Consider the following 72,089-nt stretch of genomic DNA (forward strand, 5'->3'; position numbering starts at 1 on the left):
AGGCGCACGCTTGGCACTACTTTGTTGATGCACGTGCGGCTACTGCGCACACAATTCACAAACACAGAAAATAATTTTTTTTTGGTTTGGACTGGAGTGTACTTTCGGGGGTTACAGCACCCTTAACGGTCAAGCCAGCCGGCCCTTTACTTATGACACAGGCGCACGCTTGGCACTACTTTGTTGATGCACGTGCGGCTACTGCGCACACAATTCACAAACACAGAAAATAATTTTTTTTTGGTTTGGACTGGAGTGTACTTTCGGGGGTTACAGCACCCTTAACGGTCAAGCCAGCCGGCCCTTTACTTATGACACAGGCGCACGCTTGGCACTACTTTGTTGATGCACGTGCGGCTACTGCGCACACAATTCACAAACACAGAAAATAATTTTTTTTTGGTTTGGACTGGAGTGTACTTTCGGGGGTTACAGCACCCTTTAACGGTCAAGCCAGCCGGCCCTTTACTTATGACACAGGCGCACGCTTGGCACTACTTTGTTGATGCACGTGCGGCTACTGCGCACACAATTCACAAACACAGAAAATAATTTTTTTTTGGTTTGGACTGGAGTGTACTTTCGGGGGTTACAGCACCCTTTAACGGTCAAGCCAGCCGGCCCTTTACTTATGACACAGGCGCACGCTTGGCACTACTTTGTTGATGCACGTGCGGCTACTGCGCACACAATTCACAAACACAGAAAATAATTTTTTTTTGGTTTGGACTGGAGTGTACTTTCGGGGGTTACAGCACCCTTTAACGGTCAAGCCAGCCGGCCCTTTACTTATGACACAGGCGCACGCTTGGCACTACTTTGTTGATGCACGTGCGGCTACTGCGCACACAATTCACAAACACAGAAAATAATTTTTTTTTTGGTTTGGACTGGAGTGTACTTTCGGGGTTACAGCACCCTTTAACGGTCAAGCCAGCCGGCCCTTTACTTATGACACAGGCGCACGCTTGGCACTACTTTGTTGATGCACGTGCGGCTACTGCGCACACAATTCACAAACACAGAAAATAATTTTTTTTTGGTTTGGACTGGAGTGTACTTTCGGGGTTACAGCACCCTTTAACGGTCAAGCCAGCCGGCCCTTTACTTATGACACAGGCGCACGCTTGGCACTACTTTGTTGATGCACGTGCGGCTACTGCGCACACAATTCACAAACACAGAAAATAATTTTTTTTTGGTTTGGACTGGAGTGTACTTTCGGGGGTTACAGCACCCTTTAACGGTCAAGCCAGCCGGCCCTTTACTTATGACACAGGCGCACGCTTGGCACTACTTTGTTGATGCACGTGCGGCTACTGCGCACACAATTCACAAACACAGAAAATAATTTTTTTTTGGTTTGGACTGGAGTGTACTTTCGGGGGTTACAGCACCCTTTAACGGTCAAGCCAGCCGGCCCTTTACTTATGACACAGGCGCACGCTTGGCACTACTTTGTTGATGCACGTGCGGCTACTGCGCACACAATTCACAAACACAGAAAATAATTTTTTTTTGGTTTGGACTGGAGTGTACTTTCGGGGGTTACAGCACCCTTTAACGGTCAAGCCAGCCGGCCCTTTACTTATGACACAGGCGCACGCTTGGCACTACTTTGTTGATGCACGTGCGGCTACTGCGCACACAATTCACAAACACAGAAAATAATTTTTTTTTGGTTTGGACTGGAGTGTACTTTCGGGGGTTACAGCACCCTTTAACGGTCAAGCCAGCCGGCCCTTTACTTATGACACAGGCGCACGCTTGGCACTACTTTGTTGATGCACGTGCGGCTACTGCGCACACAATTCACAAACACAGAAAATAATTTTTTTTTTGGTTTGGACTGGAGTGTACTTTCGGGGGTTACAGCACCCTTAACGGTCAAGCCAGCCGGCCCTTTACTTATGACACAGGCGCACGCTTGGCACTACTTTGTTGATGCACGTGCGGCTACTGCGCACACAATTCACAAACACAGAAAATAATTTTTTTTTGGTTTGGACTGGAGTGTACTTTCGGGGGTTACAGCACCCTTTAACGGTCAAGCCAGCCGGCCCTTTACTTATGACACAGGCGCACGCTTGGCACTACTTTGTTGATGCACGTGCGGCTACTGCGCACACAATTCACAAACACAGAAAATAATTTTTTTTTGGTTTGGACTGGAGTGTACTTTCGGGGGTTACAGCACCCTTAACGGTCAAGCCAGCCGGCCCTTTACTTATGACACAGGTGCACGCTTGGCACTACTTTGTTGATACACGTGCGGCTACTGCGCACACAATTCACAAACACAGAAAATAATTTTTTTTTTGGTTTGGACTGGAGTGTACTTTCGGGGGTTACAGCACCCTTAACGGTCAAGCCAGCCGGCCCTTTACTTATGACACAGGCGCACGCTTGGCACTACTTTGTTGATGCACGTGCGGCTACTGCGCACACAATTCACAAACACAGAAAATAATTTTTTTTTTGGTTTGGACTGGAGTGTACTTTCGGGGGTTACAGCACCCTTAACGGTCAAGCCAGCCGGCCCTTTACTTATGACACAGGTGCACGCTTGGCACTACTTTGTTGATGCACGTGCGGCTACTGCGCACACAATTCACAAACACAGAAAATAATTTTTTTTTTGGTTTGGACTGGAGTGTACTTTCGGGGGTTACAGCACCCTTAACGGTCAAGCCAGCCGGCCCTTTACTTATGACACAGGCGCACGCTTGGCACTACTTTGTTGATGCACGTGCGGCTACTGCGCACACAATTCACAAACACAGAAAATAATTTTTTTTTTGGTTTGGACTGGAGTGTACTTTCGGGGGTTACAGCACCCTTAACGGTCAAGCCAGCCGGCCCTTTACTTATGACACAGGCGCACGCTTGGCACTACTTTGTTGATGCACGTGCGGCTACTGCGCACACAATTCACAAACACAGAAAATATTTTTTTTTTTGGTATGGACTGGAGTGTACTTTCGGGGGTTACAGCACCCTTAACAGTCAAGCCAGCCGGCCCTTTACTTATGACACAGGCGCACGCTTGGCACTACTTTGTTGATGCACGTGCGGCTACTGCGCACACAATTCACAAACACAGAAAATAATTTTTTTTTTGGTTTGGACTGGAGTGTACTTTTGGGGGTTACAGCACCCTTAACGGTCAAGCCAGCCGGCCCTTTACTTATGACACAGGCGCACGCTTGGCACTACTTTGTTGATGCACGTGCGGCTACTGCGCACACAATTCACAAACACAGAAAATAATTTTTTTTTTGGTTTGGACTGGAGTGTACTTTCGGGGGTTACAGCACCCTTAACGGTCAAGCCAGCCGGCCCTTTACTTATGACACAGGCGCACGCTTGGCACTACTTTGTTGATGCACGTGCGGCTACTGCGCACACAATTCACGAACACAGAAAATAATTTTTTTTTTGGTTTGGACTGGAGTGTACTTTCGGGGGTTACAGCACCCTTAACGGTCAAGCCAGCCGGCCCTTTACTTATGACACAGGCGCACGCTTGGCACTACTTTGTTGATGCACGTGCGGCTACTGCGCACACAATTCACAAACACAGAAAATAATTTTTTTTTTGGTTTGGACTGGAGTGTACTTTCAGGGGTTACAGCACCCTTAACGGTCAAGCCAGCCGGCCCTTTACTTATGACACAGGCGCACGCTTGGCACTACTTTGTTGATGCACGTGCGGCTACTGCGCACACAATTCACAAACACAGAAAATAATTTTTTTTTTGGTTTGGACTGGAGTGTACTTTCGGGGGTTACAGCACCCTTAACGGTCAAGCCAGCCGGCCCTTTACTTATGACACAGGCGCACGCTTGGCACTACTTTGTTGATGCACGTGCGGCTACTGCGCACACAATTCACAAACACAGAAAATAATTTTTTTTTTGGTTTGGACTGGAGTGTACTTTCGGGGGTTACAGCACCCTTAACGGTCAAGCCAGCCGGCCCTTTACTTATGACACAGGCGCACGCTTGGCACTACTTTGTTGATGCACGTGCGGCTACTGCGCACACAATTCACAAACACAGAAAATAATTTTTTTTTTGGTTTGGACTTGAGTGTACTTTCGGGGGTTACAGCACCCTTAACGGTCAAGCCAGCCGGCCCTTTACTTATGACACAGGCGCACGCTTGGCACTACTTTGTTGATGCACGTGCGGCTACTGCGCACACAATTCACAAACACAGAAAATAATTTTTTTTTTGGTTTGGACTGGAGTGTACTTTCGGGGGTTACAGCACCCTTAACGGTCAAGCCAGCCGGCCCTTTACTTATGACACAGGCGCACGCTTGGCACTACTTTGTTGATGCACGTGCGGCTACTGCGCACACAATTCACAAACACAGAAAATAATTTTTTTTTTGGTTTGGACTGGAGTGTACTTTCGGGGGTTACAGCACCCTTAACGGTCAAGCCAGCCGGCCCTTTACTTATGACACAGGCGCACGCTTGGCACTACTTTGTTGATGCACGTGCGGCTACTGCGCACACAATTCACAAACACAGAAAATAATTTTTTTTTTGGTTTGGACTGGAGTGTACTTTCGGGGGTTACAGCACCCTTAACGGTCAAGCCAGCCGGCCCTTTACTTATGACACAGGCGCACGCTTGGCACTACTTTGTTGATGCACGTGCGGCTACTGCGCACACAATTCACAAACACAGAAAATAATTTTTTTTTTGGTTTGGACTGGAGTGTACTTTCGGGGGTTACAGCACCCTTAACGGTCAAGCCAGCCGGCCCTTTACTTATGACACAGGCGCACGCTTGGCACTACTTTGTTGATGCACGTGCGGCTACTGCGCACACAATTCACAAACACAGAAAATAATTTTTTTTTTGGTTTGGACTGGAGTGTACTTTCGGGGGTTACAGCACCCTTAACGGTCAAGCCAGCCGGCCCTTTACTTATGACACAGGCGCACGCTTGGCACTACTTTGTTGATGCACGTGCGGCTACTGCGCACACAATTCACAAACACAGAAAATAATTTTTTTTTTGGTTTGGACTGGAGTGTACTTTCGGGGGTTACAGCACCCTTAACGGTCAAGCCAGCCGGCCCTTTACTTATGACACAGGCGCACGCTTGGCACTACTTTGTTGATGCACGTGCGGCTACTGCGCACACAATTCACAAACACAGAAAATAATTTTTTTTTTGGTTTGGACTGGAGTGTACTTTCGGGGGTTACAGCACCCTTAACGGTCAAGCCAGCCGGCCCTTTACTTATGACACAGGCGCACGCTTGGCACTACTTTGTTGATGCACGTGCGGCTACTGCGCACACAATTCACAAACACAGAAAATAATTTTTTTTTTGGTTTGGACTGGAGTGTACTTTCGGGGGTTACAGCACCCTTAACGGTCAAGCCAGCCGGCCCTTTACTTATGACACAGGCGCACGCTTGGCACTACTTTGTTGATGCACGTGCGGCTACTGCGCACACAATTCACAAACACAGAAAATAATTTTTTTTTTGGTTTGGACTGGAGTGTACTTTCGGGGGTTACAGCACCCTTAACGGTCAAGCCAGCCGGCCCTTTACTTATGACACAGGCGCACGCTTGGCACTACTTTGTTGATGCACGTGCGGCTACTGCGCACACAATTCACAAACACAGAAAATAATTTTTTTTTTGGTTTGGACTGGAGTGTACTTTCGGGGGTTACAGCACCCTTAACGGTCAAGCCAGCCGGCCCTTTACTTATGACACAGGCGCACGCTTGGCACTACTTTGTTGATGCACGTGCGGCTACTGCGCACACAATTCACAAACACAGAAAATAATTTTTTTTTGGTTTGGACTGGAGTGTACTTTCGGGGGTTACAGCACCCTTAACGGTCAAGCTAGCCGGCCCTTTACTTATGACACAGGCGCACGCTTGGCACTACTTTGTTGATGCACGTGCGGCTACTGCGCACACAATTCACAAACACAGAAAATAATTTTTTTTTTGGTTTGGACTGGAGTGTACTTTCGGGGGTTACAGCACCCTTAACGGTCAAGCCAGCCGGCCCTTTACTTATGACACAGGCGCACGCTTGGCACTACTTTGTTGATGCACGTGCGGCTACTGCGCACACAATTCACAAACACAGAAAATAATTTTTTTTTTGGTTTGGACTGGAGTGTACTTTCGGGGGTTACAGCACCCTTAACGGTCAAGCCAGCCGGCCCTTTACTTATGACACAGGCGCACGCTTGGCACTACTTTGTTAATGCACGTGCGGCTACTGCGCACACAATTCACAAACACAGAAAATAATTTTTTTTTTGGTTTGGACTGGAGTGTACTTTCGGGGGTTACAGCACCCTTAACGGTCAAGCCAGCCGGCCCTTTACTTATGACACAGGCGCACGCTTGGCACTACTTTGTTGATGCACGTGCGGCTACTGCGCACACAATTCACAAACACAGAAAATATATTATTTTTTTAGCACTTGGGGGGAGCACCCCTGATGGACAGAGCACCCCCTGGACAACACTGCAGCACTCCTTTAGGACTGGGACACTGCACAGGACTTTGGAGTGGACACAGCCCCTATGGAGAACTGACTGCACAACACAGTCCAGCCAGCCCCTATGGACTTTGAAGTAGTGGACACAGCCCCTATTAACAACAGCAGCACAGCACAACACAGCCAGCCCCTATGGACTTTGAAGTAGTGGACAACAGCAGCACTACACTACACTACACTACACAGCCCTAACTCCCACCCTCCCTCTTCACTGTCCACAGCCGAGTGAGAAAATGGCGCCGACGTGGGTACCTTATATAGGATCCAAAACCCGCGAGACTCGGAAGGCGGGATGATGACGTTTTGCCTCGATTTCAGATCCGAGTCAGGCGGGAAAAGTCGAGCCTGATTCGGATCGGACTCGGATCGGGGGGGCTCGGGGGGGTCGGATTTCAGAAATCCGAACCCGCTCACCCCTAGTAAGGAGAAATGAAAAAGTGGAGAAATAAGTGATTTATTTGCACTTTCGTGTAACTAAATAGAGAGAAAACAAAAAATTGGCTTTTTCCAGCTAAAATGCTGGATAAAAAACTATTTTCGAATATTAATTAGATCACAAAATTTGATACCAAACAAAAGTGTCATGGTTTCACCGTCTATGTGCTAATGGTACCCAATGTTTTCAGCAATGTATTTGTTTATTATATATTGTGTGCTTTGCATGTTTTTTGTACATATGGTATGCAATGTGCACTTACCTAAGGTAGGGTAAATAATAGTGTGTTAGTGCTGTGTTGTTGGGGATTACTTATCAAATAATGTTTGAAGAATATTCTCTGAAAACACCTGTTTTTGGGGAATACCCGCAAATATTAAAATCTAATACTTGATAAATATGCCCCATAGTGCGGTATGAATGTAGGTCATTTGAGTCATTTATTACTTGCTATATTGTAACTGTGAGGGAAACTAGGTTCTGACTGTTATTGCATTGATAAATAATACCTTATTGTGTAGAGTTGGGAGGTTGTGAGTGGGAAGAGTGGTTTTTTTTATTCCATTATTATGTTATATTGTCCCTTTTCCTCTGATTTCTCGTCACATTATCTTAAGTTGTTTTTGTTGAAATATGTGCGCTACTGTTCTGTTTCCATGATTCTCCATTAGCGAAGCATCTTCCCTGTGCCAAGATGGCCACAGGGGGTGTTTTATGAGAGGAGGGGGCCAGCGAGCAGACTCTGGGCCTGATTCAGACCCGGACGCTATTTGCATCCGCTCGCTGGCTAAAAGGGGCCAGCATTTAAATCATGTGCTTGCACTGCGTCGCGTAAAGCCGCCCACTAAGTAATAGTGAGCGGCCATACTATGCGCTCGCACCTGTATAAAGACGCCCCTTTGCCACTCGCAACACACGTCATCTCCGGCAGTTGTAGGATTAATCGGGAAGATCGAGAGCCATCGGAGCTGCTCGCAGTGCTTGTGGTAGCCTTTTCCCACCACAATATTGCGAGCAGTTCAGGCTAAAATACAACCCAGTCATGTGTGTAATGACGCTACTTGCTAATTATGCACACCCATTAAACGCCGTTCTGACGGTCGGGCACGCCTGCATTCGCACATCCACACCCCCGTTTTCAAGCACCTTCCCCTGTTACCCCCCCTTCCCCTGTTACCACCCACAAATGGCACTATCTGTCACTCAAAATAGCGGCCCGACTGCGGGCTACGGGTGAGCAATTTCCCATCACAATGACTGGTTCGCGCACGCGCACTGCGACTCACACGCATGCGCAGACTGTGAAAAATCGCTCAATGCGAGTGAGCACAGCATAGCGTCCGGGTCTGAATTAGACCCTCAGTGCGGGCCTCCTCCTCTCTCCAGTGGTCCCGCAGTGCACTGTAGATTCTGGCTAAGTGTCAGAGTCTACTGCGCATGCGCAGATCACTGGGAAAATGGCCGCCACCATTTTCCCAGTGATTTTTACTGCTCTGCAGCACCGGCTCAGTGCTGCAAAACAGCACTATGGAGAGGTAAATGTAGGACTATGGGTATAAGGTGTACGGTGCACGCCCTGCACCCATTATAGATATGCCCCTGATGGTCACCATTTTAGACTTCTGTGCATGCACAGTGCCATCTTGTCACTGTGTAATAGTGACCTCCACAGTGGAGCACAGACGTGTTCCACACAATTCCATAAGGTCCTGCAATATATGCTGGCCACAGACCACAAAAAGACCACACCGCTTGCTTGTAAATGCATCGCTACCCACATAATATCATTGGCTGGTGATCTGTAGGTTATGCTTAAGATCAGCTCCATCCAGGACACTGACTAAATGAAACTGTGAGTATGGCTGTACAAACATAATACTGCACAATAAAGCAAACTATGGTCCTGAACTGCCTACTACATCTGGTGAGTTAGACTATTACTTTATGGAACCTGCAGTGTTAGTCTGGTTGTGTCAGGTACAGGGGGGTTCCCTGAGTTGACTCTGTTAGAAGAAGATCCACATTCTCACAGCAAAGTGGAGGCAGTACGTCATTGAGAGGACTGTGAGTAAATGATACCTCACTCTCGTCAGGGGGGATCGGTATGATTTATCGCAGGGTGCATGGTTCAAATCCCGACAGCGGAAGCCCAGCAGAGGTGAAGATCCCAACTCTGCTAAAGGTAAGTATAAACTAACCTAACCTCCCCTAACCCCCCCCAAGTGCCTAAAGAATTGAAGAATTGATAGTTGGTGCAGCCACTGGCTGAAGTAAGAAGAGCTGATACTTGATAATTGGTGGAGCCACTGGCTGAAGAATTGATAATTGGTGCAGCCACTGGTTGAAGTAAGAAGAGTTGATACTTGATAATTGGTGCAGCCACTGGCTGAAGAATTGATTGTTGATAGTTAATTGTTGATGCAGCCTCCGGGCTGAGTAGTATAGGAATACAGAGCTATGATTAGGAAACAACCAGTCCTGCAACAGCCTTGAGGGCTGAATCTCTTGGCAAGTTGCGGCCATTACAGTCTTGAGGGCTGGTGAGGAGTGACGAGAGGTGGCCTTTGGGCCGTGTAGCATCCTTAAGGGTTGAGAACCCTTGGCTGAATGTCACTGTTGTGTGACTTGTGCTGTCAGGTTGACACAATAAGCAGCAGTTGGTTCAGAATTTTCTTTAAAAAAAATGAAGTGAGCATACAGGAGATGCTGTCTGTGGCCATTACAATTTCTGGACATTCATGAACAGTAACATTAAAAATGTCAGGCAGCCAGCAATGCCCCAAAAAGCACATAATGGAAAGTAAAAAGGTGCAAGATGGAATTGTCCTTCGGTCCTCCAACCCACCCTTATGTTGTATATATGAAGCAGGACATTCACAGTTTAACAAACCAATCACTTCAGTGACAGGGACTGCCACTTGTGGCTGAAATTATTGGTTTGTTTGGACCACCACAAAACAAGCTGCCAATGCGCAGTGTACATTGGTGGCAATGATCCCATACACAAACTGGCTCTACAATATATTAGATTAGATGTCGTCATCATCATCATCGTCATCCGCATCAATGTGTGCATCCTCCTCTTCTTCACACAATATGAATTTGTCCCAGCTGGAATCCACCATTACAGACGCTTCTGTATTTTTTGGACTTAAGTGCTGGTAAAGCTCTTCCTCGTGGAATTTGTAATTCATATTGATGAACATCATCTTTTCCACATTTTGGGGAAGTAACCTCCTACGACGATCACTGACAAGGTTCCCGGCTGCGCTAAAAACTCTTTCAGAGTACACACCGGTGGGTGGGCAACGTAAGCACAGCAAAGCCAGTTTGTGTAAGAGACTCCAAATTGCCTCTTTTTCCTGCCAGTAGTGAAACGGACTGAGCGACATGTCTATTTGGATGCTATCCCTAAAATAATCATCCACCATTCTCTGAATGGTGACCGTATCAGACAAAGGGGTCTCTTTACTAAGCAGTGTTAGGAGAAGTGAAAAGTGAAGAGTGAAAAGTGATCAGGTGCCAGCCTATCAGCTCCCAACTGTCATTTTTCAAACACAGCCTGTGATATGGCAGTTAGGAGCTGATTGGCTGGCACCTTATCACTTTTCACTATTCACTTTTCACTTCTCCTAACACTGCTTAGTAAATAGACCCCAAAGTCACGGTAGACATGTCACTCATTGTAGCCAGTTCTTTCAGACCCAAGTAGATGTCATGAGGTTTTACTAAATGATCTGCATCACCATCAGCAGTGGATCTCTTAGGAAAATTTAGTTTTTCCATGGCAGCTGTAGAAAATTAAGGAAGAGATGCTGTGTCACGTTCCACTTGAGCTGACAATTTTTTCACCACTAGCTCTTTGCATCTTTTCAGATTTATGTCCATCGGAAAGAAAGACACAAGGTATGACTTAAACCTAGGATCAAGTATGGTCGCCAAAATATAGTGATCTGATTTCAAGAGACTGACAACCCTTGGATCCTGTTTAAGCAAATGAAGGGCTTGATCTACAAGTCCCACATACTTAGCGGAATCACTCCATTTCAGCTCCTCCTTCACTTTCTCCAGCTGTTTTTGCAAAAGTCTGATTAGGGGAATGACCTGACTCAAGCTGACAGTGTCTGAACTAACTTCACGTGTGGCAAGTTCAAAGGGTTTGAAAACCTTGCACAAAATGGATATTATTCTCCACTGCGCTTGACTGAGGTGCATTCCCGCTCCTCTACCTATGTCATAGGCCACAGTGTAGCCTTGGATGGCCTTTTTCTGCTCCTCCATCCACTGAAGGATCTAGAGGGTAGAATTCCACCTAGTTACTATCTCTTTCTTCAGCTGATGGCCGGGCAAATTCATCAGTTCTTGCTGGTCCTGCACTGTTTGACACACAGTTGCTGAATGTGGAAAATGTCCAGAAATCTTTCGGGCCACCGAGAGCATCTCCTGCATGCCCCTGTAATTTAAAAAAAATGTTGCACCACCAAATTAATTGTGTGAGCAAAACATGGGATGTGTTCGAATTCGCCCACGTGTAATGCTCGCACAATATTGCTGGCATTGTCAGAAATCACAAATCCAGAGGAGAGTCAAAGTGGGGTAAGCAATTTTGCAATGATTTCCCTTGAGTTTATCTAAGAGGTTCTCAGCGGAACCGGTGATACACAGTGTAGCCTGGATCTGAATGAGCTGGCATTTGTTAGATGCTGCTGCTGCTGTTTGCACTGTTGGAGGCAATACACCTACCAAGTGAGCTGTCACAGTCATGCAATCTTTAGTTTGCTCTGTCCCACTTGTCCACATATCTGTGGTTAAGTGGAAAGTGTACAATGTTCTTGTACAGATTGGGAATTGCTATTCTAGAGAAGTGGAATCTAGAAGGGACACGGTAGCGGGAACACAGGACCTCCATTAACTGTCTAAAACCTACTGCACTAATGGCGGATACTGGACACACATCTAATACCAGCATAGCTGTTATGGCTTCAGTAATCCGCTGTGCAACTGGGTGTTTGCTGTCAAACTTGTTCACCAATGCAAAGGATTTTGTGACAGTCAATTGTTTGGTTGAACTTGAAGTACTAAAAGTAGTCTTCTTCCTGGTCCCATTCTGGGATGAAGATCCACTCATTGCAACAGCAGTAGCTGCAGCAGGCGTAACACTCAATGATCCTTCTGAGGAAAAATGGATAGGAGAGGAGTTAGTCCTTATGATATTGGATGCAGGACTACTTTCAATCACAAGTAAGGATGTTGATGATGATGCAGGTGTTGGTTGTGGAGATTGCAGGCGCTTGGTTCCAGATAGAAGGGAGCAGCTAGGTGACACTGGACTGATTGTTGTTCGGTGTTTTGTCCACAAAGTTTCTATACTCTTTCCAATTTTATGAATGCGCTGCAAGTGACATAACAGGGAGGAGGTTCCTTACCTCTACTCACTGTTACATGGCAATGGTTACAAATGGCTTGGCAAAGGTTGTCCGGATTTGGGTGGAAATGATTCCACACATGAGAAGTGGATTTTTTGGTCCTTTGTCCAGGCATGGCAACAATGGGATTTTTCCCACCATGGCCAACAACTGTTGCCTGATTACAGTTTTTACACAAACATCCTCATCATCATCAATATCCTCATCATACTTGTTGTTATCGCCAACTACATAAATATCCTCCTCATCCTCCTCGTGCAATTCCACAGAAGCATTCTTGATTTCTATTTCAGCATGTTGACTTGTGCTGCTCATCCCCACATTTGCAAAGGGCACACAAATGGTGGAAGGAGGATCCTCTTCAAGTACAGTATTAGAAAGGTCAGGCTCACACATGGCAACCACGGACACACTTGGACTCTCTTCAGGGATTTGTTATTTTTCAGAGCACACAGTTGGTTCCAGTGTCTTACTCATTTTAACTATTTTATTTTTTTTTACCTCTCCTACAAGCAGAGGGCCTTAAATCATCCACCAGTCATAAATAATAAAGGCCAAGGCCTTATCCTTTCCTTGCCACTTCTTGTAGTGAATGGCATATTGCCAATTTTTTGTTTCTCTAAAGCTAACTTAGCTTTAGATTTTTTTTTCTTTAACAGGGTAAAAGTAGATTTTTTTAGCCTGACTTTTTGGCCTGACTTAAGCCATGGTACATTGGCCATAATAGATGACGTTGACAGCCTTGAATCGTCATCATGACTGCTGCCGGCAGCTACAAGACTGGTATGTGGATCCTGGTCTCCTGTTATGTGATTGTCCTCCAAACTCACTGTGGTCTTACAGCAGTATCACCAAGCAATTATACAACCTCAAACAGCCAGCCCCTATGGACAGGACAATCTCAAACAGCCAGCCAGCTCTCAGCTTCCTCCCTCTTCACTCTTCACAGCCGGAATGAAAAATGGCGGCGATCGCGGGACCTTTATATAATCCGGGATTATGACATTTTGCCTTCTTTTGATATCCGAGTCAGGCGGGAAAACCTGAGCCGACTCAGTTCTGCCTCGTATCTGCTAAGTTCGGGTGGGTTCAGTTCTCAGGGAATGGACCCCGCTCATCTCTAGTGTGTAATATGCCCCTTAAAATATAGCATGTAACTGATCATCCTGGTAAAACCATACTGCACAGCAGCTGAGGCCGATTTAAAATGTGCAGTAAGATTTAGATTTAGGAGGGGGTGTCCAAACTGACATCTAAATTGCAATGTAAAAATAAAGTTGTACAGTATTTGTGGGCTACATGCAAAAACAGCCAGTATTTACCCTGCATGCAAAATATAATGTATGTATTTGCACCCCTTGCATTGCAACATGGTTTGTCCTGGTTCACAGTTACTTGCTATATCTTATTCTATTCCCAAAGCTGGATCAGGCCCTGAGATCATACAATTGTGATGGAATTATATCACCTAAGTGAATTACCTGCACCACAGTACTATGCCAATAAGTGATCATGTGATACGAATATCATGTGACACAGTTGAGGCATGTCTCATTATGCCATTCCCAAGGAAACTGATTGTCAACAATGTATCATGTAGGGAATTTGCCATTTGTCACCACAGAGTGCCAAACTTCCCTGTGTAATTATACAGCTTCCATCTGCAAATCTCAAATCCCACTGGTATACCTGAATTGGGAATGCTTTCTTGTCAAATTATCTTAGGAAGTGTAAAGACACTTTCAGAATTCAGTCAATGCATAAACAACAGTGAGATCTTTAGTACATCTTTTTCTCTAAGCCTAGTGACTATTTGGAATTTTAAGTAATAAAAATATTTTTTGAATAAGTTATGTTCTCTCTTACATAGGAATTTGGCTGCAGTTAGATCATTGGACACATATGCGAAAATAGTGAACCAGCTTTTGAAGGGTTAAGGAATATTTTTTCTTAAAGGATTCACCTTAACTGATGGCGCAGACATCAGACCACATATGAAACAGATCACACTGTGAATTATCCTCTGACATGGCAGAGGGGCCTAAAAGAATACATATGGAAACTGGTAGATAAGCGTGAAGACTAAACCTAATGGAAAAAAACAGCTCATGCTGTGTACTATACATCTGAGTATATCTTTGATTCTTTCTTCTTATATCATAACCTCACATCTGTTTCATAACTAAACTTGCACGTAATTGTTACACCAAACATTTATATAAAAATCAGTTTCACAATTGCTGCTAACATCTAACTTGAAAAGCAGAGATAAAAGTAAAGATATATTTGGTGTCAGCTATAGAAGGGGATAACAGAATGTTTTTATTTATGTTTGTAGCTTCGAAACTCTCGAACCCATCTACAATACTAATATATACTGTATTTACTGTATATGACCATTTACTATCATCCAGAGTACAGACAGGAACACTTCTACTGGATCAAAAAGTTCATATATTTTTTATTTGTTTACCATCCTGTATTCTCTTCCAGAAAATAATAGGATTTTCCATTAATCAACAACTAAATCCAAACATGGAAACTTTCATTGAAGAAGTCTTTTCACTTTTAGACTAAAATATGATCCCCCGACTCCCCACCCTAACAGCTCGTCACACTACTGGTTCATAGACTATGGCTAAAGAGCTGCAAACTGCATACTGTGATATCAACTGTCCATGTATGGGAATATGCCCTCTGTACAGTCTGGATGGGAGATATATCAAGCCTTGGAGAGAAATAAAGTAGAGAAGTTGTTGCCCAATGCAACCAATCAGCTTCTGTCATTTTATAGACTGTGCTAGATAAATGACAGTTAGAAGCTGATTGGTTGCTTTGGGCAACGTCTTCACTTTATCTCTCTCAAAGGCTTGATATATCTCCCCCTGATTCTTTTTACCAAGCCACTGTAACTGTCAAAAAAAGGATGACATAGGTATCATAAAGACGCATTAAGCTTAGTATACACACCTAATTTATTCCATGCACATTATTTTTTCTTTGAGACAACAATGAACATTATTACTGTTACCCAATATTTTTTTTTACACTTTCTTAGGCTACAGGCTGTTCCTCAAACTTTATAAAAATTCCTACGGGTATCAGTTGAAAAAAATATCATGACCATTTTTGTTTTCGATTGAATACCGCGGCTATTAGGAGCATTGCCAAGGTAATTGGAAAATAGTCACAATGGCAGTGTATATTTTATAGGGGTGTGCACCGGCCACTTTTCGTGTTTTGTGTTTTGGTTTTGGATCTGGATCTTTCTTCGTGTTTTGGATCTGGATTGGTTTTGCCAAAACCACCCTTCCGTGTTTTGGGTTCAGGGTTTTGTGTTTTGGATCTGTATTTTTTTGAAAAAAAGCATAAAAACAGCTAAAATCACAGAATTTGTGGGTTTTTCTGCTCCTATGCTATTATTAACCTCAATAACCTTAATTTCCACTCATCTCCAGTCTATTCTGAACACCTCACACCTCACAATAGTGTTTTTATGTCCAAAAGGTTGCACCGAGGTAGCTGGATGACTATGCTAAGAGATACGAGTGGGCGGCACAAACACGTGGTCCATCTAGGAGTGACACTGCAGTGGCAGACAGGATGGCAGTTTGAAAAACTAGGCCCCAAACTATACATAATGCAAAGAAAAAAAAGAGGTGCAAGATGGAATTGTCCTTGGGCCCTCCCACCCACCCTTATGTTGTATAAACAGGACATGCACACTTTAACAACCCAAACATTTCAGCGCCAGGGTCTGCCACACGACTGTGGCTGAAATGATTGGTTCGTTTGGGCCCCCACAAAACAAGCTGGCAATTAATCTGTCCCTGCACAAACTGGCTCTACGGAGGCAAGATGTCGTCCTCATCCTCCTCATCCACCGATTCCTCACCCTCTTCAGTGTTGTGTACATCCTCATCCTCACAGAGTATTAATTCGTCCCCGCTGGAATCCACAACCACAGGTCCCTCTGTACGTTCTGGAGGCTGGTCTCCCTGGAAGAGTCGATAATTCATTTTATGAACATCATCTTCTCCACATTTTGTGGAAGCAACCTCCTACGCCTTTCGCTGACAAGGTTCCCGGCTGCACTAAACACTCTTTCGGAGTACACACTGGAGGGGGGGCAACTCAGGTAAAATAGAGCCAGTTTGTACAGGGACCTCCAAATTGCTTCTTTTTCCTGCCAGTACAGGTACGGACTGTCTGACATGCCTACTTGGATGCTGTCACCGATGTAATCCATTAACAGACAGACGCACACTTGTCGCTGCTGCTTTGAGGATGCAAGTGTGGCTACAGCCCACACAATTCACAAAGACAGAAAAAAAGAAGAAGAATATTTTTATTGTTTGTGGAGCGCACTTTGAGGGTTACACCACCCTTTAACAGACAGACGCACGCTTGTCGCTGCTGCTTTGAGGATGCAAGTTTGGCTACAGCCAACACAATTCACAAAGACAGATAAAAGAAGAAGAATATTTTTATTGTTTGTGTAGCACACTTTGAGGGTGTCACCACCCTTTAACAGACAGACGCACGCTTGTCGCTGCTGCATTGAGGATGCAAGTGCGGCTACAGCCCACACAATTCACAAAGACAGAAAAAAGAAGAAGAATATTTTTATTGTTTGTGTAGCACACTTTGAGGGTGTCACCACCCTTTAACAGACAGACGCACGCTTGTCGCTGCTGCTTTAAGGATGCAGGTGCGGCTACAGCCCACACATTTCACAAAGACAGAAAAAAAAAAGAACAATATTTTTATTGTTTGTGTAGCACACTTTGAGGGTGTCACCACCCTTTAACAGACAGACGCACGCTTGTCGCTGCTGCTTTGAGGATGCAGGTGGAATCTAGGCGGGATTTGGAACCGGGGACACACTACCTCCATCAATTGTCTAAATCCCACTGCAATAATGGCGGATACCGGACGCACGTCTAACACCAACATAGCAGTCAAGGCCTCAGTTATACGTTTTGCTTCAGGATGACTGCTGTCGTACTTCATCCTCATCGCTAGGGACTGTTGGAGGGTCAATTGTTTAGTAAAAGTAGTGATGTTCCTACTTCCTCTCTGGGATGATGACCAACTCCCAGAAGCAGCAACAGCACTAGGAGGAAGTGGTTCTTGATCTTTCCCTATTTTATTTTTATCGGAGAAAGTTTGGTCCTCCATTTATGTTATATTGATATATACGTGCGGCTAAAGCGCACACAAACACAGAAAATATTTTTTTATTTTTGCTGGAGAGTACTGCACTTTGTGAAATGAGCCAGCCGGCTCTTTACTTATGGGACACAGGTGCACGCTTGGCGCTGCTCCTTTGTTGATGCACGTGCAGCCACAGTGCACACAATTCACAAACACAGAAAATAATTTTTTTTTTGGTTTGGACTGGAGTGTACTTTGGGGGTTACAGCACCCTTTCACGGTCAAGCCAGCCGGCCCTTTACTTATGACACAGGCGCATGCTTGGCACTACTTTGTTGATGCACGTGCGGCTACTGCGCACACAATTCACAAACATAGAAAATATTTTTTTTTTTGGTTTGGACTGGAGTGTACTTTGGGAGTTACAGCATCCTTTACCGGTCAAGCCAGCCGGCCCTTTACTTATGACACAGGCGCACGCTTGGCACTACTTTGTTGATGCACGTGCGGCTACTGCGCACACAATTCACAAACACAAAAAATATTTTTTTTTTGGTTTGGAGTGTACTTTGGGGGTTACAGCACCCTTTAACGGTCAAGCCAGCCGGCCCTTTACTTATGACACAGGCGCACGCTTGGCACTACTTTGTTGATGCACGTGCGGCTACTGCGCACACAATTCACAAACACAGAAAATATTTTTTTTTTTGGTTTGGACTGGAGTGTACTTTGGGGGTTACAGCACCCTTTAACGGTCAAGCCAGCCAGCCCTTTACTTATGACACAGGCGCACGCTTGGCACTACTTTGTTGATGCACGTGCGGCTACTGCGCACACAATTCACAAACACAGAAAATAATTTTTTGGGTTTGGAGTGTACTTTGGGGGTTACAGCACCCTTTAACGGTCAAGCCAGCCGGCCCTTTACTTATGACACAGGCGCACGCTTGGCACTACTTTGTTGATGCACGTGCGGCTACTGCGCACACAATTCACAAACACAGAAAATAATTTTTTTTTTTGTTTGGACTGGAGTGTACTTTTAGGGTTACAGCACCCTTTAACGGTCAAGCCAGCCGGCCCTTTACTTATGACACAGGCGCATGCTTGGCACTACTTTGTTGATGCACGTGCGACTACTGCGCACACAATTCACAAACACAGAAAATATATATTTTTTTGGTTTGGAGTGTACATTGTGGGGTGTTACAGCACCCTTTAATGGTCAAGCCAGCCGGCCCTTTACTTATGACACAGGCGCACGCTTGGCACTACTTTGTTGATGCACGTGCGGCTACTGCGCACACAATTCACAAACACACAAAAAATATTATTTTTTTAGCACTTGGGGGGAGCACCCCTGATGGACAGAGCACCCCCTGGACAACACTACAGCACCCCTTTAGGACTGGGACACTGCCCAGGACTTTGGAGTGGACACAGCCCCTATGGAGAACTGACTGCACAACACAGTCCAGCCAGCCCCTATGGACTTTGAAGTAGTGGACACAGCCCCTATTAACAACAGCAGCACAGCACAACACAGCCAGCCCCTATGGACTTTGAAGTAGTGGACAACAGCAGCACAGCGCAGCACAGCACAGCACAACACTACTCTGCACTACACTACACTACACTACACAGCCCAGCCAGCCCTAACTCCCACCCTCCCTCTTCACTGTCCACAGCCGAGTGAGAAAATGGCGCTGACGCGGGTACCTTATATAGGATCCAAAACCCGCGAGACTCGGAAGGCGGGATGATGACGTTTTGCCTCGATTTCAGATCCGAGTCAGGCGGGAAAAGTCGAGCCTGACTCGGATCTGCCTCGGATCGGGGGGGCTCGGGGGGGTTTGGATTTCAGAAATCCGAACCCGCTCAACCCTAATATTTTACTGCTAAAATTAGTGTGGCCAATTGAATATGCCCCTAAGGGTGGAATGTAATAGTCTACTTTTTTGTCAAACTATTGTGCTTCCAGCGATTTTCCTCCAGGTTGCAAACCGCCGGATGTAATTGTCTACAACTTACCGGAAGTTGCCAAATGTGATAGGCTGCAAATTTTGTAAATGTGACTAAAAATATTGCATAATAAAAGAGGTGCCTGTGGCTGAGATAGCTGTGTTTGCAGCTTTCTCATCTGACACCATGAGAAATTGTGTTTTCACCAAATAAGTTAAAAAATAAAATAAAAAGAGTTGTGCCCCCGAATTAAATCAGCACTAGCCAATACCTACTCAGGTAGTAGAAAAGTGAGGGGCACAAAGAGCACGGGGTCCCCCCAAGTTTTAAACAAACAGCACTAGATTTTACCAGCCAGGGTTGGTGGCTCTATAACAGGGAGACAGACAGTGCGGTGTCCCCTCACCATAGTGCAAACCACCAAGTGTCAGCATAGAGCTGTAATGCTTATGTGCCCCCACAACAAGGTAGCCCTATGCAGAGAGCACTAGGGCTATTTCCAACAACCCTGGGCTGTAAGTGTTTGGTTAGTATTCTGTGGGCCTGATCCCCCTAGGGAGTACAGCCCCATACCTACAGCTAGTTGTCACTATGAAGGGGGTATGTCATGCTGTGTGCCTGTCTGCTCTAGTGCCACCAGGCTGGGAAAGTCTAGTGCTGATTTAAAAAAAGTCAGAAGGGCAACACTTTTTAAAAATATTATTTTGTTAGTATATAAAAATCACCCAGAACACTCTGGAATGCTGGATATGTGTGAGTTTTTAGCTACAGGTGTGCGCAGACCATCGTGTTTTGGTTTTGGCTAAACCACCCTCAAATATTTTGGTTTTGGCTTTAGCAAAACTACCCTCAAGTCTTTTGGTTCAGTTGCAGTTTTTGTTTTGGATTTCTTTGAAACATCATGTAACTTGGACCTGTTTTGTTCATAGTGTATCATTAACATAAATGACATTCATTTCCAGTTATTTACAGTCAATTTTGAGCACCTCACCTGAAATCACGGGGGAGGGACTTAAATGCAATCTAAAATATGCAAGATCTGTTTTTTAAATAGTTCCAAATTTGGCGAGAAGACCGAGGTCGGGACTCGGTTCTACTCAGAAGAACCCCAAAGTGATATGAGCAGGGACTCAGTTTGACTTGAAACCCCAAAGTTCGGGTCTATTGCGAACCTGATGCACTTTGTTGACAGGTTGGTTGGAAATCGATGGCTATTACATTTTCCAGCTTTTTTTGGCCTCCAAATCCTGGAAAATCACTTTGATTTGCAGACTTTTAAGTCAGCGCAAATGTGCATTCTACTATATTCCAGTCAAATCATATACTGTATAGTTACCGTAAGTAAGAAAACCCCCAGATTTAACTTAATGTGATATATTTATGGATTATAAGCTACTGCCACAGACATCTATTTACATTTCTTCTCTACTATTTGAAATGAAATGGGTCACTTCTATAGTGCTACTAATGAGAATACCAGTTCCTCTGCCATAAAAATCAGACAGCAGTGATGCTAAGGCCCTTATTTACAGCTGGATGCATTTCTGCACCAAATACTGTATATGTAAGAAAAAAAGCATTTAAGAAACAACATACTTATCTGTATATGTTGAGTTGGAAACATCTCAAGATGATTCCAGCTCAAACACACTAGCATTTGCACCTGAAGTAGATCAGGCATACAAATATGAAGTCGGAATCAACATGAAAAGCACAAGAGCCAGGACCTTTAAAAACTGTATAACCTCTTTCTTATGCTAGAAAATGCTTTCTGGATACCAGCTCCAGCTGAGCTAACCTAATCACAAAACTCTGGAAGTGACTACCAATTAAGTGCAGGCTTGCGCCACCCTGTGGATCGTCTTACAATTGCAATTATCCAGATAAGTCTTTTATACTTCCTCTCTCTGAGCTCAGTTGGACAAAACCAGACACTGAGGGGTATATTTACAACACGGCAGAATTCGGAAGCCAACCCTTCTCTACAGGTTTAACCTCAAAATTTAAAGCTGCACTAAATTCAAGCGCGAAGCTCAACATTTTTTGTACTTAATACATACTTGCCTACTTTTGAAAAAGCATGTCAGAGAGACTGTGAAAGCAACACCTATGAGCGCGGCGGTAAAGTGGGCGTGTACTGCTACATCTGAGGGGGCGTGTCATAAAATTGATTTACATCCAAATGTAAATGAGGCCCAAAGCAGTTATTAAGATCTACTTGTTGATGAAAATGCACGGATACTTCTCAGGAAGAGCATGTAGCCATTCACAAAATTCTACTCCAAACCCTAATTATCACATATTTTTAGTAAGCAAATCACATTTCCCATAATTGTAATGAGAAATGTGATCTGCTCACATTTACTAAAACTATATTATGAAAAAATATCGGGGCCAGCCCCATGATAATAATGCCAACTTCAGGTGATCGCGGGGATGTGGACGGGGGTTTGGGGTTGTGCGCACGGGAAGGGGGGGGTCATATGGGTGGGTGACAATGGGGGCGGGCAATGCACAGTAACATTGCAAATGCGAATAGTGCAAGTTGAAGAGCAGGGAGAAAGATTCGCCGCCTTGCAATTTTTAATAAATTCATGTTAAAATAACAAAACTCTCAATGCGAGTTTTAATCGTTATTTTCACATCAAAAACGCATTTTAATTGTGGATTGTGATAAATAGGGCTGTTATTATTTTATACAACTACGATAGCGCTTGTTCTTTTATCACTTCCACAGATTCTTCACATTTGACATACCATCTTATATTATAATGCAGCCACCTATTTATTTAAGGGAGTGTGTGTATTTTGGTTTATTATATCCTTTTTCACTTTATCTATATTTTGTGTATATATTTATACAGTATACACTGCTGCTGTTGTATTGTAAAGACTGTACTGATCAGAAGATTGAAGTTTAGCCACTCTATTGTTATAACATGCAAGTATATGTGTACCTATAATAGGTGCAGGGTGTGCGGTGCACAAGGGCCTCTGGGTCAAGTGGGGGCACACACTGCACCCATACTTACCTTTCCAGGGTTCGTCCCTGGCCCTGCAGAAATCACTGGGAAAATGGCAAAGCCGCTAAATTCCAGAAGATTTGCACTAGTGCAGTTGAGAAATCACCAGGAATATGGCACAAGCGCCATATTCCAGAAGACCTATACATGCACAGTAGACTCTACAATTGCACTGACGAATAAGGGAGGGGGGTGGGCACACAGAGACTGACTACCACTTGGAGGGGACAATACATAGCCAGCCAATCAGAGGCAGCTAGGCTGTGCGAATGATAGTCATCATTATCATTGCTTATGGTTGTACCAGCTCTCCAGCACCCTCAAGGGATACAGGACCTTTACGGATACAGCCATGTCTAAATTTGATGCAATTATGTGGACATGTTCATACTATGCATAGCATATGCTTTTTCATCTACAACAATTCCCAAAACTCTGTATACTAAGTTGCATTGAAGGTGCAATACAGAAATACATATTATACACCGACAGTGGTATCCCAACAGTCAGAATCCTGCCGCCTACAGTTTAGTACCCCTACCATAACCCTCCCCCTGACCCTCCCCCCTCCAGCCTAACCCTAACCCTCCCCCTAGTGCCTAACCCTAGCCACTACCCTAACCTCAAACTTAATACCTAACAAGGGGATGCCAGCGGATGGGATTGTGGAGCGGGGATCCCGACTGCTATCAGGATTTTTCCAGCCTCGGGATTGTGACCGCCGGCATCCCTACTTCCGGGATACCAACTACATCCCACATGAATGGGTAAACTGCTTGGTCAACTGAGTAGAGGCAGGAAAAAGAATCACCTTTGTAAAGCATATTTGTGTCTCCTTTCTGTCTCTTAACTCAGTAAGTAGAGTACCCTGTGGTCTTGGATTGACCGGTCAAGTTCCAATGAGAGGAGTGACTCATAAAATAACCGAGGTTTGCATAGAACAGAGGGCATATAAACCTCTAGACAGGGATGGATGGGGTTAATAAAGTGAAAGGAGGGGTAAATTGACAGTTGCTAAGTCACATGGATAGGTTGTTTGTTGTTAAGGGGGGAGTGGTTACTGGGCTTATGGGTAATGTCTGTAGGATATTCTGCCACTTTGATTTTGATCTCCCACCCTCCCTTCCCTATTGTGTCTTGTGTCGGCTTTATTTCATGGCAGGGAAAGACCTGCAACCTATAAAGGGTCCATATTGCTGCAGTAGGAGCGGTGCACACCCCTTCATGCACTGGTTAGGCTGATTTCACCCTACTGGGGTCAGCAGCGCCTCTCATCCGGGTGGGCCGAAATGGTGCATTGGTATAGGTGTTGGATACTGTCTCACTTGCTAGAAAGGGAGAGTTGGCCCTTGCAAGTATTTTATATCTCACTTACCATTATATGGGATAGTTGGCCCTGGTAAGTTGTGGACATCTTTTGCCTAAGTCAAGCTGGCACCGGTGGTTTGCTGTTCTTTCCTCTGCCACCATACTCAATATTGTAAATAAATAAAGCTGACCTATTATTTTTGAACGGCATTAACTTGGTCTGTGTCTTTATTTTTTGAGAAAATATGGTTTGAAAGAACTTATGGTTACATCCATCATCTGACAATAGAGAGTTTATCAGCGGAGTTCACATGCAGCTTGTATACAGCAACTAAGCTAACATCCTGACAGACCTACATTACTCTGTGGAACAGACGGGATTATGTCTGAAAATGGCAAGATTTAGCCAAATGAACCCCGGATTACTCTCTCATGGTAATAATTGTATGGTTCAGGACTGAACTCTCCCTCTCTCTTATTAACTCTCTGGGCACTAATCGTGTCCACAAAATGTGGTATTGACAAACATTACTTAAGCACTTATCCATGGTGGTCCAAGTAAGAGATTCTTTATATAACATTGATGTTCATATATATATATATATATATATATATATATATTCATGTTTGCAACTATCTTTTATTATTTTATGTCTAAATAAATGCATTTCATTTTGCTGTGCAATTTTGTAGAAAGCATCTATTTTTAATTTCTGTATAAGCGCTGTTACTTTATCACTTTTGAGTATCTAGTTGGTGCAGTATTTCTATAGGATCCCAGAAAAACACCTATTGGAGTACAAGCAAAGAAGGAGTTAGCTCTCCGAGGATGCTAGTTGACTTATCTAGGCCGCAAACATGGGGTCTGTTTTCCTGGATCTTTATCCCATGCTGAGTGCATGTGTGCTTGCAAGCAGTGTCGGCATGTGCATGGGGTAATTTCTGGATCTATACATAGGCAAATATTAATCATGGTGTATGTGTGTGTAGTAGAGAATGTAGATCGTAAGTTCCACTGGGGCAGGGACTGACATGAATTGCCAAATATTCTCTGTAAAGGGCTATATAATTCCTGCACTGGGCTGTCAGTGTTAGATATTAACTGATCAGCCAAATTCTAAATATGTGCTATAAGTAGCTTGTATTGGGCGGGATGCATCAAGGGGAAAAATGCGGTCAAACCCCAAAAATGCGGGTTTGACTGCATTTCTCATAGCACCAAGCCCCAGAATGCAATGCACTCCGGGACTTGGTTGCAGTGGGTAACGCCATCTGGCTTCTCTTCGCAGTGCGTGCGTCCTGCTGCGCATGCGCAGAAGGACGCCAGAGGGGCTTCTGGGTCATAGACCCGGAAGTCCCTCCATCACAAAGGGCTGCTCTTACCAACAGAGTGGTCCTTTGTGGTGATCGCCATGCATACCGGCGTTACCAACGATTGGCATGCATGCGTTGACCAGCAGAATGCATCTCTTCGTGAGAGCGATGCATCATGCATCCAGCCCATTAATCGGTAGTGGTAGGTGCAACCCATAAACTAATGAAACTTATAGAATTAAGTAGAGAAAAAAAAGGGCTTATATGTGGGGCACAGTGGCAGCAAATTGAAAGGACATAAAACTTTTTTTTAAATATATACTGTATATATACATTTTATTGGTTTTCACAAAATAAGGTATAAAGAAAGAACCACCATAATTAACATCACAAATCAGTAGTATGGATTTTAATACATTACTAAGAAGTAGCAGCAAGATACAAGAGAATAACAACAACTGCAAATTACAAGACGTAAACAGACAACGGCTGTCGGGCCTCATTTACTAACGAGTTTTATCACCAAAACTAGTGATTAATTTCACTGTGTATAATAAATGGTGCTCCAGCCAATCAGCTCCCAACTGTTAACTGTTAGAAAAATGACAGTTGGGAGCTGATTGGCTGGAGCACCATGTATCATACACAGTGAAATGTATCACTGTTTTTGGTGATAAAATTCATTAGTAAATGGGGGCCATCTCTTATTAACACATAGTGGTATTGTATATATATATATATATATATATATATATATATATATATATGAGAAATTGACTGTAATATAGAGCAAATTTTAATAACAAACAACATAAAGGGGAGACAGGGAAAAAGACACCTCCTTAATCTCTCCCTATCATCTGGCACTGTCCCTTCTGCATTCAAACATGCTCTTGTCTCCCAACTTCTTAAAAAACCTACCCTTGATCCTAACATACTTTCCAACTATCGACCCATCTCTCTTCTCCCTTTTGCTTCCAAACTCCTTGAGCGTATTGTCTACAACCGCCTTACCACCTTTCTTTCTTCCCACTCCCTCCTTGACTCATTTCAATCTGGCTTCCGATCTCTCCACTCCACTGAAACTGCCCTCACGAAAGTCAGCAACGACCTCCTTGCTGCCAAATCCAAGGGCCTCTACTCTCTGCTCATTCTCCTTGACCTCTCTGCTGCATTTGACACTGTAGACCACCCTCTCCTCCTGCAAATCCTTTACTCTCTCGGTCTACGTGACACTGCCCTCTCCTGGCTTTCCTCCTACCTCTCTGATCGTTCCTTCACTGTGTCCTCTCATGACTCCTCTTCCCCTCCACTTCCACTAAAGGTAGGAGTTCCCCAAGGTTCTGTTCTTGGACCTCTCCTTTTCTCCCTATATACATCCTCTTTGGGTGAACTCATTAACTCCTTTGACCTCCAATATCATCTCTATGCAGATGATACTCAAATTTACCTTTCCACCCCTGAGCTCACCCCTGATCTCCTTAACCGTATCTCCAACTGTCTCTCTGCTGTCTCTTTGTGGATGTCCCAGCGCTTTCTTAAACTTAACATGTCTAAGACTGAGCTGATCATCTTCCCACCCTCTTCCACTACATCACTTTCCACAATTTCATTATCTATTGATGGCACAACTATCTCCTCTAGCCCCAATGTGCGCTGTCTTGGAGTTATCCTAGACTCCTCCCTCTCATTTAAACCGCACATTCAGCACCTCTCGCAGTCCTGCCGTTTTCACCTAAAAAATATCTCCAGGATTAGACCCTTCCTCACCCAGGATGCCACTAAAACCCTCATCCACTCACTGATCATATCCAGATTGGACTACTGTAACCTTCTCCTAGCTGGCCTCCCAGTCTCTCACCTCTCTCCACTACAATCGGTTCTTAATGCTGCTGCTCAGCTCATCTTCCTCTCCAAATGTTCTACATCTGCTTCCCCTCTCCTTCAAGCCCTACACTGGCTCCCCTTCCCCTTCAGATGCCAATTCAAGGTTCTTACATTCGCCTACAAAGCCCTCACCAAATCCTCTCCCACATACATTTCTGACCTTCTCTCCCTTCACACTCCCGCCCGCCCACTTCACTCATCTAATGCATGCCGCCTCTCTTGCCAACTGATTACTTCCTCCCACTCCCGCATCCGAGATTTTGCCCGTGCTGCTCCCTACCTTTGGAATGCTCTCCCTCTCCCCATCAGACTCTCCACCTCTCTACAAATCTTCAAACGGGCTCTCAAGACCCACTACTTCATCAAGGCCTTCCAGCACTCATCCTAACCCACCTCATGCTCTTTCCTTCCCATCTTCCCCTTCTGTGTCACGCCTGTCTGTCTGCCCCTCCCCTTAGAATGTAAGCTCTCACGAGCAGGGACCTCTTCCTTCATGTGCTTCTCTTTACATTTTCTTCTACTCTCTACTCCCTATTAGGGCACCTAACACAGGACCGCCAATTCCCGGCAGCTTATTGTGAGTGCTTAATCACTATTTCAGCAATGTATATAAGTTGTGTCCTTGTCCTATACTGTAATGTACTGTATGTTACTTGTTTCTTGTTCACCTATTAGTTCTATGTTCTATGTACTATGTAAGGCGCTGCGGAACACTTGTGGCGCCATATAAATAAAGGATAATAATAATAATAATAACTGAGGAATGGAGAGGTGCATTAGGTAGAAACAAATATTTAGCTGATCCTGGATAGGTTTAAAAGGCACAAAACAAGATCCACATGGGCAGGAAAGTGTAACATGAATGTAGGGGGGAGTATAGGGAGTCAATAACCCCACCACATTAGGTAGATGATGAAATAAGTCTAAGTCTAAATCAGTATTCTCAAAAAGCGTGATTATGTGTTCCTGAGAAGATATATCTAAGATATTAATAAAGGGTTCCCATTTCTGGTAGAATTTTACTACTCCCTTATGTATATCGGGCAAAGTCGAACGCTGATCAAAGTAAAGAAGTCGCAACATTTTTTGCTTGACTTCAGAAAGAGATGGTGAAGAGGTACTGATCCAATGTGTGAGGATGACTTTCTTCACAATAGTGAGGAGGACAGTAAGGAGGCAAAGTTTGGATGTCTTTTCTGGGCCTAAATCCCAGAATGTGTAATTGCCACAAATGCAAGCTAACGGGTCAGGGGCTAAGTGAAGGGAAAACATAGTATTAAAAAATTGAACTACCTTGTACCAAAATTTCTTAACTCTTCTGCAACCCTAAATATAATGTAATAATGTGGCATTGGCCATATGACATTAGGGCAGGCACCTGATTCTGATGCCACCATGTGTCTTCGCTGAGCTGGGGAAATGTATGCCCTGTGAATAGTGCGAATGTGAACTTCTAATAAATAAGCCAATTTTAAATATTTAAGAGTAGAATCAATCTTGGAGTGCAGTTAAAGAGGGAATATCAGTTTTCCAAACATTATGCAGGGAAACCCAGGAAGTAGACAAATGATCATCTGTTAAATGTGCTTAAAGCATATTAATCTTATAAGGGATTTTAGAAATCAACTTCAGGATTGTCTGCAATGGGTTGGGAGCTGCCTCTTCATCTGGAAACGTATGGAGAGAGGATATGTAATGTCTAGTTTGAAAACACATATAAAAATCCTGTCCCGGCAGCTGATATAGTTGCTGCAGTCTGTTATAGGATAAGAGATGTCCAACTGGATCAAACACTTTTGAGGTTATTGATAAGCCTTTTTTCTTCCATTGGAGATAATTACTATTAAGTAAAGATGGTGGAAAGGACCGATTTCCCCATATGGGAACGTTTGGGGAATGAAGAGGATCACCATGCAATATCTGGTTTACAGAAATCCAGGAGTGATAGAAAAATTATTTTTTAAAAAGATTTGTTGGTAAAAAAAAATGAGAGGTGCATCTGATGACCAACTTCGAATCTCCTGATTGAGTGTGGAGGACAGTGCCTCAGCTGGAGATGACGCATGTCTCATCGTGGAACTTGATCGCGCTTGTGGTCATGGTAGATGCACATTCTTTTGTATTTAATCCTTTGTAAGGATGCTGTTACTCTCTATTGCTTTGGTGCTGTACTAGTTTTGTTTTTACCAACAAACCTTATTAATCATGACCATTCAGTGTGCCCCTTTTCTTTCTCTCCTTTGTTGTATAATTTCTGGATAACAGAGACCCGCTGTGAGGTCTATTATAGCGATAAAATCCTTGGAGCTGCTTTTTGATGAAAACGGTCTGTGGAATCACATGTTCTGTTATGGAGCATGAGCCATGCCAAAAACATTTAAGGGCACCCATTCTAGTTAAGGCCCAAGTAAGGGTCTTTCTACATTGATTTCATTTATTTGTTGCCTACCTTCCCAGTTCTCTTTCAGAGCCTGTTGAAGGGAAAAAAACAGCAAGTCTCATCATTGCCTCTGTAGAGAATGTAAAAATCTTCAACAGTTCTCTCTGTGTGGACTGTATTCTCAGTCCAAGAAAGCCACAGCTCAGCCTCCTGAATACTTGAAGAGTTCATTTTCTGAATGATGAGGTTGATGCCGTAAATTTAGTCACTAAAGTGGATCTTCTATATCATGCAGGGGCATGGGAAAGTGAGGATCTGTAGGATGTGTGATGGTATGGCCCTTCCACCTGGGGTCCTTTGGTTCTCTGGTATATCCTGAATTATTGTAATCTACAGTGAATCAGGGAAAATTGTGGAAGATATGACATAATAGAGCCCTAAAACTGTGGATGTCCTTCTCAAACCTATTATTATTATTATTATTATTATTATTATTATTCCTTTTTGGGCACTATCAGTGGAAAGTCAGAGCATTGGAAGTAAACCAGGTTATGAAATATTTAATTAGTAATGACTGGGAGCATCTCAACAGGTATCAGCCTAACCTCAAGAGACTTGACTCTTAAGTAGTGATAACTGCCTAAAATTGATGATGCTGTAGTCAGTCGCTTCATCAGGATCACTATTCCATTGGAACTGGAACATGTATAAAAAAATGCAAAGCTGTTTCATGAAACATCGCATTTCCTCAGGAACTGTGCTCTTGGCTGGTGTGGCTGATAACTCGATTGCCAGGGCACTTGAATTATGGGATGACAACCTCCATAAGGATGCACAGAAGAAAATTAATAGATAATATCTACTCAAAGTTATGGATAAAAAAAGGGAAGGCCAAAAAGTGGAAGTGGTTTTGTGGGAAGGGGTGTGGCATCATGGCACATCCCCAGTTTCATCGCTGTGGAGGTGTGCCCAGCATTCCTAGAGATGCCAGGCTGTCCCTAGAGACTCTCCCCATACTGCCAGCTCCTCCTCAGTGATCAGGAGCTATGTCATGCACACTAACATCACAGTGCAAAATCAAATGTCAAATCACTCAAAAATAAAAATTGAACATTAGTAAATATAACCCTGAGTGTCAGGAACACTATATCATCTTCTTGTCTGGCACCTATTGCTTTTAATCCCAATCCCGCTGAATAATATGCCTTCTACCGCCATGCATGAGTTTTCATAATTACAGGAAAGCTGATGTCAGCTTGATATTGTTGTGAATAATGTTGAATGTGACTTTGTGAATTGTTGTAGCTGTTGCCTGAAGTGTTCGATCAACATGTTCAGACTGGTATGATTGACAGACAACTGAGGCAATTTTCCCACAAAACAAGCTGGGAATCAAAAGCACTAGAATTTGTAGGATGATTGAAGAGCTCCAAGTTTATTTTTAAAGTCTCCGCTATTTAAGTTATTGGATAAAATGGTGCACAGCGCTAAAATACTTTGGAAAGTCATCAACATTTTAGGCAAAATTACAAATTATTTCCAGGGCATTTCAATCTCTATAGTTGTTGCTGCCGTATACTAACTTTCTTCTCTATGCGTATTTGGTTTATTTAGTGCTATCTATGTTTGGTTGCTATGAATTTTTCTTCATGGACAGTAGTATCACAAGTGATCTGTTATTATTTGTGCAAAAGGATAACAACAATGAATACAACTGATGATAAGGGTGAGAGATGGAGGTGTTCTGAAAGGAGTTATTGAAGTGATAGCAAGTGCCGTTACTTCCCTAGAGGCTGTCACAACAGATAATGCTTACAATTGTAGTTTGATCACTCATTGCAGCAGTGGGGGTGAGCCTACTGTTGAGGTGCTGGGAACACAAGTTGGAAGCAAACTTAGAATTTGGAAAATAATTTCAAAAACTATGGTAGAATTTTTTATAAGCTGGCACAATGTGCACTTGGATGGTCATCTGGCAATACTAGCGAGAGTGGTAAGAAATAATTTACTACTTCACCCGGCCATTATTTGCTATCTTTCTGGCTTATGCATGTGTGCTATAACAGATTTAGGCTTTCAGTTTCACTTCTGTATATTTTTGGAAAAAAGTTTAAAAATAGATTTATTTAATGCCCGAGCAGCTTATGACAGATTGGGAGCCCAAATCCATAATAATAATAATAATAATAATAATAATAATAATAATACTGATATCTCAAACTCAACCAACATAAATAAATATATACATTGGAAACATTTTGCCAGCTTTTATACAAATCTTAAACTAGTATGGTGGCAGATGAAAGAATGGACACCCATGTAACGCAACTCAGCTTTCAACAAAAATTAAATGGACCAATTTGTCCTTGCAACAGCAATAACAACAACAGATAGCCAAATCCAATTCCAAAGACACTAGCCAAGGCCTCCTAGCAGGGTGGTTCCGCTGACCTCAGTAGGATGAAATCACCCTAACTCGTGCATTGAAGGTGAGCGCACCTCAACAACAAAATGCAGCAACATGACCAGTGGACTGACATTTTTAATCTGTAATTGCCATCCTGAGATAGTAAAAACTAGAGATGTGCACTGACCCCCGTGTTTTAGTTTTGGTTTTGGATCTTGATCTCCCCTGGTTTTGGATCTAGATTGGTTTTGCCAAAACCTCACCTCCGTGTTTTGTTTTTCGGTTTTGGTTTTGGATCTGGATTTTTTCTTAAAATATAAAAACAGCTAAAATAACATCAAATGGGCCTTATTTTGTTCCTACAGTATTATTAACCTCAATAACATTTATTTCCTCTCGTTTCCAGACAATTTTGACCACCTCACAGCTCACTATATTGTTTTCATCCAGTTTAGGCCCAAAATTTGCACCAAGCTAGCTGGCTGACTAAGCAAAGCTGCAGCAGTGGGCGGCAAAAACACATGGCAGTTCAACTTCAAACATGGCACATCAGGAAACACTTTTATTATTCAAGAGAGGCCTGAGGGAGTTGGAGTATGTATGTAGTTGAAGGTAGGGCAGGGACAGGAAGGGTTGATTGGTAACAAAGTTAATTTAGTTTTTTTATTACGAAGAATATTTATGAGGGAGAAGGGGAGGGGAGGGGGCATTTAAAAAAAAAATGTGATACATTCACATAAGTCCTTGCCACAGAAGAATTCTTGAGCATGGTTGCTGCTACTGCTGGGAGTTGATTTTCTCATCCCAGAAGGGGACCAGGAAGACTTCTAGTAGTGCTTTCCACATGAAAAAGCATTTCCCAACCTGTACAGGGACATTAAAAAAACATAGGCCCTCATTCAGACCCGGACGCAAGTGACCGTTCGTACGTTCGGCGTACGTAAAAAAATATTTAAATTCAAGCACACGCTCGTATTTTTGCACGCAGACAAACATCCTCCCCAAACTCAAGCGACCCCTCATATCTGCATGGCCATGTTTTCCCTGTATTTCATATTTATTCATTGTCCTCATATCTGCATGGCCATGTTTTCCCTGTATTTCATATTTATTCATTGTCCTCATATCTGCATTTTTGTTTTTTTTTGGGGGGGATTCGAAATTGTTTTTTGGCGCGGATTTGTGTTGAAACTAACCACAATTTGTTTCACATCTTTTAGGGGCCCAGCGAAGACTACGCCGTCAGCGTCCGGCCAGACGGCGCTCACGGCCACTCTCCCCAACCCCCAGCCAACACTCCAACTCCAGTAATTCCCCTATTCCCCACTCCTCCCCAGCCTTCCTAGACCCTCAGCCTGAAATTTCGGGCCTCCTTCCCCTCCATCCCAATTCCCCCTCTCCTCCAACCACCCCTCTTAGAATTACCCCCTCCCCGGAGTCGGTCATTACCCCGCCCCGATCTTTGGGGAATGGAGCCACCTCCGAGGAGGACGATGGAGGGCCTTCCGTAGCTGGCGTTGGATCTTCCGGTATGTTTTTCTATTGCGGTTTTTTATCGACACAAACTGTTTGTATGTAATCATGTGTGGTTCCTTTTTTTGGGGATTTTGGCTACACTTTTGGGGATTTGGGCGATTGCCTTTACCTGTTACTGCTGTTTTCCACATACACATATTACACCTGTCGGAATTTGTACATAGGCCTTGTATTTTTGGCCTACACCATTTTAGTTTGATGTGTTTTAATGCTGTTTTTTTTTATTTATTTTTTTTGGAGTTTGGTTTTGGTTTGTTTTTTAATGTGGTTTCACTATTGTTGTATTAATCCCCACACTTTTCTCACCCACAGAGGAACAGAGGCGTCGGGCCGAATTGTCCGCCTGTGTGGCCCGGATGCGCCACAATATAATCGGGGTGCTGGTGGTCCTTGACCGTATGTCGGTCCTCCTTAGGGATTATTTTTTTTTTTTTTTGTCCCATTATCTAAATAAATTGTTATTTTCGAAGTAACGTTCTGGCTCATTCGTTTTTTCAAAATCACAGATTGTTTACCCTGACATAAGTAGACTGTTCCTGCAAGGATTTCCATTTTTTGACACTAAGATTGTGTGTTGTATTTTTATGTAAAACAGCCACAAGAAACACCTAACAGTAACAATCTCATTTCCCTTTTTTGGTGTAGTCACAATTAGATATTTCTACATTTTACAGGTTCCTAGTTGGTGTGCAAGCTGCTTAGGCCAATCTTACGAAGCCAAATGATTGTACAGGCTTCCTTTTGGTGTTGGTTTGGACCCTGAAAACAGATTACATTTTAGCTCAACTGGCGTCAGTACTTGATTACCCCTTAGTCAAATGTAACGTGTGTGAACCTGGTTACACTTGCTGGTAATGTTCCAAAAAAGGTACAACATTTCACTTTCAAAACATTTATTCACAACATAACTGAAAAATCAAAGTGGTCACTCACAAACAAAACACACAGTGATAATCTCAAATACAACACATACCAACAAAACCAAATCAAAAAACAAAAAATCAAGAACTGTTTGACGAAGGACCATGCCAACATGATTCCACAAATATGGCGTTGCAATATGGGTTCCAGAATATATCCCCAAAATGTCCACATACAGGTTTTGTAAGGGTAGCAGGAAGTAGTCATCGTTGGAGTGCCAAAGATTATGTGAAAAAACAGAAGATGGAGAAAAAAAAATAATAATAATTAGATGTTCTCAAACAAACCCTACCACATTAGGTATCAACACTGTTGTTTTGACAATAATTACCTAAAAAATCTGGCCACCACATCATCGCGTATGGCACCCCCACATACTGACCTCCGACCAACCTCGGGGGGGCCATCCTCAGGTAAAGCATCCTCTGGCTGCATTGGGACACCACTCCTTATGGCGATGTTGTGAAATATCCCACACAGGACCACAATTTTCGAAACCATATCCGGCAAATACATGAGCTTGCCACCAGAGCGATGGAGGCATCTGAATCGGCCTTTTAAAAGGCCGATACAGCGCTCCACCACTTGCCTGGTGGCTGTAAGTGCGGAATTATACTCACTTTGTGGCCCTGGTGTGGGAGCCAAATAAGGAGTGAGCAGCCAGGGCGTGCAAGGGTAGCCACTGTCTCCTGTGAAAAAGAATAGTCAACATCAGGCTCACTCTGTATGAAGCTTAACATTGTTATGTACTAAAGGTCTCCACTTACCCAGAAGCCATGCATCACCAGCTTGTAGGTTGGTTAATTTGTGCCATATCCCTGATTGCCGGATGACGAAGGAGTCATGTGCACTTCCTGGTAATTTTGCATTCAGGGACAGGATCTGGAGGGAGGCATCACATACCACCATTACATTGAGGGAGTGATAGTGTTTCCGGTTTCTAAATATTGCCTCCAGCCGTGCTGGAGGCTGAAGTGGTATGTGAGTACCATCCACAACCCCTATGATGTGTGGGAAGCCAGCTATTTGGTAAAAATTGGCCTTGGCCACACTAAGGGCACCCATATCCAAAGGCATTTGAATAAAATGATGGAGGTGCTTGAAAAGTGCCTCCATCACTGCCCTCAGGATCTGGGAAAAGGAGGATTGGGAGATGCCCGCCACTATTCCCACCGTTGTTTGGAACGATCCTGAGGCACAGAAATGTAACACCACCATAAATTGCGTAAGTGGTGGTATTGCTGTAGGACTGTCAATTTGCCGCTCAAGATCACTCTCTATTAATGAGAGAGTGTCTATGATGATTTTTGGAGGAAGACGGTAGCATCTTAAAACCTCATCATCGGGCATTCCAAAAAGGGTGACATGTGTTCGAAATATCTGGGGCCTTGCACGCCTACAATGCCTACGCCTGGGACGAGATTGAGGTTGGTCGGCTTCCGGGAGCAGGGCCAGAACAATCCGACCCATATCAACCTGAAATGGCAAGATTGGAATGTCAGGCTTTTTACCCCACCCAAAAAAAAACATTTTTACTTAGCTTGAAAATACCATCCATTGATGCTTACATGCCAGGGTATTGTCATGATATGTTGAAACTGGAAATAATCACAGCATAAATATACATCATTTTATGCTGGCCATGTAATTTTCAAAAATGTAAGCAAGAAAAAACAGAAAAGGGGACACACACACATTTGGGCAAAGAGCAAAACGACGTTGCGCACACTACATCAAATTGAGGCCAAGTGTAAGCAACAAATGCTACCGAAAAAACACAAACAATTTTAAGGGATGAATAAACATTTCACAAAGCGCTAATTAGTTCGCAAATACAAGTCACAATAGTAAGTAGTAAAAATGCGCTAATTAGTTCGCAAATACAAGTCACAATAGTAAGTAGTAAAAATGCGCTAATTAGTTCGCAAATACAAGTTACAACAACGCCGCTTAAATAAAAAATAAAAAAACACAGATTTCGGATTTGCAAAAACAAACGTTACATGTGTATGGCCAACCAAAGTTGCGTAAAGACAAACAAGAACATTTCCAAAACAGTTTAACAAATGAACTTACCAAGAGATAATATATAAGAATCCAGATCAAAATGTCTTTGGGGCAGAGCCAAAATAAAACCTAAGAGAGATGAAATGACGGGAAACAATTATTAGAAAAATCGTCACCAGAATGAGAGACAAATTGACCCAAAGTTAGACTTCCACAAACTTACCAAAACTGGAAACGACCAAAAAAATTAAAACGGAAAAAAAACGAACGGAAATCAAAAAAAGAATAAATCCCAAAAAACTACTTCAAAAAACGCTAACGCCAGCCAACAATCAACTCCAACCAACGTAACCTCCAACATTCAAAAAATGCCACCTCGAATAGAGACGCCCCAAGCCATAAATAGTGTTTCGTTTCCTGCACAAATTAAGGAGGGATCATAGGAACGCACAATCAATGATGCGGCCGCAAAATAAGGACGCATGTATAAATACGTCACGAGACAAAAACACAATTCTGGTGTATTTCTTGTTTGGAGCTCAGACATGGCTACAGACCAGGGAAACAATGGACAACAGTCAGGCGGTAAGTATTTCATGCATTTTGACTCAATGATTAATTAGAAACATAATATTGTGCAAGTTGTGAAGTTGAGAATTCTGCAAATTTACACAAATAGGTGAGGAGGATGACATGGAAGAGGCTGCTGGGCCCAGTATTCCGGGCAAAGCTGCCAAAAAGAAAAGGCAGCCACAATTCACAAGAAAGTAGATGGAGGTTTTGATTCAGAAGTGTGTGGACATCCTGCCACAGGCAGACAGGAATATGAGTGCAAGCCAAAAGTGGAGAATGTGGGAAGAGGTAGCCGTGGATGTCAATAGGGTGGGTGATTATGTCCGTCTAGCCCGGGATGTCAAACGGCGGTAAGTAAACACTTGACCACCCTAAAACCAAAAACAAAATCAAATAAAAAGTAATGGTTCCTTTTTCACCCACAGATGGCAAGACTTCAAATATTGCCTGAAACAAAAAATGGCGGACAGGGCTAGGCATGCAAGGGGGACAGGTGGAGGTCCCACCCCTGTGTCATTGGAGTTGACTGATTTAGAAGAGCTGGCACAGGGGTGTGTGCAGGCTGTGGAGGTGTTTGGCGTGTCCAACATGGATACGGACATGCCAGACTTTGCGGCTCCTCATGTTGTTCCAGGTAAATGTTGTGATGTCACCAACTCTGAAATGTTATTTTGCCAATTTGTAGATTCTAATGTGAGTCTTTTCTCATTTTTCCAACAGAGACACAGGCGGATGAGTCTGCTCCAGAGGGGAGCCTTGGCCGCAGAATTTCTGCTGGCTCTGCAGGGGAGGAACCAATACATTCGGCTGAGGACCCTGCAGAAGCCAGTCCAGGGCAATCCCCCTCGCAGGCAGTGTCCCTCCTCACAGAACTCAATTTTAAATCGGATTTCCATACGGAGATTCTGCAGAGGATGGACGCCAGTCTGGTATGGGTGGCTGAGGCCCTGGAGCAAAATGCTGCGGCCAACGTGACCATTGGTCAGGCCCTGGCGGAAAATACCAGGGTCAACATCCGCATCGCCACTGCCCTGGAGCAGCTCGTTTGCCAGCACATGGTGGAGCCGACCTCCCTTCCTGCCGGAACATCAGGATCCTCCACCTCTGGCACAACATCAGCCAATCCTCCAAATGTGCCTAGCCCTGTGCCTAGTCCAGAGGCCACAACATCTGCCTCTGGACAGGCCAGCCCAATGACATCCCGGACCCGGTCTGGCGCCCTCCCTCCCCCAGCCAAACGGCCGAAAAAACGGTGACACCATTGGCTACTTTTCCCACACTCCTTCTGTGCTTGCCTCATATTCCTTTCTGGCCAAAACTTCCCTCTCCTTTCTTGTGAATTGTTTTTAATTTTTGCATTTACGTTTACCCAAAAATTATTGTTTGCACAATTAATAAATATTGTGGAATGAACACTGCCAAAAATGTTTGAGTTAAATATGTGTATTTATTTTTTGTGGGATACCAATACATTTTCCACAAATGTACGACTTTGTATTCTGACATTATTGTAAAAATGGGTTACATTTAATCCGGGCCCACAAGCCAACAACGTTCAACCTAAAAAATTACACATTGAAAAAAAAGGGCTCGTTAAGGAACGTTTAAAACATTACCTAAGGAGGAAAAATCACCTTGCAAACACAAAATGAGGCACAAAACCTAAACATGATGACATTATTGTTACAATAGTCCAAAAAGAACACATTGCGGCCAAAATACACCCCCACAAATGTACGCTAATTGATTGTGTAATCCAGACATTAGCAGCTATGATTTCCACCTGCATTCGGTTTTGTGCTATCCAAAAAAACTGCTTTCCAAACACATACCAAGCCGGTTTTCAATCCAACACTAATTGATTTTCTGACAAGCCGTGATTAATCGAGGCAACATCGTGGAGTGCCGGGACGGAGGAGAAGGCCATCGCCACTGTGGTCGAGTTATCCAGCCCTTAAGCTGTGCGAGCATTTTGAAGGGAAAGAGGATCATCCAGTGACGTATGAGTTGGTACGAACACATTTGACGTTCGCATTTGGTAATGTATGTACGCCCAAAAAACGCCTCGCCACGCCTGCGTTTTTCCATCTCCTCCCCCGTCAACACCCAAAAACGCCCTGTTCTGTCAATCACATTTGACATGTCACTTCCTGTACGCTATTTGACAAACGAGACAAAAAAAACTCGCAATCTGCCGTACGCACATGCGCAGTGTAACACCGACGCAACGAGCGTACTGCTGTTAACGAACGGCTCTGAATCAGGGCCATAGTTAGTTAGTGGCCTCAAGCGTAAGATCTATGATTTAAGGCAGGGGTAGTCAACCCTGGTCCTCAAGAACTACCAACAGTGCATGTTTTCCAGGTCTCCTCACAGAATCACAAGTGTAATAATTAACTCCACCTGTGGATCTTCTAAATGTGTTGGTGAGTAATGAATACACCTGTGCACCAGCTAGGTCGTCTGGAAAATGTGAGTTCTCGAGGAACGAGGTTGGCTACCCCTGATTTAAGGCCTTACGTTGTGTCTTTCTTGAGAATCGTTTGCCTGCTTCTGCAGCTAAGAGTGGATTTTCATCCCAGAAGGGGACCAGGAAGAGTGCTCTCCAAAAACAAATAAACAATTGACTAAAATAAACCTTTGCAAACCTTCTGTAAAGGCATTTCCCAACCTGTACAGGGACATAAAAAAAAAACATAGTTAGTTAGTGGCAGGGGAATTTTAAGAGAGGAGGGGGCCCGTGTGCACTCCTCGTGCGGGGCCCCCTCCTCTCTCCCTGGTGGCTGGCAGCCGACTGACGCAGCTGGCCAGCCACAGGAGCATTAGTAGACTCCGGGCACTAGAGTGTGCCCGGAGTCTACTGCGCATGCGCAGAACACCGGAAGATGGCCGCGGAGGCCATTTTTCCGGTGTTCTGAGCAGCAGTGACACCCGACACGGGACCTCGGTCAGGTAAGTTTAAAAAAAAACCATTATAGATACGCCACTGGTTAGTGGCCTCAAAGTGCCACTTAACCAGCACAGATACAGTATGTGGACAAGCGTAAGATCTTTGATTTAATGCAGGGGTAGCCAACCCTGGTCCTCGAGAGCTACCAACAGTGCATGTTTTCCAGGTCTCCTCACAGAATCACAACTGTAATAAATAATTTACTCCACCTGTGGATCTTTTCAAATGTGGTGCTGAGTAATGAATACACCTGTGCTCCTGCTAGGTGGTCTGGTAAATGTGCACTCTTAGTAGCTCTCGAGGACCGAGGTTGGCTACCCTTGATTTAAGGCCTTACGTTGTATCTTTCTTGAGAATCCTGTGCCTGCTTCTTCGGCTAGGAGTGGATTTTCATCCCAGAAGGGGACCAGGAAGAGTGCTTTCCAAAAACAATTGACTTAAATAATCATTTGTAAACCTTCTGTAAAGGCATTTCCCAACCTGTACATGGACATTAAAAAAAACAGAGTAATGCTGCATACACACAGGACGATTTTCCTGGATGATATGAACAATAATGATATCGATGAATGATATATCGTTCATATCGTTCATTTTTAGGCAGTGAACGATCGACCAATGACCAACGATGCGCGTTCCTGCATGGACAATAAAGATATCTTTTATCGTCCATGCATGCAGGCCAACTTGGACGATATCGTCAATTTTCCCTGTTCAGATATGTGGCAGGATGTCCCACTGAAAGATATCTTTGAAAGATATCTTTCAAGTTGTTGGTGGTACAGATTGTAATGTGTGTATGCACCTGTAGTTAGTGGTTTTCAAACTGCCGTTGTTCCCACTGTCCACTTAACCAGATCAGATATGTGAACAAGCAGAACAAAGCATTAAATGCAACATTTCAGAATTAAAGTTTAAGACTTACGTTGTGTCTATCTTGGGAATTCTTGAGCGCCATGCCTGCTTGCTGGGAGTGGATTTTCATCCCAGAAGGGATGAAGAGATTATTTTTTCTTCCCAATGGACACAGATCTGAAGAGAAAGAGATACATGTAATAACTAATGGCAGGAAAAAGAGGCAACTTGGGGGTAATTTTAGTTTACTAAAGGTTCCAAAAATGAAAAGTGTTCATGTTGCCCATAGCAACCAATCAGATCATTTTGTAGAATGCAATAGAGAAATGAATGATAACTACAATCTGATTGGTTGCTATGGGCAAAATGAACACTTTTAATATTTAGAAACTTTAGTATATAAATAAACCCCTTGGAGGCCCTTACACAAAAAAATGACTTTGCTTTACTTGAGCTGCCCACCTTCCAGTGTGTACTCAGAAAGAGTTTTCAGCACAGCCGGGAACCTTGTCAATGATCGGCCTGAGACTACTTCCCCAAAATGTGGAAAAGATGATGTCCATTAAATGAAATACAAAGTCTACAAGAAAGACCTTTACCATCAAATATGTGCAAAAATTACACAGGCACCAGTAATGGTGGATTCCAGTGGGGTCAAATTAATATTGTGTCAAGAAGATGATGTATACATCACCCCAGATTATACCATCACCCAAGCCTATATCGTCATCCCATCCTGTTTTGTGTATAAATTACAACTGTGTTCCCTGTTAGATTTGGGATTCATTGTCCACTTTAGTGGATGTGAGCTCCATTTAGTCCATATCATCACCACACCCCCTACACATCTTCTGAACTGGGCTACAGGAGAAGCAGCTGCATTCTGGAATACGGTGGCATGGAGTTGCCACTCTGACTCACTGAAAGTCAGGTAGAGGGGCCATGGGTAGGGAGTAGGGACAGTATAATCAGAGAACACAGTTTTAGCTGCTTTATTCCAATTTTTAATCCATATCCTCTAATTTCACCTTTGAAAATGTTTATTCAAATCTCGGCAGAGGCATTTGTGATGCCATGGCTAACGCGCACACACAGCACCCGAACGAGGCAGCAGCCTCTTGATAAACAACACAGGCAGCACAGCACCCCTGCGTACCTACGCCGATGACAGGTGTGGCTAGCACACACCAAAAAATTTTTTTTTTATCTTTTTGGGGACAGCAGAGCACCCCTGCTCACCTTCGCCAATGACAGATGTGGCTAACATGCACACAAAAAAATTGTTTCTTTTTTTTTATTTGAACACCGGGCTGAACCCCTGAAAGAGATAGCAGCCCCTTGACAGAAAACAGCACAGCACCCCTGCGCACCTACGCCGATGATAGGTGAGGCTAAGATACACACCAAAAAAAAATATTTTTTTTTTGGCCAGCAGCCCCTTGACATACAGCAGAACACACACCCCTGTGCACCTACGCCAATCACAGGTGTGGCTAACACGCACTCAAAACAAATTGTTTATTTTTTATTTGAACACTGGGGTGAACCCCTGAAAGAGGCAGCAGCCCCTTAACAGACAGCAGCACAGCAGCCCTGCGCTGATGACAAGTGTGGCTAACACACAAAATTTTATTTTTATTTTTTTCACACTGGGGGTGGGTGAAGAGCGCCCCTGAAGAACAGAGCACCCCCTGGACAACACAGCACTACTGCCAGCCAGCCCCTATGGACAGGACAACAACCAGCCCCTATGGACAGGACAACAGCCAGCCAGTCAGCCCCTATGGACAGGACAACAGCCAGCCCCTATGGAAAGGACAACAGCCAGCCCCTATGGACAGGACAACAGCCAGCCAGCCCCTCTATAGACAACAGCCAGCCTTTATGGACAGGACAACAGCCAGCCCTTAAAGACAGGACAACAGCCAGCCGCTATATGGACAACAGTAGCCAGCCACTATGCACAGCTTCAGCGTGCAACAGCAACAGCACAGATCACAGATCCAAGCTCCCTCCCTCCTCTCTCTTCACTCTCCGCAGCCAGAATGAAAAAATGACGGCAATCACGGGACCTTTATAGAATCCAAAACCCGCAAGAATCCGACAGCGGGATGATGACGTTTTGCCTCGTTTTCAGATCCGAATCAGGCTGGAAAACTTGAGCTGACTCGGTTCTGCCTCGGATCCCAGTAGTTCGGGGCAGGTTCGGATCTCTGAGATCCGAACCCGCTCATCCCTAGTAAAAACAGAGTACTACAGCAATACTTGTTATATAGGGTTTGCTATGCATGTTGGGATAACATCTCCTCTATTCCAGTTGATGAGCCAATGAAAGTGTTCCCACCTGCCAGATTTCCCCATTAAAGTGGAAAGATGGGCCACACTCTTTATTGACAGTTTTATTAAACTTCTTGGATGACCTTAAAGAATCTATATAACATTATAAAGCTCACGGATGAAGATGTTCTATACAGTGCTTCTGTAAAGCTTTAAATTGTATAATATGTCACGTTCCCAGAGAAAGTTAATCAGCTTAAGAATGGGAATACTGAATGTAATTAATATGCATTAACCAACAAGAATTCGCTTCATAGATTGCAATAAGCATTTCGCAGAATTGACAATGCATGTCAAAGTGTGGAAAATAATATAAATCCCAACACAAGAGTACAGTATAATGCCAACATACATGCACTGAAAAGAGACAACATAGCATTTACGTATCTATTGATCAAGCTAGCCAACATCAAGACAAATTATGATTCCGCAGCTATCGCCACAAAGTAGTAGGTTTTAGGACTGTCTGTTCTGTCTCTGTTTCTCCGACTGTGCTGCTCGCTGTTCCTTTGATATCTATGTCAGGTCCTGGAGTTATCCAACCGCTCTCCTCTTCCCTTGCTTCCTCCCTGTCACGCCTGAGGGTTGGTTTTGGGTTGGAACAGGCGAGGGAGACTGAAGAGGAAATTTGAGAGGCGTGGTTTGAGCCAGGACCTCCTCATGTATAGATGTGAAGAGGTAGAGACACTGCAGTGAATATTGGGCCCGAAGGGGAGAACAGGAATATAAAGTCTTTATTGAACAGCAGGTTGGAATGGAACTGAATATATAATCCTAAATGAATCAGAAGAACCGGATTGGAACCAATGATTCTGGATTGAGAGCTGGATCGGTTTGAGACCGATATTGATGATTTGAAAAACTTGATGGAATTGAATCCGATGTTAAAGAATTGATGAACTTGATCGGTTTGAGACCGATGTTGAAGAATTGAAGAACTCAATTGAGATGAGTCTAATATAAATTAATTAATGAACTTGATCAGTTGGGACCGATGTTTATGAATTGTGGAACTTAATTGATGAGTCTGATGTTAATGAATTGATGAACTTGATCGGCTGTGACCGATGTTGATAAATTGATGAACTTCATTTATAAGAGTCCGATGTTGGAAGCAATGGATGGGACCGATGGTTGAAGATATCGAACAAGTCTCAGTGGTAAAACTAGACTGGTGTGCAAGATGGTGTAGGAGACTTGTTTACCAGATCTAGGAACTGGATATAATGGATTGGGACCATTCAGATACAGAGTAACTTGGTGCTCAGTACTGAGCTGTAACTTCAGCAAGAAGCGACATTGTACTGGCACAGAGGCCAGTCAGGAATGGAATTTACAGGGGAGGATCCCCAGGGATTGGATGGGATGCTGTGATCAGGTCTGGGAGCAGCACTCTGAGTTTTGGTGGAGAGTCAGGTGATAGAGTCCAACATCGTTGCAACCATAATGTTGTTTTGGAGGGAAATCTGGCATGCAGTTTGTATACCATCATGCTGGGGAGACATGCTGTGAGCAAGGGACTGTGGAGAGCCATCGCCATGCTCAGTGACAGGACACTGAGCAGACGGGGCAGGAGTAGACCTCAGTACCAGCCAGAAGCGATGTGCAGCATGAGCGGACCTCTGTGCTATTTGGGAGAGATGCACAGCATGAGCGGACCTCAGCGCTAGCCTGGACAGGCACCGGAGAGGTAATAAGGTGGTTTTAAGTGTCTGTAGCGTGACACTCACCAGAGATACCCATGGCTGGCATGTCCTCATCTGTGGTTTGGGATGCATCTCTGATGGAGCGGGTTTTTGTGGACAAACAACCTGGTCTGGAGATGTTCCTTGCTCAGACCGAGCTGTTTTAGAAGTGGGTACTTCTATACTTCTAGTGACTTCTTGAGTGGTTTGCGCAGGCCTGGCACTAAGAGGGCATGGCTGGGGAAGCTCTGTAGACTTAGGTTTTGCATGCGCTCTAGTTGTTTCAGTTCAAGCAGAGCTGGTAAAGGCTTGTAGACGCCACTATCTTGCATGGCCTGAGGCCTCACAGCTGGCAAGTACATTAATGTTTTTGCCCTGACTTCGAAGAAGTTGGCTGCTGCCAAGAGAAAAGGAGGTGTTGGGTCAGTGGTTCCTAAACTGGGTGCTGCAGAGCACTGGTTGCAGGGGTCCCACTGGGTGGTGGTCCAGGACCAAAATAAATACATTTTGGTCAATATGATAGGAAAAATAGTGCTGGTGGCTGGCAATCATAAAATGTGTGGACAAAGAGAGATACAAACCTGTCCATCACCACATAACTGACCCTAAGGATGACAGGTAAGCACAATTTACTTAATTGAATCAATTTTGGCATATTTCTCAACAAGAAACTGTCAGGAATCACGATTTATTGTGGGCACAGGACCGAAAGACAGGACTGGGACCACTGACAAGCTGGTAACTGCCTGAGCCAGAGTGGAACCAGACTGGAGTATATAGCCTGAACCAGAATGGGACCAGACTGGAGTATATTGCCTGAACAAGAGTGGGACCGGACTGGAGTATTTAGACTGAACCAGAGTGTAACAGGATTGGAGTATATTGTCTATACCGGAGTGGGACCAGACTGGATGCAGAATACTGGACCTCAATGAGAATATGGTAGATGAAGAGATGCAACTGTGATCATTGGCAGGGACCTGCAATGAGCAGGTGAGATGACAAACATGGGGTGTGGTGAAACTCACAGGAGTTGCAGAGCTCAGATAGGAATATTTTGAACTGAATCACTATGGATAGCAATATAGCGTATGCATGCAGTTTCACTACGAATTTATGCTAATCCATAGCAATTGCAATGCAGCCGCAGCACTATATAAGGACGCCCACTTCACCTACATGCACATTCGTAATGTTTAGCAAGACTGTGAAAACATTTGTACAATAGAGTAACATCGAAGCCTCACGCACAGCTAAGGCAGGTCAGACCTTACTCAGGAATTGCTTACTTCAGTGCACGCTATGAGGCTTCAGGCTGCATATGGTACTACAGTGGCTAATTTATGCATGCTCCTGCAACGACGCTGAAAGCACTGGTACGCTTGCGTTCGGCCGACCTCCTCTCGTCACCACCCACAAATGGCACTTCCTGTCAATCACTCTGTGATGGGTCTGTGTAGTCACAGTGATCACAGTCCCGATTGCAATGACTGGTTCGCGCATGCGCACTGCGATGCATACACAATCGACCAATTGCAATGCGTATAAGCAACTGTGTTCCTTGCTGAATCAGGCCTGATACCAGGGAATACTGGTGAAGGTACAGATGAACAGTCTGACTGTGGCTGAACTCTGCCTTTGCTAGAATACAGCCATAAGTGGTGCTAAATACAGTTTGGGTGTGAAATACCGACAGCTTAAAAGCCGTTGGTTGAAATCCCGACCCTGGAAGCCCGACAGATCAGACTCCGGGGGTGGTGCCTAACCTTAAGTCCCCCCCATGGTGCCTAACCCTAACCCCCTGTCCCTGCACCCTAAACCTAACCCTCCCGGTCGAGGGTGCCTAAACCTATCCTTACTCCGGTGGTACCTAACCATAACCCCCCTTCCCGTAGCCTACTGGGGGCTGGGCCACCATCAGGGGGGGACTGCGGGGACTCCTGTCAGGGCTCACAGTACATCTAGGGCTGCGGAATAAAAGTGAATATCATAGCACCACCCTCATCAGGTAGAAATAAATAAAATACACTTAAAAACACATAGAAGTGGAGAACATATTTAGCCACCTACTAATACATCAGGAAATGGGGGGTTGGCATAACTACAGTACGTCACACTAATGTCCACATTATAGAAACTGTATGCCAAAAGGTGGACACCCAGCAGCCTGCAGATGCGGGTGGCCCCGGGGGCTGCGGTGATCACTATCGGGTGTTGCTATTTAAAGGTAAAAATGTATGTAATGTATTTGTCTGTTGCTTTTATAAAAGGGCTTTATAGCCCTTAAACGGAGCATTAAGGAGTAAACATTTTGCTTTAGTTTTGACTGCAAGTGCCGCTGCTCAAATTCATTTTATATCTACTAATATGGAGGACGCGGCAGCAGGACTACACAGTAAATGGAGTGCCGGACCAGTCGGGCTATACATTACATCAGGGATGGGGAACCTCCTACCTGGGGGCCGTATAAGACCCGTATAAGGCCCTCGGAATCATTTGGTCTGGCCCTCTGAGCTTTTTTCTGCTAGCCTCATTTAGCTAGCAGGATGTCTAGAATGGTACCCTGCAGCCAGAATCTATGGAGCAGTGCCACCTGGAGCATCCTTAGGACGCTTCAGATGGACACATCGCTGCATTTCAGCTCCCCGGAGTATCCATAGGATGCTCCGTGCATTGCTGTAATCACCGGCAATTGTGGCCCCGCCCTGTATGACATCAATCGGAGGGGCGTGACCTGCATCGGGACTGCAAATAATGTTATATATATCAAAATGACCCTCGGAAGAAAAAAGGTTCCCCACCCCTGCATTACATATACAGTGATAGATATAGATAGATATATATCTATATATAGATAGAGGGGGGGAGAGGGAAGAAGGTGCAGGGAAGGAGAGAGGGAGGGGATGGGAGGAGAGAAAAGAGGAAGATAGAGAGAAAAGGGGAGGGAGGGGGAGATAGAGAAAAAGAGAGAGAAAGGAAGGTACAGGAGAGAAGGGGGGGCAAGGAGTGAGACAGAGAGGGAGGGAGGGACAGGGAGTAAGATAGAGAATGATGGAGGGAAAGGGAGAGAGAGGGAGGGGGCAGGGAGTGAGACAGGGAAGGAGGGGGAGAGAGACAGACAGAGAGAAGGAGGAGGAGACAGAGAGGGAGACAGAGGGAAAGAGAAAGTAAGGGAAGGACCTAGAGAGCGACCGTGCACACTACCTGCTACAGCAACATCTTTTTGATGGAGAAGACACTCAAGGCTTTAGGCCCCGCCCCCTACCTGTACACCAGCGAGTCGCGGCAATATGTTAGTGAGGGGGCGCTGCTTCCATAGACAGGCACGGACGGCCATTCGATGTGTGCTGTGCCTGTGTGAGATGCTGCCCAGGTAGAGACGAGTTCAGAGTGGCCAGGTTCAGGACAATGCTTACAGCAGTGTGGGGGCCCCAATATGTGGGGGTCCCTGGACGATAGTCCCGTCTATAATCCGGCTCTGTGCAGATCTGTTCTGTGACATTGGTCACAGTGCCCCAAAGCTACAGTATGATTACATGCTGCCGGCATTTAAAGGCGGCGATGGGGTGGTGACAAGTAGCATTCCAGAAAACAGGGTTTTGTTTGCCCTGTTTTCTGGGACTGCTGAAGCCAGTGGCAGTGTCATTGGACGCAGCTGCACTGGCCCCTGCAACGTGATTTTCCTGGACATCCTGACTAACCTGAGGGTTACTCAGATGTCTGATGCTCACGCAGTTGATCCGATGCTGCATCTGGGGACACAGCAGCTGATCAGAGAAGCCGGCAGTGGGCGTCTTTTTAGTTTAGACACTTCCTGCGGCTTTTGCATGTTTTAGTACAGCCCCTGCATACAAAGACACATCAGCTGTGCTATAGCGACTATCTCTAAATCAGGCCCTCATTCCGCAGCCCCATCAGGTTTGCTGCAGAGCCCTTTACACAGATCGCATTATGCTGTCCGATCGTGTTAACGGCACACTGCAGGCACTACCTTGGAGGACTGCTGATATTATAATACCTGCAGCAGTCTTCAGTTCCTTAGCAACATCTGCAAGTAACAGTCGGCCATAACATATAGTATAAGTATCTGTAAAGCCATGCCAGATCCCTGCACCTTCCACCTGCAACAGTCCCCATTGGTTACACTGGGACTGTGAAAGTCATGGGCAGAGGCTGTCTGAACTTAGAGCCTGATTCAGAGATGTACGCAATGCTGATATTTATTTATGGTGCATACACACGATCAGATTTTTTCTTCAGATATGGACGATAACGATTTAAAAATCGTTCAGTCGTTCATATCTGAAGGAAAATCGTTCATATCTGACATGCCTGAACGATGGACGATCAACGATGCGCGTTCCCGTTTGTCAGATAACGATATCTGACATCTGATGGGTTTGCAGTCAGACTTGGACGATTCCATTCATTTTAATGCAGTCAAAAATCGTTCAATCGTTCAAATCGTTCAAATCGTTCAAAACTTTGGTCAAATCGTTCAAATCGTTCAGATCGTTTAATCGTTCAATCGTTCATCTGACAAATCTGACAAGTCTGACAAATCTGACCGTGTGTACGCTCCATTAGATTGAGCGATTGTTTGCCATTGCACATGTGTGTAAGCCGCAATGTCAGCATTGGGTTAGGTAACAGGGGGTGGCTAGGCAAACACTGGCGTGTCTGACCGTTTAAACGTCATTTCATGGGCGTGCATAAATCATCCATTGTAATCTCTGGCGCAGCATGAGAACTCTCTGTGTGTCAGGAGAGACCCTGTGTTTGCAGCTATGCCGCATATTCTGCATGGCTGCACGATCTGTGTTGATGTTACCGATGTTTACGTTGGTGCATGACGTCGGATGGATATGAAGAGGCAGCAGTGGGCATCCCTATGCTCATGTAAGCTTTAGAAGCATTAGCATATTTTCATAGCTTCGTTCTGTGCAAAATCGCAGATGCGATTGCATTAGCGTGCATCTCTGAATTAGGCCCACAGTCTGTAGCCCCATTAGGATTTCTGCAGATTCTTTAACAACAGTCATCAGTCCGGTCCTATTCCAGCATACAGTGGACACTACCTTAGAGGACTGCTATTATTAAAACTACTGTAGTACCCGCCATTCACCAGCATCAGGATTTAACAAGCACCGGAAAATCAAGAACAGCCAGATGTGGCTGCTGCGAAAAGGTGCTAATTAGCCGATATCTATCCACACTTCCAACCAGTGGTCACCAGCAATAAGCTGATCCACACACATAGACTTACAATCAGGGGTGTTTCTAGAGTGTAGGGGGCCCGTGTGCAGTCTCCGTTACGGGCTCCCTCCTCTCCGTCCTGCGGCCAGCTGCGCACGGAGCGGTGCGCGGCTAGCGCTGCACTTATAGACTCTGAGCACTAGAGTGTGCCCAGAGTCTATAGCGCATGCGTAGGTCACAGGGAAAATGGCAATGGCGATGGCCATTTTCCAGTCGCTTTTTACAGGCGTAGACACCGGAGCTGAAGTTGGACTCCGGAGAGGTAAGTTTTATGGGTATGCGGTGCGGTGCGGTGCGGGCCCCCCTAGACCCAGGGGCCAGTGTGCACTGCACACGCTGCACACATTATAAATACGCCCCTGCTTGCAATATCATCCCTTTAATTTGGGACACATGAATTACACAGATTTTGTTGCTGGCTTACTTCAAGTCTCCATTTCACCTGGTTTTACTGTGTAATGCACAGTCTACACACACATTACTGTGGATAATAAAGGTACTGTGTAATCCTAAAGGGGCTGCAGTAGATGTTCCCCAAGGTTCTGCTATTGGACCACTCCTATTTTCCCTCTATACATCTTCTTTAGGTGAACTCATCAGCTCTTTTGGCCTCCAATATCATCTCAATGCTGATGATACTCAGATCTACCTTTCCTCCCCTGACCTCTCTCCCTCTCTCCTCACTCGTATCTCCAACTGCCTCTCTGCCATCTCTTCCTGGATGTCCCAGCGCTTTCTTAAACTTAACATGTCTAAGACTGAGCTGATCATCTTCCCACCCTCCTGCATAACCTAACTTCCCACAATTTCATTATTTATTAACGGCACAAACCTCTCCTATAGCCCCAAAGTGCACTGTCTTGGGGTTGACCTTGACTGCTCCCTCTCCTTCAAACCACACATTCAATACCTCTCACAGTCCAGCTGCTTCCATCTCAAAAATATTTCCAGAATCAGACCCTTTCTCAACCTGGAGCCAACCAAAACCCTCATCCAAACACTGGTTATCTCCAGGTTGGAGTATTGTAACCTTCTCTTATCTGGCCTCCCCAACTCCCTTCTCTCTCCACTCCAATCTGTTCTCAATGCTGCTGCTCGGCTCATTTTCCTCTCCAAATGTTCTACATCGGCCTCCCTTCTCCTGCAAGCCCTACACTCGCTTCCCTTCCCCTTCAGAACTCAATTCAAGGTTCTTACACTCACATTCAACGCCCTCACCCAATCTTCTCCCATTTACTGATCTGATCTCATCTCACTTCACACTCCTGCCCACCCACTTCGCTCAACGAACGCAAGCCGCCTCTCTTGCTAACTGATTACTTCCTCCCACTCCCGCCTCCAAGATTTTGCCTGTGCTGCTCCCTACCTCTGGAACTCTCTCCTTCTCCCTATCAGACTCTCCGCCTCTCTACAAATCTTCAACCGGGCTCTCAAAACTCACTACTTCATCAAAGCCTTCCAACTCTCATCCTAACCTGCTGCTCCATGCTTCCACCTCACTGTCTACCCCATCTGTCACCCCTGTCTGTCTGCCCCTCCCATTTAGAAAGTAAGCTGTCACAAGCAGGGCCCTCTTCCCTCATTGCTTCTCCTTCCCTCACTCATATGATCATCTACTCCAAACTCCCCACAAGGGCACCTAAAACTTGGTAGCTGACTCCTTGCTGCTTATGCTGAGTGTTATGATCGCTATTGCAGCTATGTTTAGAAACGTTGTCCTTGTCCTATATTTTTTTGTACTGTAAGTTGATGTTTTTTGTTTGCTCATTTGCTTATGTACTTTGTGAGGCACTGCGGTACCCTTGTGGCACCATAGAAATAAAGGATAATAATAACAACCTACTATGTTTTAATTAGATCTATATAATCCAGAGGTTCCCAAACGTAGTCCTCAAGGTACCCCAATAGTTTGGGATTTAAAGATATCCATGGTTGAGCACAGGTGGTTAAATCAGATTGACTGAGGTACTAGTTATCACCTGTGGTCAAACATGGATATGATTAACACCTAGACTGTTAGGGTGCCTTGAGGACCAAGTTTGAGCACCACTTATATACCTATTTCTGTAAGCTTGTGCTTTATAAAAAAAAAAAAAGAATCTTCAGACACCTGTCTACTACAGTAAATGCCTGATGAAACTGATTCCATTGACGGATATATTGTTTAATTGGGTCAGATACCAGTATTTTGCACATTATTACATTTTCACCTCCTGAATAAACACAATAAATACAGTATCCATTTGAACTTAAACATATTTGCTTTTGCTCCTACAGAGGGTTCTGTGGCATTGTATCACTTATTGGACTTTTTAAAGCTTATTAGGTATTTGCTGTATTGTAGCAGTGCTGCCCATTACGACAGCTGTTGTATTTATATGTACTGACTTATGTTATCTGTTGTTACATTTTTATGTTATTACTACTGTAAGTGTATATATTATTTATTATCATTATTATCTCTCTGTATGCATTTATCTATTTTATGATTAACTATTAAATATATTTGTTTTAGCATATCTGCAATATTTTTCTTTTTTCAAATTGTACCTTTTATTGATTCTGTCTTTTTCACATTTGTTGTATCCATGCAGAGCTGTGTTCCTTTTTCCCTTGCCTTGGTTTTTACCCATTCTGAAAAACATTTGGATGCAGCTGTTTAACAACATCACAGAAGCCCTTGGCTTTGGGGTGTTTTAGGACAGGTCGTATGCGCTGCCCCTTGGCCTGCTGACTGGGAAATTAGTTTTTCTAGAATTTGTCATCATTGTTGTGGCTATGGATATTTGGGCGGGGTGTTTACATAACTCTAATGTCTTATTTTGGTGTGATAACCATGGGGTGGTAATCAGGCGATTAATATGCAGTGGGCAGCGTATTTGCTAGTTGTAAGCTTGCTGTCCTAGATAGTTTTGCTCTGCCTACAGGGCAATGTTCTTTTCAGGGCATGGTACACCCGCAGTGTTGAGAATTCAGTGCCCATGTGCTTTCTAGATTTGACTGGGTTCGATTTAAGGAGCATGCGCCGCATTCTATGATACTCTGTGACATTTGTCCCTCTTCTGTTTGGCAGGTTACCTGCTGTGCCACCATGCTACACAGAAAATATACACTTTATACATTATATTGAAAGGCAATGGTGCCCCCCTTTGTAATACTAATGCATTCATGTACTTGTCTTTAATGCTGCAGCCATATTTGTTGTGTACGGAATTGCAGACACAGGGTGTGACACGCTCCCAAAATGTTCACAACACATCTGCGGTATTAGCCGCCACTCCCCGTAATCTCCTCCAAATGCTTCCTGACTGTCAATCACACTGCGAATAAATAGTCGCTGCGAGTGGCTACGGTAATGTACCTTTACGCACGCGCAGTGCAACTCAGACGATAAGCGCTCATCTGCGAAAACATAAGCAAAGCTTACAACTCTGAATTAGGCCTGGTATACATCGAGTCCAGGGGGCCCCACACCGCACACCCTACACCCATATTATACTTACCACTCCGGAGTCCCACATCAGCGCTGTAAAAAACACCTGGAAATGGCCGCCGCAACAATTTTTCCGGCATTTTCCGGCAGTACGGAAAACACAGGAAAATGGCGCTATTTTTCCATTGACTTATGCATGCGCTGTAGACTCTTGGCACAGACTAGCGCCCAGAGTCTACCGCTGCAATACTGTGCTCAGTATGCTGCCGGAGAGAGAGGAGGGGGCCTCGGACGGAGACTGCACACGGGCCCCCTCCTCTCTTGAAACGCCCCTGCTTCCTCCACAGCAGATATCACTTACATATGGCTGAGATTCTGCATTCCCTGCAGTAGTGCCCTGGTGTCTGGTGGAGGGCAAGTGTGAATGCTCCCCCAGGCACATCACGCAAGAAGACCTCTCTCCCTAACTGAGCACATAGCATGACAGCAGGGTAGTACTGCATCAGGAGCAGTTACGTGGGCGGTAGGTTGCGGGACACAGGCCCCCACCGGGCCTCTCCAACAGGCCTGGGCCCAGGTAAAGAATACCCATTCGCCCCCCTTCAGTGCCCCTGCTGCTATCCGGCACAACCAGTAAAGTAGATGCCCCTCCTCCAATCCCCAACCATATACTATATTTCTACATTCTATTTATTCTTAGTTTATGTGGAACAATTGTGATACATCACAGGGGACTGGTGTTTTTCTCTTTCCTAATCCTCTGAACTCTGGTATATATTATCTAGATGTGTATTATATATATATATATATATATATATATATAGTTGTATATATATATATACACACACATAATTACTATTTTGCACAAAATTGCCCTTCGTTTTACTAAGAACATAAAATTTGTATATTATTATTTTTTTATATAGATTGGACATTCACAGGAAATGTCCGCATTCATACATATTGTAATATCCAGTATATATAAAAAAAAATAAAAAAAATGTTCTGACCCTGAAGGGGTTAAGTCATTAGATGGAGGCAATTACAGTTACCCCTCCCCCTAAGTCAAACAGCGGCACAGCCAAGAACAACATCGGCTGCATAATACTTAGTACATTCTTTCTCACTCCACCAAACAGCCTTCTTAGCTTTCCCTATTGTCAAAAGATGTTCCTAGGTATTCTCTGTCACTGGAAAACTACCTGTGGCGTAAAGGGAGGACTAACATTGATGGATCAGATTTATTTTGTCTGCCTTACAGTTTTAAATAAACAAAATACATTCAAAGGGAAACTTCCCACGTTGATAGGAATTCGGCATGTCTTCACCTGTGGGGATTCCCTTATTTCTTTATTAACTTTAATGCCATCTTTTCTTTAAAATAATAGATGATGAAAATAAAGATGTTCTTAAGGTTACATTGTTCCCATTTTTCTTGAAATATCAGTGGTGAAAAAAGTTTGAGCATAGAAAGAGACCAAATATCCATATAGAATAGCTGAGGTATGGGTATGGTGATTGGATTCAGCTACAGCTGACCCCAGCTGCATCTTCCATATTGACCTTACTATCATTGGAGAAGAGAAGGTACAATAATTAGACAGCAATACTGAGGAATCGGAGAAATAAATGTAACACAACTAATGTAAGCTCCCTCATGCAGGGCCCTCCCTCCTCATGTTCACACACACATTATCATTTAATTCAGTACTCCTTGTCTTCTAGTCCCCTACAGTCATATTTGCCTACTCTAATGGAATGGCTGGGAGTCTCCCAAAATCGGGTGGTGTCCAGGCAACCTGGAAGAGTGGGCAAGTCTCCTGGAGCCGCACACCCATGCTTCACTCCATACATACTGTATATCATTATTTATTAACAGTTTCTTATATAGCGCAGCATATTCTATTGCGCTTTACAATTTGAAACAACATTAATAGAACAAAACTGGGTTATCTACTATAAAGTCTTTTATATGGCAGAACATTGGCAAGAAAGTCATGGCAGTCCATGAAAACTAAATAACATGTTTTCTTTTTATGCTCAAATGTATTAATTTATTTAGAAAATAAATTACAATATTTAGGGTTTGCTTGAACAAAAATTTCACTTGACACATTATTTTTTTATTCTTTCAAGATTACAGTATTTTGAGGTTTAATATTACAGCTATTGAACTGAACAAACAATACATTTTGGTCTTATCATCATAATGATTATTGTGATGATAGAAAAAACTTATCATTAAGATTTACCATAATCTCTTTGGCGTGGCAGCTGAGAGTACTCGGCTGCATTGGTGGAAAATATCCAGAGCAGAATATAGAACTGGTTCTCAAACTCGGTCCTCAGGACCCCACACAGTGCATGTTTTCCAGGTCTCCTCACTGAATCACTAGTGAAATAGTTAGCTCCACCTGTGAATCTTTTAAAATGTGTCAGCCAGTAATGAATGCACCTGTGCCTGCTTGGTGACCTAGAAAACGTGACCTGTGTGGGGTCCTGAGGACCGAGTTTGAAAACCACTGGAATATAGTGTTCTGGAGGCCACCTTCAGCTCCACTGAGCATGTGCAAGGGACTTGTAAATTAGTGGAACTGGAAGCTCAGTCTGAGCGAGATGCATATGTTAAGCTAGGTACACATTTACTGATGTGTACCCGGACCATATATGTCGACCCGACATATCGTACCGCGGGTACACATTGAGTGATGTAACAAACGAAAGAACAATCCATCGTTCCGTCTTTCATTACCTGCAATGGCGCCACATGTGATATATCGTCTGGTTTGCTGTACCACACAGCCAACCAGACGATATCGCATGCGACCGCTGCAGCGTGCAGATATTCCTTACACGCTGGACAATCTATCATTCCAATTTGGGGCCGGATTCGATTAGACTTGAAAACCCGTGATCGGCAAAAAAGTTTCGCCTATTGTCGCTTTTTCCTGTTTGGAACTTATTTCCAAATTCAATCCCAGGCGGAATTTGCCTAAGTGGAAACTTAATGCAATGTAATAGGCGAGAAAGTTTCTCCAATGAATAGCAGGTGAAAAGAAGTGCAAAATCTTTATTTTGGGGTGCAAACGTGGGGAAACGACCCCGAACCCTTGGAACAGTCCCCCAAAGGACAAATCTGGCAAAATAAATACAAAAAAACCCAATAAGAACACCCCACAAAAGTACTTTAATTTTTGGGGCAATATAGTAAAAAGTGGGGGGACAAGCATAAAACTAGCAAAAAAGGATTCTTGGGGGTCTGCAAGGATGGGTCAGGTGTTTTTGGGATTGCAGGTGTATGTAGCAGGTGCGTTTTTGAAATTTTTTAAAAGTTCACTTTAGAGACATAAAAATATGCTAGCACCATTTTCAAGTACCCCAAAAATGACTGGACTACTTGTTTTCACCAAAAAAAATACTGTTTTATGCCATTCTTCACCACTTATGCAAAGACGCTAATAAGAAGCAATTTAAACATCTTAAATACACAAAACACTTTTATTAGGGCTATTCGGGCACATCTACATTGGTTCCCTATGTTAGTGCATCTTTTTTTGGGGTACAGACTGATTTCTCCAATTCTGATAGTACTTTCCGCCTGTTGGCATTCGCCGCTTTCTGTTTTCGCCTGTTTAGGAACTGAATAGGGCGAAAAGCGGGGATGCACACAAGAAATGCAAAATGTCACTACTCCTGGTTTAGGTATTGTAAGATTCAAGTCTACATCCGGCTTATTAATCTCCCATAATTATCACCTTACCTTTCACTGACATGACATTTGTTTTGATCTGCTAACAATTTATCTCCTCACCTTGTGTCAATGGTCTATAATGTGTTCCTGTCCATAAAACCTCTGTCCCCATAGTTTGTAAAGTTACCCAAATACTGTCCATCTTATGGGCCTGATTCAGTCGGACCGCAATTGCAACCACATATGCAGATTGGCCGATGGTGCGTACTGCCCATGCACCGCAGTGCGCGTGTGCAGGTTAGCACTGCGATCACGCACACAGATAGAAAGCCAACACAGAGTGAGTGAAGGGACGTCAGCTTTTGGCGGGGTAGTGACGGGGGAGTGGTCGGAGAAACAAAGGCGCGCCTGTCTGTTTGAACGCCATTGCATGAGCGTGCATAAATTAGCCACTGCGACGGCTAATGCAGCTTGAATACTCGCTGCGTGAGACAAGACTTGCAATTTCCAAGACAGGTCAGACCTGCTGTAATTGTGTATGAGGGTTCGATGTAACTCGATGTTACCGATGTATATGCAGGACTGCGAGGTCTTACAGATGTGAGAAAGCTGTAGTGGCTGTCTCTATGCTGGCTGAACGGTGGCAAACATTAGCATACTTTCACAGCAGAACTGCGCGTTTAATCGCAGCTGTTATTGCAATAGCGACCCATGGGTGAATCAGGCCCTATATAGAGCGTCAGTGCCCTATATAAACACTGATTTCTTCTCATTCTTTACATATATCACACCATCACCACCACCAATACAATAATAATGATCTTAACCCAGACTGCAAACAAAAAGAAAGAGCATAAATTGTGATGTGGGGCAGCATATATTCATGGTCGCAAAGCTGCTTTTTGCAGTCGGAAACAAATTTGCATGTATTTGTGTATGGATGGTGTTGGAAAACTGATGGCAGGGTGGCAACAGACATTCTATACAGCGTCGGAGGTCACTGTAATATTTCACAGATTAGCACATGAACTGGTTCCATAAGAAAAGTTGAACTAAAAACTGTAGCTTCTCTTCCACAATCCAAGTCAATAGTTGTGAGTGGAATCGGCCTTGCTAACTGGTGGTAGCCCTGAGGATAAAGATCTGAAATACCATGTGTACTGTACAAAACAATATTATATGGTTGGGTGGTTTTCCACAGTGTTCAGCCCATTATAAAACTATTTATTTGTGTTACTTCCTAATAACAAGCATCTGACGCTTTTAAAGTAATGGTAAAAGTGAACTACTGTACTGTACGTGTTGCAAAGTATTCATGTATAGTTGAATGTGCGTATGTTTTTTATGAGTAAAATATGCATATTGGGGCTGATTCTGAGTATGGTGCTTAGCAAAAAAAAAAGCAAGGTGGAATTTATTTTGTTAATTAGAGTGGGCCTGATTCAGACCCGCTCGCAAGCAGGTCGATGGCTGTGCAGCGCACACTTGCGGCATGCGCACTGCGCGAGCACCCGAGCGAGATATCACTTGCTCCGGCGCTCGCATCCAAAAGGGGAGGCTTTCGATGTTGATCGACAGCTCACCCCATTTGGCAGGCAGGTTGGGGGGGGGTGGCTGGCCAAACGGAGGCATTCCCGAAGGAACGCCAGCCATTTGGGGGCGGACCCACTTACATCACGAGTGATGTCAGTGGTGAGCTTCCGGCTCTATTAGAGCCGGAAGCTCACTGGGGCTTGCGGGAATAAGACCCTACCACAAGGGTCTTGTCGCAAGCCCGATGGTCGCGATGGTTGCGACCATCGCGACCATCATCTGGCCGCTCGCAAAAGCTGTGGGTGGTCACCCACAGCTATGCGAGCGGCCAGGAGGCCTGTTTTAAAAAAACATGCGGCCGCCCTGATTCAGAGCGAGCGCTTGCTTTTTGCGGCTCTGAATCAGGCCCAGTGTTCTTTTATTTGTAAATAATTTAGAAAAAGCATCACAGTTTTGTTTTTGAGTATGTAGCATTGTTCTGTGGCTAAGAATTCACACAAATACATTTAGATTTTATTAAGAGACTGTGGTGTGAATACTTTAAATTTCCACTGTAAATATCTAAATTAGAATATGCTGTTAGCCCAATATTTATAGTAACCGATTCATATACTGTTACTGTATGCTTGAAATTCATGTTTGCAGTATGGATCTCATTGAATTAAAGGGGTCATATAAATAGTATAGCTTTACTTCCTCAGTGGGGAGTGTCCTGAGCAAGGATTATATACTTGGACAACTCCACTGTCGATGCATACTAAAATAAGGTTTTCGAAGCCTTGTCATTTTAATATGTGGTCGATAAAAAAGTAAAAATATTAATGTAATATAAATATAGTATTACACATTTCTGTACACTAGATGGCGCCATATGGTCAATTATCTCTAAACCACTGCATGATAAAGTATAACTCTTTATTAATGGCTTAACAGAAACTTCTATCCAGCTTTCGGGCTGTCCAGATCTTGTCACTAAAAATGCAGATGCTCTTTTAAAAACAGATACAGTATATTGGTTGGTAGAAGTTGCAATTTATGTCAATAATATAAATGATTAATTTAACCCTGCCCTATTGCGGCTTCTTTATTGCAACATAGACCCAATTGTCTCCAGTTACTTATCAACAGACCCTAACAGGGGCCCGAAGCATAGGGCTACTGATCTTTGTAGTCCCAGCCATACACTGCTTTTAGTGTCATGCCGAGTACACACTGAGCGATGTGTACCAGAAAGATACGATGGGCCGAATGGCCGACATATCGTACATCGGGTACACATTAGAACAAGGTAATGAGCAGCGGAACGATCAGTTTTTCTGTCCTTCATTACCTGCAACGGGACCACAGCCGATTGGACGATACCGCATGTGACCGCGGGCCGTGCACACTAACCGATGTGGCCGATATGTAGTTCCGATTCGGCCGGAAACGACATGTCATGCCGACATCGTCTCAGTGTGTACCCAGCTTTAGAGTAGCATTGACTTGCCTTTTATACAGGCTGCATATTCCCCTCCTACAGCAGCACAATCAGGAAAGAAACTTGAGGGGAGGGGAAGAGTTTATTGTTGCAGACCTTGTCAGGGAGATGGATTTAAGGATTGGCTCCTGGAATACTTTCCTTCGGGCACCACGGATGAAGTTCCACTGTTCCCACTTTACCAGTATAGAGTAAAATAAAATATTTTTTTTATGAAATAATATTAGATTAGCAAACTTCTTTGGTGGAATCTTATTCATAAATAACCTTGTCTTGCTTCATTACACAAACATTTGTGAAGCATATATAATTTGTAATTATTATTATTGAGCAGCATGAAAGACCATTGCAAAGGCACCTGGAATGTCTCTAAAGTCTTACCTGCAACCCTTTAGTAGCATAATATCACAATGCTATTTATGTTATTATTCAGTAAGCAGCATATAAAAAGAAAAAAAAACATTCTTCTTAAGGACAAGTAAGGACCAAAAACAAGTTAAGAATAATTTTTGCAACACACTTGTACTTGTTATTGATGGTTGAAATAAGTTACAAGACTATAACCATCTTGAATTTTTAATATAATTATCAGGCCCTATTTACTAAGCAGTGTTAGGAGACAGAGTGAAAAGTGATGTCAGTGATAAGGGGGCCTATTCATTAAACCTAAAAATTCGATGGAGATAATTAGGTTTAGAACTCACATGGAGTTCTAGCTAATTATAGGTGGAATTCATCATTCCACCTCTCCATAAGTATCTATTCCTAAAAGTTGTCATTTTTGCGATGACAGCTTTTCGGGAAATAGATACTTTTCCCTGCCTACACTAACTTATCGCATCTGGAAACAATGCTGCGCATGCGCTGTTACATCTGTAAAACCAGCGCATGCGCAGCACTGCCTACAGATGTGTTAAGTTTTGTACCCCCCCTGACCCTCCCCCTCCCCCCTCCACTCACCTCCCCCCCCCCCCCGACTTACCTGTCCGCGCAGCAGCCTCTGGCTCCGTCCTGCTGGTCTGTCATGTGGTTTCCCAGCAGACTAAACTTTCTTGTGCTCTGCTGGGGAGCACACATGTCCGACCAGCCTCCGGAGCCTGAGGACGGAGCAGAGCGCCGGAGGGACTCGTCGGGGGACCTGCACACGCGGATACAGGTAAGTCGATTCTGCTATTCGCCACCTCACAGTGGCGAATAGTAACTGCATCAAATTCCAAAAATTCATAATTTTCGGAATTTGATGAATACCACAATTTCCACATCCCCATACTAATGTATGGGGAGTGTGGAAATTAACGCAGGGGAACTTAGCAAGGAGATATCTGTGATATCTCCTGTGCTAAATCTGTTCATGAATACCAAAATAACGTTATTTAAGGAAAATGTCCTTAAAAACTTTATTTTAGTGTTGATGAATAGGCCCCAAGGTGCCAGCCAATCAGCTCCCACCTGCCATCTCACAGGCTGTGTTTGAAAAATGACAGTAGGGAGCTGATTGGCTGGCACCTTATCACTTTTCACTCAGTCTCCTAACACTGCTTTAGTAAATACTGACACCTGTATACCTAACACAGTGATTCCCAAACTTTTTTGAATCATGGGGGTAGATGTATGATAGCGGCATTTAATGTGCCGCTATACCGCTTCCTGCTTCGCCTCTTTACCGAGGCGAAGCAGGAAGCACTACCGATGAGATGTAAGAACATCTCATCGGCCGGAGAGGGGGAGCGTTAACTCCCCCCTCCGGCGCTACCCGCTAGAAACACCAGCGCATCAGCCTAGTGCTGATGCGCTGTGTCTCTGTCCCGGCCGGCTCCACTGAGCATGCATGGGATCTCGCAAGTATCGATAACGACAGCTACAGCCAGCCGAACGGTCATGTGGTATGACCGTTCGCACATAGCCCTGCCGCTCGGTGCTGCTATCTTGTAGATAGCAGCGCCGATAATGACAGGGCGCATAGCCCAGACCCCCGATCATACATCGGGGATAAGCAGTATCAGCGCACATAACGTGCACTGATACCGCTTCTGGGCTTCATACATCTACCCCATGGTGCCCTAGAGTATCAGCATTGTTTTCACTGCACCCCTAAGTCAAAAGTTTGTTATTGAGAAATTCATGAAAAAATCTAGTAAAATAGTAAAGTGAAGTTAATTGTGATTACCTGTCATCCTTAGGGTCAGTTATGTGATGGGGACAGGTTTACACTTCTGTTAGTTCACATATTTACATTACATTGACCATAAATAATTTGATTTTGTGCTGGACCACCAACCTGAGGCACCCTTGCAAGTGTCCCCAATGATCTTTCTGTCACAGGGCACCAAAAAGTCTAGTTACGGCTCTGCCCCCCACACCCCCTTAGTAGTAAAAGTGACTGTTTTCTAACCCTACCCCCTTCCCATATAAAACACCTGTTATTTGCAACCCCCCTCCTCCTCCCCAGTGACCAGTGTAATTTTTAACAATTATTGTAACCCCCCCCCCTCCAGCGTCAGATTACTTTAATGTGACCAATCCCCCACTGAAGCTAGATACACCCCGAGGGTATTACCCCCCACCCCCATGCAGCATTACCCCACACACAAACACTACACACATGCAGAGCATAGGGAGCGTGTGTCAGGGAGGACTGATAATCAGTACCCCCTGCACTTGCAGAGATCAGCCAAATAGTGCTCAGAGGGGAACAAAGTTCCCCACCTTGTACTTTTGACCCCGACATATGTGCTTCAGAATGCCGTTTGTACTTTGCTAAACAGCATTTTTAGCAGCACATATTTTAGTATACCTGCCACTCTAAATAGATATGCAAGAGTTCAGTTTTGCAACCTGCTGTTTATAGGTATAATTGACAATCAATTCTTTACATACAGAGATTATTACAGAGGAAATAAAGCTGACTAAAGGTCAAAATATAGGTTTAGGTTGAGTTCCTAAGTGAAAGAGTTCCACTTACCTGCTGGTGCCGTATATTCCGCTGAAGGTTCCAGCACAGCTCTCCTTTCCAATACTAGGATGAGCCAGTTTCAAACACACAGAAGAGCTGTAAATTTCCTTTACGCTTATTTTCCCAATCAGGAAATTGTATTGAAGCAGTGCTGCCTCTTTAAAGTGGCAAACTGCAATAACAGAACTCTTGATGCCTTTGGGGAATGTCTGCCATTTTGGGGGACACCAAAGACCAGAAATTGGAACTCTTTGCTTTATCATAACTTAGCAAACTTCAAAAGAACAACATTTTTACTATGGATGCCAATCTCATTTAACAATACCTTCCCAATACACAAAATGACATACATTACACACAACCAGTGCTGGTGTACCGATGTGCCAGAGGTCACCATGCTCCATGGGCACCCTGCCAGCCAGTTTTGCACAAGTGACTTGGCAGAGCACCCATCCACCCTTCTAAGACCCTCACTCAGCTGTTCTGTTCGTGTTCCTGCCACAGAGCAGGCTCAGAAGAGCAGGGCTCGGGGGCACCAAACATCCCAACACTGGCCCTGCACACAGAGTATTAGTAATAAGCAGACTAGGTTTACTCATCATCTCTAACTGAGATGGATGTCACTCGTATATTGCCAGCGCATTGTATTATTCAATTATTTATCAACAGGATGTTGGAGTAGTGCCATGACACTCCTGACATGAGATGATATGAGCTACAGTAATCACATGAGATGCTGACATCCACTTAGGTGGCTCTTCTGCTAGATACCCCATGCTCTTACCAAGCCTTCTGATAATGTGACTTGTCATAGGGCATTCATCCTTATTAAGGGGTTCATAAGTCTTTGCAGTACTTTCCTGTTATCACTGGCTCAGTACTCCTATGTAATGAATCAGGGATGGACTGGGGCTGTAGATCAGCCCTGGAATTCCCCTCTGCGCTCACTTAAAAGGGGCACGACCTCACCTCATGGGGGCATGGTTAAATCTCACAGGGGGGTGTTTCGCGAGTCACGTGGGCCTGGTCTCGGGGCATGCCCTTGTCTCTCAGTATCCAAGCTGAGCTGTGCGCTGAGAGGCCAGGCTTTCAGACCAGACCATCAGGTCATCGACCCTTCTGGCATTTGCCAGAAGTGCCAGATTGCCAGTCCGGCCCTGTATTGAATTATGGTGCCAGAATTTTATAGATTCTGATGTTGTTGTTACTGTTTTCCTCATTTCAAAACATCTTTGCTAATTGTTTATATATTTACTGGCAACCAAGCGCACCGCTGCACATACTGTAGGCTGCCACTTTGCTTCCACATCCAAGTTGTTTTCAGTTCCACTGTCTGATTTGTAGCTTTGGAAACATGCACTGAAAAAGTTACAAATGCATTATTTTTCCACAGTGTTTTAACAACCTCAGTGTTTCTAACTACTTTGTGACAGCAGAGACAATGCTCCAGATTCAGAGATGGACGCTAATGCGATCGCAGCTGCGTTTTCATATGCAACACAGCTGCAAAAATATGCTAATGGTTCCAAAGATCACCTGATCACCCACAAACACTGACTACCTGTCACTCACTTTGGATCCTCTATGCCTCTATAATCGCAGTGAGATCGCTGCACACGCACAGTGCGACTTATACGCATGCGCATTGGCAAACAATCGCTCGGTCTGCGTCCGTATTTGTCATTGCATCCGTCTCTGAATCAGTCCCAATGTTATAAACCAAGATAATGTTTTAACTTGTTACAGTAAGTCCTTCATCATCCTGACCTTATTTTCTTTCCAAAGAAGCCAGATCAGTTCATATTGAGGTAATACTATATGTGGGTGTATAAATCCACCATTAAATAAAGTTATCCTGTTTGCTATATTACACAACCTTTATTATTAATGTCCCAAGAAGGTTTTTGTTTACAATATATTAAACATTTATTGTAGAGGAAACTTTAGCTAAAATAAAGTTCATTGTGAAATGGTATCTCGAGACATAGACAAAATATATCTGTTTACCTGATGTTATTCCTGGTAATATTGTACAAGGAGTCTGAATGGCGCCACTCAAGTCATTTGCCCAGTTAGTAGCGAGGCGTGTGGTCCTGCAGCCCAGGAGGAAATGGAAAGGTTCCAAAAGGTTCCCAGGGCAAACGTCTCCTTCTTTAAATTTAGCTTTTTATTTGCTCATATAAAGTTGGATGCAAGTCTGACACTGAAGTGCAAAATGCACTTTTCCATATTGCACATGAGCAGTAAGGGGTAAATTTACTAAAGGGAGAGTTTTTAGAAGTGAGTTTTAGAAGTGATGTTGCCCATAGCAACCAATCAGATTCTACTTAAAATTTAACTAGCATCTTCTAGAAGATAATAGCTAGAATCTGATTGGTTGCTATGGGCAACTTCTCTTCTAAAACTCACTTCTAAAAACTCTCCCTTTAGTAAATTTACCCCTAAGAATCTGTATGTATGCTGACTGATCTGTATATACTGTATGTATGCCGACTGAGCTGTATATACGGTATGTATGCTGACTGAGCTGTATATACTGTATGTATGCTGATTGATCTGTATATACTGTATGTATGCCGACTGATCTGTATATACTGTATGTATGCTGACTGAGCTGTATATACTGTATGTATGCTGACTGATCTGTATATACTGTATGTATGCCGACTGAGCTGTATATACTGTATGTATGCCGACTGATCTGTATATACTGTATGTATGCTGACTGATCTGTATATACTGTATGTATGCCGACTGAGCTGTATATACTGTATGTATGCCGACTGAGCTGTATATACGGTATGTATGCCGACTGAGCTGTATATACTGTATGTATGCTGACTGATCTGTATATACTGTATGTATGCCGACTGAGCTGTATATACTGTATGTATGCTGACTGAGCTGTATATACTGTATGTATGCTGACTGATCTGTATATACTGTATGTATGCCGACTGAGCTGTATATACTGTATGTATGCTGACTGAGCTGTATATACTGTATGTATGCTGACTGAGCTGTATATACTGTATGTATGCCGACTGAGCTGTATATACTGTATGTATGCTGACTGAGCTGTATATACTGTATGTATTGCACCTCTCTGCACATTGAGAGATGGAATGGGGAGGGTAGGAGCAGACTGTCATAGCCTGAGTACAGAAATGATGCAGGGGTGGCAGCAGCATACATACCTCTTACAAAACATATCGTCCATTTCATTGCTTGCAAAATAAACAAATGAGCAGCCCCTTCCTCAAATGTAAAACCAGCTCTAGTGTTGCCATCTGCCAAATTGGGTGGGGGGAGTAGTTTGCCAAAATCTCTGATCCCAACACTAGGCTATGCCAAGCAGGATTGGTGTAACTATAATAGGGGAAATGGCATAGTGGAGCATACTTGTCGACCTTTTGGAAACATGATGCGGGGAACGTGACGAAGCAAAAGTGGGCGGGTCTGTAGAAGCTACAACACGATTGCATCATCATAGCCCCACCCCACTATACAATAACGTCATTACCAGCAATGTAAAGTGGGGACGCGGCCATGACGACGCAATTCAATGCAAATTGGGCTGGGTGGCTCCAGCCTCCGGGAGACTTGCCCACTTTTCCAAACGCCACGTGATTTTTGGGAGCCTCCTCACCGTTCCGGGATGGTAGGCAAGTATGTAGTGGGGTCCCCTTGCCACAGTACCAATCAGCTCAAGACAATTAACAAGGGGTTTACCTGTCCTTCCCAGCTCAATGCTGATAGCACTACCCTGAGAGGTGAGTGTGGGTTGATAACAGAAATTAAATGATACAATCAATATGTTTCTGTGTGCACTACAGGTACTAGGAAGCCTAAGCTGCATTTCAGTAGTTGGGTATGCTGACACCTGTAATACCCATTGCTGCCTGTACATGCTGGCACTTGAGAAACCCCAAACCTGCTGAGACTTGTAGTGAGCTATGAAGAAATGACTCAAAAAACACAAACATTGAGCTGATACGTCGCTTTATTATAAACAAACACAAATTCCTTGTTCAGCTATTTCTTAGTTGCCTAAGGCCTGGGTAGCCATCCATGGTAGGTAAGTATCTATAATGGGTGAAGGGTGTACAGTGCTCACAGGCTCCTGGGTATAAGGGAACCCACACATTACAGCCTGCACCCCAGAAGAAAGTCCATTCATATGAGCCCCGTGCCACTTTTCAAGCAATTAAAAAAACCAAAATAACTGAAGTGCAGAAGATACAGGACCTTATTCAGAGGTGCGCCCTATTACAGCCGCCACTGGGTCTTTTGCTGCAGCATACCTGCATCTTTACAATAATACTACCGCCAATGGGATTCGTACGCACCATCGCCTGCACATCCATTGCACCATCGACCATTGCACAAACCCTTTGGAGGTGAAGGATCTCTATCTGAACATGACCATCGAAATCAGGGCCTGATTCAGAGCCAGTCGCTATATGAGCTCGCTCGCACGATGTGTATGCAAATTGCGTAGGCAGTGCTACCGCACAGCAATGCATTAGCACGCCCAATATTTCTTAGAGAGCGGTCACATAGTGTATGCAGATACCCACCAGCCTGTCTTAAGACGCCCACTTGTGCACGTCATGTCCAGGAAATGTATGCAACCATAGGTACATCGGATGCTATCGCAGCACTTGAGGTTGACCATACCCTGCCGCAAGCACTGCGAGCACTTCAGTATAAAAACAAGCCAGGTGACGTGTACTATGATGCTGTCTTATAATTATGTACACCTCTAAAACGCCATTGAGATGCTCAGACACGCCTGCATTTACACCTCCACTCCCACGTTTTTTAATGGCCAGCCCCTGTTACCACCTACAAACGTCTTCCCCTGTCACTCACTCTGCTGGGCTGTCTATGTGCAGCGAGCGAGTGCATTGTGAACTCTAAGGTATGCACAAGCACACAATGCATATCATCGGTAGCAGCGAGAGTATGCATTTTAGCGAGCGGGTGTGAATCAGGCCCTCAGTGCAACTGTGTCAAAAGACACAGAGCCTGATTCAGAGGCACTCGCTGTTTGCGTGCGCTCGCTCTGAATCAGGGCGTATTTTTTTTCCGGCCTCCAGGCCGCTCGCACAGCTGTGGGTGACCACCCACAGCTTGTGCGAGTGACCTGGCGAAGGTGGCGATTATCGCAACCATCGGGCTTGCAGCAAGACCCTGCGGTAGGTTCTTGGCTCCCGCAAGCCCGAGTGGACTTCCTGCTCTAATAGAGCAGGAAGTCCACTACTGATGAGTGATGTCAGTAGAGCCGCCCACAAACGCCAGGTCTTCCTAAGGGAACGCCTGCGTTTATGCAGCCACCCCCGCTCCCCGCCTACAGAATGGGGTGAGCTGTCAATCAACATCGACAGCCACCCCGTCTTGTAGTGAGCCCCGGAGCAACGGAGCTGCCGACGCTCGCTGGGGCTCGCGCATGCGCACGCTGAAGGCGGCGCATGCGCAGTGGAGGAACATGGGCCAGCTTGTGAGTGGGTCTGAATTAGGCCCACAATCATTAGCTGCAGAATGCTGCAACATTCCTGTGTCTAGCAAGCCACCCCCCTGCTATCACTCAGAAACACCCACTGAAATTGTCTCGCTCAGCATCCAAAATCATTCGGCCACTTTTGGTGGTAACCATTGGGACAAATGCGCAGTCTGAAAACATCGGCTGCATCAACATAGCGTCCACCTCATAATCAGGCCCACAGTAGCAATTAATCTGTGACTGACTCATTGCTATATGTGCCTGTCCCAGTGATATTCTTCCAGGAGGAAACAGCCCACACAAAGACTTACACAAAGACACCTTCATTTGTTAATATGCCTCTGATCCACAGGTTAATAAAAGCCCTCATGAGACAACTATTTGCATAAATGATGAAAAATACCCATTATGCAGAATGCACAGTCACAAATAACTTAAGATACTTGAGACTCTGCATATAGGACCTCATTCATAGTCGGTGCAAGTGCTGACCGCTCGCAACCGACTCAAAATTTAGGTCCTGCGCACGCGCAGTGGCCGAACTGCGCGTTCGCAAGCCCCGGAGCTCACTACAAAAGGGACGGCTGTCGATGTTGATCGACAGCTCGCCCCGTTTGGTTACACAAACGGAGGCATTCCTGACGGATCGCTTGCCGTTTTGTGGGCGGCCGCACTGACATCAGCAGTGATGTCAGTGGGGAGTTTTCTGCTCGATTAGAGCAGGAAGCTCCCTAGGGCTTGCGGTTGCTGAGACCCAACCTTAGTGTCTCGTCGCAAGCCCCGATGGTCGCGATGGTCTTGACCATCGCGACCATCAACCTGGTCGGTCGCTAAAGCTGTGGGTGGTAACCTACAGCTTAGCTAGCGACCAGGAGACCGCACTAAAAAAAATTAAATGGCCGCCCTCATTCAGAGAGAGAGATCGGTTCTTGCGACCTCCTCTGAATGAGGGCCATTGTCTCTACAAAAAGGGGTTTTTGGTTCTGCACAGGAACAATTCTCACACCTTTTTCAGCAGCTAATGTATTGTGGAGAAATATACCAACAATGTAATCCAATACTGGATAATGTCTTTAAAAAAAAGGAGGCTGGTGGTGCACCCAGAGTCAATATAATATTTTTCAAAAATTAACAAAGAAAAGAGACTCTTTGTTGGGGCACTCTTATAAAGAATTATGGCCCTCATTCAGAGCCGTACGCTCTGAGCAGATCGCACGCTCTGAATGAGGGCCGCCCTCCATAATTAGGGAGCGTCCTCCTGGACGCTCGTATAGCTGTGGGTCACCACCCACAGCCTATACGAGCGTGCAGTTTGATGGCCGCGATGGTCGTGACCATCGCGACCATCGAAACTGTGAGCCGGAGCCTGCGGTTGAGGTTTTCAACCGCAAGGCCCGGAGTGATTTTGGCTCTATCAGAGCCAAAATCACTCCCACTGACATCACTAGTGATGTCAGTGGGCCGGCTTCTGACGGTAGGCGTTCCTTTGGGAACGCCCCCGTCAGGGAGGCACGCCCCCGGCACGCCCACCAAAGGGGGCGTGCTGTCAATCAACATCGACAGCACGCCCCCTTTGATCAGACACAACGAGCGAAGGACTTTCCTTCGCTCGTCGCGTCTGGCGCATGCGCACGACGGAGCTCCTGCCGTCGTGCGCATGCGCAGTGCACAACATCGACCCACTTGCGAGCGGACAGCCGCTTGCGAGTGGGTCTGAATCAGGCCCTATATCTATTGTTTCAAATGTAACTTTTATTTAGTCCTATTAAGAAATTATAGTAGTTTTCTATTTCATGTCAAATAACAAAAAATTATAAGTGACATACAATTAAAATAAAACCCCATTAGAACGTGATACGCTCACTCCCAAAGGTTATGTTTGTCATTCATCCATATGGGATGAGCAGCGAACTAGGGGGTAACGACAAATTACACTATGAGGTAATAGAGCAAATCTAATAAGTCGTGTGCTAATGCACCTCCTCCACCATTCTAAGGAGTGTATTACCGGTGAAAATATTTAGAAAGATTAGTGATCAAATAATCACACCAATGTGTATAGAAAAAATATTTTCATATCATGTTATTCTCCTGGTGTCCTTTTACATGTCATATTAACACGTATTACATAGCCAATGGTACATAATCAATAACATATAGTCACTATTTATATATAAGTCAACCAATAATTAGTCCACAATCTATTTGCTATGGATAATTAGTAGTGTTTATCAGGTTGCTAACCAATAAATCAGAATATTCTATGTAGTAATATAGCATATATTCTCATCTGTTGTCTTAATGAGTTGATTTTACAATATTGTGACCATGCGCTATTGAATGTCACCAACTGGTTCACAAAGAAATATATATCTTTAATTATTACCAATTATACTGTACATATAACATACATGGGAAATTGAAGTATATGTACAGGGTGTAAAAAAATTCTCCTATTGATAGGCCTTACCGTATACTAAACAAAAATAATGAAATAAAACACAAAATCAGATCAGTTTCAATTTAAACAGCAGGGATATTCACACATTCACAGTTATCCCAAATTCTCCTCATTGGATAGGGAATGCAAATCGATACCTTTACTGTGTATATCTCAAAAACAGTACATATACCTCAAATGATCTATATTTAATATTTCTGAATAAGGATCAAACATATTGTCATATTTGCACATTCAGATAACCTTACTGGTCTATTCATTGAAGATCATCTATGTATATACTGATGGCTCAATGCATTTCATTTGTTACAGACATGTATACAATAACCCGCAAATTCCAAAATGTTCTCAAAGATGGAATCTGCTTTTACCAGAGCTCAGGACTCTGCTCCTGATGGAAAATAAATCCAGCACAGAGGCAAAAAAAGTCAGAGAAAGCAATAAGAGTTCCACTGAAAATTTAGAAAGAAGAGTTCATTAAAGAGATCTTAAACAAAAACCTGGTTAATGAATATGTAATTTAGGCCATAAATTTTGTTACTTAGTAAATCCTCTCAGAGAGGGTCTTTGTTCAAACAAACGTAATAGCATTGACTAAATGAAAACCCAAAAATTGCAAGTTACACTGTTTGTGCGGACATTTAAATATTAAGAACCATGAGGAACAATTGTTGTTTAATACATAAGTTTTGCGTGATATAAAACCCCAAAACGATTCACCGGATTACATGAGCAAACTATATAACACTAAAATATGTGTGATACGATACCAGGAGATTTGTTGCAGACCAGGGTTGTGCACTAACCCTGTCTGCTCTGTCACAGACGCGGAAATTACTAAAAATACCCATTTTATGCAGAATGCACATAGGCAATAGTCATAGGCAACTTAAGATACTTGAGACTCTGCATATTGTGTAAACTCATTTTTTTTAATGGATGCAGTTTACACCTAAGTTTCTGCAGTAATGTCCAACTCTACATTAGCCCCTTATAAAGTTGTATTTAACAGAATTCTAGTCTGAGTAGAAGCGAAACAATAGAAGTGG

The sequence above is a fragment of the Taudactylus pleione genome, unplaced genomic scaffold, assembly GCF_031769625.1.
Source record: "Taudactylus pleione unplaced genomic scaffold, aTauple2 ptg000366l, whole genome shotgun sequence".
Taxonomy (NCBI): Eukaryota; Metazoa; Chordata; class Amphibia; order Anura; family Myobatrachidae; genus Taudactylus; species Taudactylus pleione.